This window comes from Gossypium hirsutum, chromosome A10 (assembly GCF_007990345.1).
Source record: "Gossypium hirsutum isolate 1008001.06 chromosome A10, Gossypium_hirsutum_v2.1, whole genome shotgun sequence".
NCBI lineage: Eukaryota > Viridiplantae > Streptophyta > Magnoliopsida > Malvales > Malvaceae > Gossypium > Gossypium hirsutum.
This window is the reverse complement of record NC_053433.1, coordinates 87708481-87780569: the sequence shown is the minus strand read 5'-3', so window position 1 is coordinate 87780569 and position 72089 is coordinate 87708481. Positions and strand designations below refer to the sequence as shown.

At 32.8% G+C, this 72089-nt stretch overlaps 2 protein-coding genes and 1 long non-coding RNA gene across 3 annotated transcripts; 2 read left to right on the top strand and 1 right to left on the bottom strand.

Annotated features, from left to right (window-relative positions):
* The first annotated feature begins 16144 nt into the window (after positions 1-16144).
* On the top strand, positions 16145-20114 carry LOC107896824 (leucine-rich repeat receptor-like protein kinase PXC2). The gene is made up of 2 exons (XM_016822104.2): positions 16145-18072; positions 18466-20114. The coding sequence occupies exons 1-2, from the start codon at positions 16610-16612 to the stop codon at positions 19904-19906; spliced, it is 2904 nt and encodes a 967-aa protein (XP_016677593.2). The 5' UTR covers positions 16145-16609; the 3' UTR covers positions 19907-20114.
* An 11552-nt stretch (positions 20115-31666) lies between these two features.
* Positions 31667-42418, top strand: LOC107896822 (uncharacterized). Its single transcript, XR_001683897.2, has 5 exons — positions 31667-32103; positions 32197-32336; positions 33063-33127; positions 33210-33327; positions 42383-42418. It is a non-coding gene; the product is annotated as an uncharacterized lncRNA (long non-coding RNA).
* A 21315-nt stretch (positions 42419-63733) lies between these two features.
* LOC107896821 (uncharacterized) lies at positions 63734-68059 on the bottom strand. Its single transcript, XM_016822103.2, has 4 exons — positions 67471-68059; positions 66902-67349; positions 65586-65710; positions 63734-64577 (listed from the first exon to the last, which is right to left on the bottom strand). The coding sequence occupies exons 1-4, from the start codon at positions 67609-67611 to the stop codon at positions 64119-64121; spliced, it is 1173 nt and encodes a 390-aa protein (XP_016677592.1). The 5' UTR covers positions 67612-68059; the 3' UTR covers positions 63734-64118.
* Between the last annotated feature and the right edge of the window lie 4030 nt (positions 68060-72089).

The window sequence follows — 72089 nt, the reverse complement described above, 5'->3', positions numbered from 1 at the left end:
TTAAAGTAGCATTACTTATACCATTCTAATGTTGTTCTTGTGGAAATTTGGGTGCTATAATCTTATAATGGTTTAATTCCTGTGCACTTTATACATTTAAAATTGAGTTACTCTACATATTATATACAGAATTTAGTTTCTCTAATTGAAATGTAAATGATAATACTGTAAAAGTAATTCCATTGCATTAAAATAAAAAATGTGACTTCACCAATTTAAAGCCACATGAAAGTCAAATAAGTTCTGTAAGAAAAAACCCATGTCTATAGAGAAAAGGGGAAAAAAAAAGTATTGACTTACACTTTGCTTATTTAAAATAGTGTCGAACAATTTTACATTCTCAGATTTAGAATTAAAAACCTTACAGTCTAATACTAATAATTTTATTTGTTAGTTTAGTCTCCTCGTAATATCAGCTACATGAGTAATTTTGTAATTTAAAATGTTACATGTGTAGTCGAATTAATGAAATTTGTTTGAACCAAAATAATAGAGGGACTAAATTTTTAAGATTAAAAATAGAGAAAATAAATTCTAAGTGTGTGAATGGTGAGAGCATAATTTTAAAATATAATTTACAAGCAGTGGTAAAAAAAAGAAAAGAAAAGAAAAGGTATAGCTGTTTAAATGTAGATAAATAGAATAATAAAATAGAAAAGCATGGAAAATAGTAAAAAGCGTGTAAAACGCAACATGTTCGAAAACACATAAAAACCCATTGTTGTGTTTGGTCGGTTGAAAAACGGATACAGTCCGTCATATATGGATAGATTACGTAGTCCAACAAAAACCACAGTTGTAGATATGTTGACTACATCGATTCCGCGCCATTTACGCCACTCACTCCTCAAAGCAATTTAAGGAACACATGATACTTCTATTTAACAATTCAGCTTAAATTCTTCATTAGAAGTCAACTTCCTTTTTATTATACATAATTTAGTAAAAGAAAAACAGCAAATGAAGCTATGAAGTCAACCAAGTCAGAAATCTAACAGGCTGCTTTCCTTCCAAGCATTTCAAGATAAGCGCTTTCGCCTTTAAAATGATAATTTTTCTTGTTTTAAAATCTAATATTATAATTTAATAAAATGACATGATTATATTTTAATAGTGAAATTTGACCTTTAATTAAAGTTATTCTTGGTATAATTATAGGCATCTTTATCTATTTTACGGTTTGAGCTTAATCATGTTCGGGCCAAAGGTAATATTTACATAAAACCTTCTCAACAATATCGACTCTAAGAATTAAACTTGATCGGAATACCTAGGGAAAAAATCCACTTCCACTTCATCCAATCACTTGATGATAAAATCGAGATTTTTATTAAATTTTGTTGACACATTTAGAGGCAAGTTTATTTATGTGGTTGAAATTGTGACCATAATTTCAAACATTATTCCATTGCCCTACTTATCTGTTTTAAAGAGTTGGCAGGTTTTAGAACAAAAGCATTGGGTTGTTTATTTTGAATATACTTGGATGTGTAAAGTTAATAACTTGAAGACCAATTTAGTTGAAATCGAAGACTTGAAGATTGGTTTCTTACAACTCAAGGCAGATTACTTGTTGAACAAGAAAAGGCACTTTTCATATTTTGAAAGCATTGGATTAGATCGAAACTCAAATTTTGAAGTTTGGTTTCTAATAACCCAAGGTAGGTTATAATTCTTATGTAAACAAAACTTAAGTAGCATATAAACTTAAGTTTTACCTATGTTAAGAAGTACCGAGAGTAACCAAGAGTTTTGAAAGTTTGTTAGAGCACAAATTTGTACAAGTTAGGAATGTGAATGTGTGCATTATTTGTAACACCCCTTAACCCTTACCCGTTGCCTAAATAGGGTTACAGAGCATTACCAGCCTTTTTAAATCAAATACAAACATTTCCTAATCATCTAGCATTTACATCATAACTTAATTATATTGTCCCTCTTTTGAGCTCTCGAGGCCCAAAATATATGTTAGAAACAAATAGGGAATAAATCGGGTACTTCAAAAATTTTTCGTGAAATTTCAAAAATTTTCCTAAATGCAAGGCAAACATGCTCATGTGGTCAAGGGACACGTTCGTATGACCATAGACACGCCTGTACCACAGGCCGTGTCCAGCCCCGTGTAAATTTCTGACTTAGATCACATATGTTAGAAACAAACAGGGACTAAATCGGGTACTTCAGAAATTTTTTGTGAAATTTCAAAAATTTTCCTAGATGCAGGGCAAACATGCTCATGTGGTCAAGGGACACGCTCGTGTGACCATAGACACGCCTGTGCCACAGGCCGTGTCCAGCCCCGTGTAAATTTCTGACTTAGATCACACGGCCAGCCACACGCTCGTGTGTTAACCCATGTGACACACACGGCTGAGACACACGCCCGTGTCTCCGCCCATGTGAAATTACCTGGGCATTTTGTTTTGAAATTCTAAGGTTGCAGGGGACACACGGCCAAACCACATGCCCATGTATTAGCCATGTGTCTCACACGGTCCAGTCACATGCCTGTGTGCCTGGCCGTGTGAACTCAAAATGAGCCTTAAGCATTAAGTTTGCCATACCTTGCAACTTTGAACACCAAGCAACTCAAAAACCATTTATTTAACCAATCCAAAACACATTCAAATACATCTAAAACATGTCAAAACTATCAACCTAATGACCTAACCAATCTATCTTCATAAGTACTTCACATATAATATCCAAAATACTTCAAATAAACACCATTCAAGCTAATTCTAAATTCATTTCAAATTTTAACTCAAATTTGCTTATGTCATGTTCATTCATACATCAACCAAAACATACCATTTTATAGCCTCAGCATAACACATATGTTCATATATATAACCAACCAATTTCAAATTTTAACATCATTTACAACCATTTCCCAAAATGACAAACATAATACATCCTAGGCACATGCCATTACCAAAAAGAAATATACTTCACCACGTTTGAGTTCGGGATCTCGAATGGATGCTGAATAGGCAATCTGACTTTATCTATCATGCGCACGAAAAACAACCATACGTTGAGTATAAACTTAATGGTATATCTATAATCCGAATACTTTTAAGTAAAATAAATAAACATATACATTAAATCATACAAAAACTTAATCATGCGACTAATCAATTTATAGACATAACATTTATAATTCATTCAATTCTTATCAATTACTATCCCAGATAGCTTTTCATAATATCAACACATATTACTTGAACCATAATATTGATCATTCATATTCAATTCACAAATACTCGATTCATGTGTCTCTATCCATATCTCATTTCACCATTCAATATCAATCATAACATTGTTTATTTCAATAACCCTTATTAAGATGACTCGGACTCTGACGGATACACGGATCCAACCAAAACACACCAATTTGACACCCAATGCCTCATCGGATAAATCGAAGTAATAGATTGACACTCAGTGTCTCATCGGCCATGCCGAAGTAAGTTGGTACCCAGTACCTTATCGAATTTATCCGAAGTAATAAATTGACACCCAGTGTCTCATCTACTCGAAGTCGAAGTATCCTTAAACTCTTTCAATTCTATGGCATGCCAACTATATCTGACTCAGCCCGATATAGTTAATAGGGTTTCAATTCACTTTTCAAGTATAACAATATCCAATGTTCAATTTCCACAATAATCACATATTCATATCAATTTTGTCACACACCAAATCAACCCATCTCAATTGTAAACACAATAATTCTCACCTTCCATACTTACCATATACAAGAAATCAAAGTACAATAATTTTAATAATTAAATTTGAATTACAGAAATACAAACCGTAATTTTTCGAACTACTCCTCGTTGAAATTTTCTTTTCCCTTCCTTGTCGAGTTTTCTAGCACAATGTTAGCTACGGAAATTGAAACAATTAAAAATCATTAATACACACAATGTCACATTGAATATTTCAATTTTTATTCAACTTTTACCTAAATTCCAATTTAGTTTCTAAACTGAGAGTAACTTTATTTCTTCAAAACTAATTCCATATTTTCATTCAATTTCCACTTTAGACTAAATTCAACTCTCTAATTTCAGTTAAATCACTACTTTTTGAAATTTTCTCAATTTAGTTCCTATTATTCAAAACTTATAATTTATTTTACAATTCAATTCCTAATTTTTAAAATTCTATCAATTTAGTCCAAAATACTTAAATTATCCAACATGAACATCATCTAAAAAATTTAATATTTTCTAAAGTTTCAACATAGATTAAGTAGTATTTAATACTAGAATTCTAAAAACTTCAAAATTATAAGAAAATGGACTAAATTAACTTACCAACTAAGCTTTGAACTTGAAACCCTAATTTTTCTTTTTCTTTCTCCCATTTCATTCTTTGTTTCGTCCCCTTTGTTCTTTCGTTTCTATTCCTTTTCTATTTTTATTTCTTTATTATTTCTTTATTATTTAATTATTATTGTAATAACATATTATATTATATCATATACTTAAATATTAAGTATTCATATATTAATATTTCATACATATGTAGAGTTGAATGGTATGATGGAAACACATGATAATGTTGAAGAAAAGCACTTATTTGCTTTATCTACACTTTTTCTTTTAATTAACTAATTAAATTTGTTGTTTTTTTAGGGAGTGGCAACTAAGGGTGTGCAAAATTCGGGTAAAACTGAAAAAATTCGATTAACCGACCAAATTTGGTTAATCGGTCAGTTAACCGAATTAATTCGGTCGAGGGTCTGTTAATAATTTTTTGAGTTTTCGGTTAACAGTTAATTCGGTTCGAAACCGGTCGGTTAGCCGAATTTTTTGGTTTAACCAAAAAATTAATAAATAAAATTATAATATATAAATAGGCCTACTATTTACCCAAACCCAATCCAACATAAATCCAATTTAATATATATATGCCTGAGTACCCAACCAAACCCAATTACCCAACTCAATCAAAAAAATTACATATAATTTAATAAATAAAATAAAAAAAATCAAAAACTAAAACTCTTAAAAGTAAAAGAGAGTAAGAGACGACAGTCACGACACAGAAAAAAAAAACCTAACCTTTAAATCCCTAATTGCAATCCCCCTCTCTGCCAGGCTAGCCACCTTTCATCCGACATCTACTAGGTCACCATCGCCGGCGATGGCGAATTGAGATAGGCAATAATATTCCACTATAGTTGAAAGCTTTCATAACGTTGGGTTTTGTTTGAACTTTTCTGGGGTTATCATGAATTGCATTTTGCATCCATGTTTTTCAAAAGTTTTGTTGGATTTTCTTGACTATCATCTTTGTTGAAGTTAGTTTGGCTTAACAATCGATCGGTGTTGAAGTTAGTTTGGTTAGGTCAGTTAAGATCTAAGTTGATCAATTAAGTCCGATTTTTTAAGATGCTAGAGAGTCTTGTTGCGAGGTAAAGTGATGGGGCAAATGTGCTTTGCAATTTTTGAAGTAAAAAGTTCATTGAACTAGTATGAGTAGGGAATGTTAAAATAATGTTGATGCTGATATATGCTACTTGGAGTTGAAATTTTAGTATAATTTATTTAGGAGTTGGGGTTGTTTTCTTTCCCTTATATTCTTGATTGTTAGTTTCATTTGTGCATCTTTGAATTAAATGTTCTACATGCCACATCTATTCTACTGGTTAGCTACAACATTCTTCCTAGATCAATTTGCAGCTGAAGAGATGAATGGATATAAACCAACTTGTATCAATATTATGATATGTTACATTGTTTTTATTAATTTATTAATTCTACAAATTCTTGATGGAAAACCATTTTTTTTTCTTTCTACTTTGTAGAACATAGCTAACTGGGTAATTTCCTATCCAATATAAGAATTATTTTTTATTTACATTAGTTCCTCAACAAACTATTAGTATTTTCATGCACAAATAAACTAAGTTTTAGTTGTAGGTTTATCATTTATATTGATTATTTTCCCATTATTTTCATGCCTAATCTATTGAACAGAAATTCCCAGCCCACGTGATTACGTGAGAAGTGCTACTGCTATAAGTATGCGCAACTTTGTTTCTATTTATTTTATTCATAGGGAGGAAAAATAATAATACCCTAGAATACAGTGACAGGCAATCACTCTTTTCTTTCTTTAATTGTGGTCGATAAATGCTAAATTTGCTCATGAATTAGCCTAATATGACTTATATCTATTAATTAAAAATTAAACCATAACCTCAACAAATTTTGATTTCTACTTTTTCTAACCCAAACAACTTTCAGTTTTGCTTTGTTTTTTTCTAAGCATTTTCGATACAAACGATTAAGATCTATAAGCCTTTCTCTCAAAATATGTTTAATATTATAAATGTATTTTAATTTATTATATAATTTTTTTCTTGCAGAATATCCACCGAGCCAACATCTATTGAGGGTAGTGTTTTACACCTCATACTTCGATAAATTCTGAAAATTTGGGAGTTGGAGCTTCAAGCCAAACAAAGGGGACTATTAGGAAAAGAAAGGCCACTCCTCAAAGGTCAGAAGTTTGGTCTCACTTCACTAAGATTATTAATAGTGAGGGTGCAAGTAAGGCTAAATGTAATTATTTTCAAAAGGAATTTTGTTGTGATATGAAAAAAAAATAGTACAGGGTCATTGAAATATCATATTGGTTCATGTAAGAAAAATCCTAGTAATTTTGTTGACACTAGTCAAGAACAACTAGTTTTACCTAGAAAGGGAGTTGAAGAGGGAGGGGGGAACGACACCTTTCAACTTGGAGATTTGATCAAGAAGCATGTAAGAAAGGATTAGCACAAATTGTAACACCGCAAACCCAGCCTGGACGTTATGGCTGAATCTGGCGACGTCACATTGAAGTGTTTTTCATCAAACAAGTTGTTATTAAAGAAAAACCCTCTTTCCTATTAGTTCTCTTTTTTATTACCTTTTATTGATTCTAAGATGTGTCGTTCATTTTCAAAATATGAATCATCATTAAAAAGTTATTTACTTTCAGAGTGTTATTAATTTTCAAAACATCAATTATCGCGGAGGCTTTAAAAATAGTTTGCGTATTCGTGTGTAATTTGTTAAAAAGGTCTGATTTTTGCAAACTCGATTGTCCTTACTACTAACAGTTGTAAATCAAAACAATAAAAATCCCAAATAATCCATGAAAATCCAAAGAGGTCATTATTACAGCAAATACCCTCAAAATAAAATCAAAATTATAATTAATTACTAATATAGAATGAAATGAGTCGTGTGGCCACCGTTGAGTCCTCCGCCGCACTGATCTGCCTATGTTTGGGGATTACCTGTACAGTTAAAACAAAAGGGTAAGTTTATGAAAACTCATTTTGTAAGTTTACGAAAACTCATTTTGTAATCCCATATAGAACAAACAGACAGACAGAAGGCAAACACAGTCTAAGCCTAAGCCCTTTTAGAATCAGTGATAGTATCAGTTTGGGCTTTAACCCATCTCAATACAGAGGCAGTCATGCATTTGGGCCTTGGCCCATTACAATACCAATAATCAGTATAGTATCAAATTATGCAGTATCCAAGTCGTATCCAGCCAGCCTCTACACTCCATCTCCGTCCAACCCTACACTCCATGTGGGGATATAATCAACTCACCCATCCCTACACTTCAAAAAGTACCGAATACGGCACTAAATATTAGTTTGTAGCTGAGCTGCCAGTAAGTTAGGTTTAAAGCCTTTCAGTACACTTCCTCCGATCCATATAAACCCATCCTCATGTAATGCATCATAAAATCATGTCATGCTAAATCATAGTATCATATATGTATTCAGTACAATTTTGATAGCATGCTTAAAATACCGTCGTATATGTATATATATAAAGTACATGGATATAATAGTCATTTAGTCAATTAGGGATCTGGGTATCTTACCGACCCTACAGTAGGTCCACAGTCGACTCGGGCAACCTGTGCAACCTTAGCAGTCAAATAGTGAAAATGGGCCCATGAGCCCATGTATTTTGCCCATGTAGACCCACACGGCCGTGTGGCCCATAAGGCCCAAAATGGCCTTAGCTGTGTGGTTTACACGGCCTGGCCCAATAATCCCACATGCCCGTGTGGTTCACCCTTGTGGGGCTCACACGCCTGTGGGGCCCACTCGGCCTAATTCGGCCCAGCTCATGAATCGCACATGGCTTGCCTCGTCGATCACTAGCCCGTGTCTGATCACACGGCCTATTACACTGGCGATTGTACGTCCGTATAATGTCGACTTTCATGTTTTTCGACTTTTCGTCAATATCCATTCCCAGAGTCGTGTTTACACACCTGGTATTGGTTCGAAAGTAGCGCAACCACGAGTACTCTAGCACCTATTATTGATCATTAACACGTCAATTAAGTTATTTGTGTTTAACTTCAACGAAGTAGCACACGATGACTAAATGTCGAACTTACAGATACATTACCTTGAATGAACGATGGTGATTCCTCACTTTTTTAGCACCGAACGAACCTCCACAGTGAATTATCGGTTACCTAAACACGATTTACGCCTCCATTAGAAAAAGATTCATCAATCTAAAATAGTGTCCACTTTTACCAACCTTACCTAAAACGCACAAAGGTACCAATATAACAATTCGCGGCAGCAAAGAATTTGATGACGAGTCAAATACCAAAGTGGGCAACAAGTAAAAGAAAAAGTACAGCAGAGAGGGAAAAGATCAATAGAAATTTGCCCAAGGGAAACAGAGAAGAAACCAACAACGATTTCCCCTTTTTAGAGAGAAACTGAAAATTTGGAGTGCCAAAAGAACAAGAATTCAGCAACAATCATAAAAAAATGAGACCAAAAATAATGGGAAAGATTCGGCAGAGGTTTACGGGGAGAAGAAAAAGAAAGTAACTGCAGTGAATAAAATAACAAAAAGTAAAAGATGAATAGGTAGTGATAGAAAATAGAAAATCGGCAGCGAAGGGAGGAGTTTGGGGCAGCAAACAAATTCGACAATGAAACTATATGTAGAAAAAGAAAAACTATCGGGAAAGAAAACTTGGGAGAATGAGGAAGAGTGGCCGAATTGCCACTACCAATTTTGGTTCTATCACAACTCCTCATTCCATATTTCTCCCCATATCACCCTAAGATAATCCTTTCAACCACCGAATTCAAAGCCCACCCAAACTCTGCAGAATTTTGGTCAAACACAACTCTTCCACGACCAAGCAGTAAAAATAAATCCGCTTTAAACGCACAAAGATTCGAACTCCAGACCTCTAGCCACTTAACACTCCACTTAACCACTAGACCAGTAGGCTTATTCTGACATATTTTACTAGTATTTATTTATAAGCCTATTGATTGGAGATAGGGGTTTATTCAATTGAAAACAAAAAATTTTCCCAAGCTAAGGCTTAAACTTGAGACCTCTCAGATACTTCCCATGACACTTAACCACTGAAGCAGACATGTATTTGTCTCACAAACATACAAAAATAAATTATAAAGTATTTTTAGGGCGTTACACAAATGATTGTGATTGACGAATTACCTTTCAAGTTTGTTGAAAGTGAATGCTTTAAGAAATTTATTATGTTTGTGGCATGTCCTAGGTTTCATATTCCTTCATGAACTACTATGACTAGGGATGTTTAGTAATTGTATTTAGATGAAAGGATTTGAAAAGTTCTTGTTTTAAAGTTTGCTTAGCTACTAACACATGGACTTTTTTGTAAAGAGTTAATTATTTGTGTATCACTGCTCACTTTTATTGATAACGATTAAAAATTGAATAAAAAGATTTTTAACTTTTATCCAATTTCTAGTCATAAGGGTAAGTCCATTGGTATGGTGATTGAGAAATGCTTGTTGAATTAGGGGATTGATAAGTTGTTTACTATTACTGTTGATACTGCAAGTTCAAATGATGTTGCTATTGGTTGTTTGAGAAAGAAATTTAACCCTCGAGGGGGTTTAGTTCAAAATGATAAATATCTTCATATGAGATGCATAGCACACATTTTGAATTTGATTATTGTTGAAGGCTTAAAGGAAATGAATAAATTTGTTGAACGTGTTAAGGGGGTTGTTAGATATGTGATACAATCTCCAGCTAGATTACAAAAGTTTAAGGAGTGTATTGTGGCGGAAAAGATAGAGTGCAAGAAGATGTTGTGTCTTGATGTTTGTACTAGGTGGAACACAACCTACTTAATATTAGACACTGTTCAGAACTTTGAGAGAGCTTTTGAGAGATTTGAGGAGCAAGATACAAACTTTAAGGTTGAACTGAAAGGGAAGAGGGTTGGCCTAGTGTGGATGATTGGGCTAGTGTTAGAAACTTGAGAGATTTCTTGGAAAACTTTTATGAAGTCACTTTGTGTATATCTGACACTTCATATGTCACGTCCAATAATTTTTTTGATGAGCTTTCTGAAATTGATATTCTTTTACGAGATGCTCAATTAAATAGTAATGTTGATTTTAATGTTATGGCCATCAAGATAAAAGAGAAGTATGATAAGTATTGGGGTGATATTGATAAGATGAATTTGCTTATTTTTGTTGCTTTGTGTTTTAGATCCTAGACAAAAACTAAAGTATCTTGAATTTGTACTAAGTGAAATGTCTAGTTCTGAAAAAGCTTGTGAAATGATGCAAAAATTGAAGGGATCTTTGTATGAATTGTTTGATAAGTATAAGCCTCCACTTCATAGTACTTGTAGCCAATCAAGTGTGCCAACACATGTTTCTCTCGGTAAACCACAACAAAAAATGAAAAGGTGAATGCAAGCTTAGTATAAAAAGCGTGAATTGGAAAATGGTAGTGAGGATAAAACATCTGAGTTGGATAAATATCTAGCTAAGGCTAATGAGGAATTTGTTGAAGTTTTTGATATTTTATTGTGGTGGAAAGTGAACAGCCCTAGATTTCCCACTCTTTAAAAAATGGCCAAAGATGTATTAGTTATACCGGTTTCTACGGTTGCTTCGGAGTCTGCATTTAGCATCAGGGGACGTGTGCTTGATCAATATATGAGTTATTTAAATTTTAAAATTGTACAAGCTCTTGTGTGTACTCAAGATTGGATTCGAAAATCATCATCACAAGAATACATCAAAAAGATTGAAGAACAAATCCAAGAGCTTGACAAGATTGAAAATGGTATATTTATTGTTTTATTTTAATAGTTTCAATTTTTTTACCATATCACTCCTACTTATTTAATTGATTCAATGTTTAGACTTTTCTTGGAATGCATCAGAACCTACCCTAAATTCATGAGCTTTTGTGAGTTGAAGGCTATGCTTACTATCTTATTCTTATTAACTTATAATCTATTCATTTGTTTATATTATTTTATTTTTTAAAATGCGTATATTTCTATTATATGCTAATTTTTTGTTCATATTTTTTTTTGTAGGTTAAGTGCAAATGAAGAACTTTTGGAGAGAAGAAATGGATACAAATGGAGAGTATTAAAGACTTACATTTGAATTAATTTCAAGACTTATGTAAAGTTTTTAATTATGTAGTGATTCAAAGGCTTATGTAATGTTTTTAATTATGTAGTGATTCAATATTTAATCAGTAACTTCCAAACTTTCTTACCATGTGAACTGTATTAGAACTGCAATCTAAACTTAACTTTAGGGGGGGTTGATTTTATGCATAGGTATAATTTCGAGTCTTGTACAACTCCCTCTTCTATTCTACATTCTAGAGTCTCCTAGATGGCTGGTGAGTCAGATTTTAAGATTTGATTGCTTTGTATTGCGAAACATTACCTGAAATAATGTAGTTTTGCTCTAACTTTTGATTTCTCTGTAGGTAAAAGATGTTGGCCGAGAAGAGGAGTAAAGATACTATAGGTTTCTCATTCATCAAGCAAGTTGGTACTACTTACGGACTTGGTTAATTGTGATCCATACTGTGGAACAATATCATAAATGAATCCTTGATATTTGATATTTTATTATATCATCTTTATTGATTGTTTAATAGAAAATAAAGCATAGACTTGGAGTTATCTGATTGTAGTTACTAGATGTTGGGATTGTCTTGCCGACAACTTTGATTGTAGAAAGTTGATTCTGTTAATTCGGGTAATTCGGTTAATTTTATACTTATTTTAACCAAAAATAAAAAAATATAATTTTCGGTTAATTCGGTTAACCGATTGAATAAACTGAAAAAATTTCTGTTCGGTTAATTTTTTTGAAAAAATTTCGTTCGGTTAACGGTTAAAATTTTAAAGGGTCGGTTAATTCGATTAATGGTATTTCGAGTCGGTTAACCGACTGAACACCCCTAGTGACAGCCTTGAAGTTCGGAACGTGGGTCAACAACTTTTAGCAATCAAAGCCAACAATCATGCGCACTAACCCTACTCATTCTCACTCTTATACTCTCTGTCTACCCTTCCTTTTTTTCTTTTTTTTTTTAAAAAAATCAAGAGATGGTGAAATAGGTTCTCCATATTTGCCCTAAAACATTACTGTGTTTTTGTTTTCATGACTAAATTTTTTAGAAAAATTTATTCTAACTCATTATTTTTTTTATAACGCTTGTACCAATCAAAAGTTTTTCTATAGTTTAGATTTTTTTAATAAAATAACTTTGAGCGTCACGAGTTTACGAACCAAAATCAAAATTACTCTTTTTTCTGATCTCTGACATTAACTATCAAATAGACTTGGACTTAAAATATATCTTATACTCGTCAATGGGTGTTGATCTATTATATCGATCGTTGAATTGTCGCTTGAAACTCGCTAACCGAATTTAAAAAATATATATTTTACCATATCAATGACGCCTTCCATGTTTAAATTTGAAATTCGATATGAATTATTTACCGGTTTAAGGATTAGTTATAATGAGATAAATAAATTAATGCTTGTTTTTAAATTTTAATTTAATTAATTGCCATGGTGACCTAATAATAGCAAGGAGTGAAAGATACTTACTTTTAAAGCTTAGGTTTAGTGTATCATAAACTTAAGTTTAAAAATGTCCATTTATCCCCTTCAATTTAAAAAAACACCATAAATCATTTTTAGATTTATTTACTATGAAAGTTTTAAATAAAAACAATTATACTCTTATTATTTATATATGTATTTTCTATTTATTTTATTGATTTATCTATTTTTGATTAAAAATAATGATTTTTTTGCCAAATAAAATAATAAAAATTTAATTACATATGTATTACAATACTAAAATAGTATAATGATAGATTTAACTCTCAATGTTTATATTTTCTTTCAACCTTAAAAAAAAAAGGTCGGATTTGTCGTTTCTTAAAGGAAAATACTAACTAAAACGTTAAATTTTTAAAAATGACAACTCACATGGCAATCAACATGTACTTCATGCTATTTTTTTTTGAATTTTTATGAACTTTTTATAAATTTTTTAAATTTATAATTATTTATTAATGTGACATATAGAACAAATAGTGTTATGTCAATATGAAGAAAACATAGATTGCCATACATGTCGTCATGCCAACATTGTTAAAAAATAATATTTAGCATTTCCATTAAAAAAATAGCGATTTAATTTTTTTTAAAAAGTTGAGAGCTAAATTTAGCTTTAAAAAGAGATAATAATGACCAAATTGACAAAAAATATAATCATTGAAAGTTAAATTTGACATTATACCTAAAATTAATATATTTCACTTCAATTAAAATTAAAAAAAATTAAATTTATATTTCATTTCGCAATATATTAACCTTGAGATGAATTCATTGAATTAGTTTTATGTAAAATTAATTAATTATCATTATTTAAAAAATTATAATGGAAAAATATTAAAATATAAAATTAAAATAAAATAAAAACAAATAATCTCAAATAAACCTGTTCATGGGCCGGGTCACCTTGCCTGACCCGAAAAGTGGGAGGGTTTGGGCAAAAATATAGGCCCAAAAAATAGGTTTGGATAAAAAAATAAGACCCATTTAAAAAACGGGTCGAGAATTCACTCAATTACAAAAAAATGTTATTTTTTTATGTTATTTTAATGATATTTTCTTATTATTTTCTCCATATTTTGCTACCATTTCACTATTACATTATTACTATTTTATTGTTATTGTTTGGATATTGTATAACACTTGTTTTATTATTAATTTTGTTATTATTTTAGAGACATTGGCTTGTTAAGTTGCATCTATTTTAGTGTTATTTAAGTATACATATTTTTTAAAATTTATTTTCAATATGTTCAGAAATATTTATTTTTAATGTTTTTAGTATTTTTGATGTATTATATATATTTAAAAATTATGTAAAGAAATAATATAAAATTTTTTAAAATGGGCGGGTCGGGTCAGGCTCGAGTTTTAGTATTTTTATCCGGGCTGGGCTTGGACAAATTTTTAGGCCCATTTTTTGGGCTGAGCAGGGCCTGAACCTAACAAACGGGCATAAAATTTTACTTGAGCTCGGCCCGGCCCATGAACACCTCTAATCTCAAAATTAATATTATAATTAAATTTAAATATTTAATATGTATTTACATATAATATTATTAAAAAGGAAAAAAAATAAAGAGAAGACAAGAATAAAATATAATTATTATTAAAAAATAAATTTATAAGCAATGAGACTTTAGCTTAATGATAGCTCTCCAAACTTTAAAATTTTAGGATTGAGTGTTATACAATTTAAATCATTTTCGGGTTCTCAATATAGATTTATCTACAATAATTAAATTAAATTTGGTTATAATTGTTTAGACTATCTATGTAAAATTTTTATAATTTAATTTAATTATAATTAAAATATCTTTACACCTAATTAGATTTTTATGAGTGTTTTACAAATCATAAATAATATTTTTTTTGTCACTTAAAAAGAAAAAAAAAGAAGAAGCACTGGGGCCTTGGACTTGGACATCATCATAAGGGGGTGACAACATGAAAATCTTATTTATTTATGGAATTATTTGCATCAAACTTCAAAATCATGCTTTGTCTTGCCATGAGAATCCCAGGTTTTGTTTTTTCTTTTCGGATTTTGTTAATGGTTCACTAATCTTTTCTTTCATTGCATACATTGGTATCTATTATGGTACAAATTTTTTTAGTGCAATATATCTATAAAATTTTGAAGTAATTGGATCTTTGAAAAAAATTCAGAATGCTAACTTAACATTTATTTATAATTATGGTATCCCATCATTTCAAGTTTGAAGTTATATTATTTTTTTCTGAATGACTTAAATAAAAGCTTCACACATGAGTCGCACTAAAAAAATTCCTACTCCTATGGTGGACACTCATGGAAATTCCGGTGAAAGTGAAAGTAAAACCGTCAAGTGTTTGGTTGTGAAACAACAAAGCGGAAAGGGGTAGGCAGGTGTTGTCGTCTTGCTGTCTTCATTTCTCACTTTCACCTGATGTTCCAATTATTAAGTTTTCCTCCTCCCGCTTCCCTAAACTCCATCTGATTTTTATTTTTTAAATTTAAAATTTGTCGGGGACAGATTTTGGAGTTCTAGAAACAGATCATTCCAGTTAAAACTTCATATTGTCTTAAATATTAATAAAATAATTCGACTTATTTTACACTTAGAATGGATTGGAAAAAAAAAGAGAGTAAAATTTTGTAATTTCCAACTAAAAAGTGGTGAAATGGAGAAGACTTGAAAATCACGTAATTTTGAATTTGTTTGCATTGCAACACACAAAGAATGATTGCAGATTTATATATATTATACTATTACTTTTTGGGTTGCTTTTGCTTTTTTAAGCATTAAAAAGAATAAATATAAAAGAGAGCATCGAGAAATTCGTGGCTACTGTCGAGTGAGTGAGGGAGAAATATGATTGCACCATGTCAAATGGTAAAGCAAATAAAACCTGCCACGTGTACATTACTTTAGGATCCTTGTTTGACCAAATATGTATAAAAAAAGACAGAATACATAAACCCAAAGACAAAAAATACTAAACAAAAATGTTTATGTTTCATGCAATCACATTGTCTAATATGATCTGTTTTACTCTTCATTTAATTAAAATTTATTCTAATTATTGAAAAACCTAAGAATCATAAAAATAAAAATCCTAGCTTTAGATGCTGCCCCCTTCTTTACTCTATCTCCTCTCTCTCACTTTGCTATTTAGTTAGAACCAAAACAACAGTTACAGTAGCGACACCAACCACATCTACACTTATTTCCATCATTAATTACTATTCATTTACTTTCTTTTTCCTCTTTATTTCTTCTCCATCGCCACCTTTTCAGCTTTGCTCCATTCAACCCATTACCTCTTTCATTGTTTCTCTCATTTTCCCAAAGCTTGAGTTAATCACTAGTTTTTTCATTTTTTTTTGTTACTTTGGGGGTTTGAAGACTTCGTTTTCTTTAGCTTCAAACTCAAACCAAAATAGGAAGGAAAGCCGTTTTGGTGTGGACACTATCGCTTTGTTTTTTGTTTTTGTTTTATATTCGTCCAAAATCAGCTTCTTCATTATCTATCTTCTTTGTCCTTTTTCTACCTTCACCATTTTTAAACTCTTCCTTCTCCTTCTCTGTCTTTTCCCCCCTGTTATAATACCTTTACCATGGAAGTTTAGCATTTCTTTGAGTTGAAGGGGCAAAGAAAATGGTGTTAAAGGTCTTGGTTTTTCTGGTTTTGGTTTTGGTTTCAGCTGTTGTTGTGGAGTCGCAACAGCCAACTTTCAACGACGACGTTCTGGGGTTAATCTTCTTCAAAGCAGGGCTCAAGGACCCAACTGCAAAGCTCCAGTCTTGGAGTGCAGATGACAATGATCCCTGCAACTGGATGGGCGTTAAATGTGATCCGACTACTTACCGGGTCACGGAGCTCCATCTCGATGGCTTATCTCTTTCTGGTCATGTTGGTCGTGGCTTATTACGGCTGCCGTTCCTTCAAGTTCTGTCACTTTCCAAAAACAACCTTACGGGGACCATAAACTCCGAGCTTTCTCGCATTGGGAGCTTGCAGGTTATTGATTTAAGTGGAAACAGCTTGTCGGGATCGATCCCCGATGATTTTTTCACACAATGTGGGTCTCTAAGGTCGATCTCTTTTGCGAGGAACAATCTTACAGGGGAACTTCCTGTTTCTTTGAGCTCATGTTCGACGCTTGTGGCGGTTAACTTCTCGTCTAATCAAATTTCAGGGCAGTTGCCATCTGGGATTTGGTATTTGAGGAGCCTTCAATCGCTTGATATGTCTGGTAATTTGTTGGAAGGAGAAATTCCTGAAGGGATCGGGAATTTGTATGATTTGAGACGGATAAATTTAGGAAACAACAGATTCTCTGGGAGGCTACCGGGGGATATTGGGAGCTGTTCACATTTGAAATCGGTTGATTTCAGTAATAATTATTTGTATGGCAGCCTTCCTGATTCAATGAGGAAACTTGGTTCATGTAGTTCAATCAGTTTAGGAGGAAACTCTTTGAGGGGACAAGTTCCAGATTGGATTGGAGAATTGACAAGCCTTGAAAGTTTGGATCTTTCTGCAAATAATTTCTCTGGTAAAGTTCCATCTTCTCTGGGAAATCTGCAGTTACTGAGAGAATTGAATCTGTCAATGAACCAGTTTACTGGTGCATTGCCTGAATCGATGGCTACTTGTTATAACCTATTGGCTATAGATGTCAGCCAGAATCTGTTAACCGGCAATATTCCATCATGGATGTTTAAGATGGGAGTGCAGGGTGCACTGAATTCTGGGAATAAACTTATGGGAAACGTAGAAAATCCTTCATTGGCTTCAACGGTGCCATCCTATCAAGGCATTCGGATGTTGGATCTTTCTTCAAATGCTTTATCTGGTGAAATCCCATCAAACCTTGGGGTTCTTAGCAGCTTGCTCTTCTTTAATATGTCCAGGAACCGTCTCTTTGGTTCCATTCCAGCCAGTGTAGGTGAATTGAAGGCAACACAAGTTATTGATTTAAGCCACAATCTGCTGAATGGAAGCATTCCTTCTGAGATTGGGGGAGCAGTCTCACTCAAGGAACTCAGGTTGCAGAGGAACTTTCTTTTTGGGAAAATTCCAACTCAGATAGTCAAGTGTTCATCATTAACAGTTTTGTAAGTATTTGTTCCTGTTAAGTGCTTATTGAGTTATATATATCTTGATCATGGTAGCCATTACACCTATCCTTGAAGCATTTATTATTCCTTAAACTTAGTTAAGTGAGACCTTTAGTTGAAATTTTCGTTGCTATTTGGCTTGGGACTGGTCATAGTTCCTTAAACTTATCAAAAGTAAGTTGCAAAATTGTTGTATAAGCCAATGATATCTAAATGACCCTCGTAATTCTCTAGGGAGATCAAAGGCTCCTTGCTATCATCTTAGGCTAATGGTTTGTGCAGTGTTTAGTGGAAACCCCGAACCAAAGCCGTTGCTTGCAATGTAGCATAACTCGTTCTACATTTGAATTCTATTAACAGTTTTGTGCTGGTTTCATTACAATGGTACAGAATTCTGTCCCGGAACAACTTATCTGGCTCGATCCCTACTGCCATTTCAAACTTGAGCAACCTCCAGTATGTGGATTTATCATTGAATGACTTTACCGGAAGCTTACCGAAAGAGCTAGCAAATCTTTCTCAACTCATGTTCTTTAATATCTCTCACAACCACCTTCATGGTGAACTACCACTTGGGGGCTTCTTCAACACTATTCCTACTTCATCCGTCTTGGGAAATCCATCGTTGTGTGGTTCGGTTGTTAACCGCTCTTGCCCTGCTGTCCATCCCAAGCCCATTGTCCTCAACCCTAACTCGTCAGACTCCATCGGTGGCTCCTCTCCTAATCACCATCGCAAGAAAATTGTGCTTAGCATCTCTGCCATCATTGCCATTGGTGCAGCGGCATTCATTGTCATTGGTGTAGTAGCTATCACTGTCCTCAATATCCATGTCCGTTCTTCTATGTCTCGTGCTCCTGCAGCTCTCACCTTATCTGTAGGGGAAGATTTTAGTTGTTCTCCCAACAATGATCCAAACTATGGCAAGCTTGTAATGTTTTCAGGGGATGCCGACTTTGTTGCTGGTGCCCATGCGTTGCTTAACAAGGATTGTGAGATTGGTCGAGGAGGGTTTGGAGTTGTTTATCGAACAATCCTTCGTGATGGGCGTTCAGTGGCCATTAAGAAGCTGACTGTTTCAAGTTTGATCAAGTCTCAAGACGAATTTGAAAGGGAAGTTAAAAGACTTGGAAAGATTAGGCACCATAATCTTGTAGCTCTTGAAGGATATTACTGGACTCCTCCTCTGCAGCTCCTCATTTATGAATTTGTTTCGAATGACAGCTTGTATAAGCACCTCCATGAGCCTGACAGAAGTTGCCCCTCTTGGCGACAACGATTCAACATAATTCTCGGTATGGCCAAGGGTCTAGCCTATTTGCACCGTATGAATGTCATTCACTACAATCTTAAATCAACCAATGTTCTTATAGATTGCTCCGGGGAGCCCAAGGTCGGAGATTTTGGCCTTGCAAGGCTACTGCCGACATTAGACCGTTGCGTTTTAAGCAGCAAAATCCAAAGTGCACTTGGTTACATGGCTCCTGAATTCGCTTGTAAGACGGTAAAAATAACTGAGAAATCCGACGTGTATGGCTTTGGGGTTTTGGTCTTAGAAGTGATTACAGGGAAGAAGCCAGTGGAATACATGGAGGATGATGTGGTGGTGCTGTGTGAAATGGTAAGGGAAGCACTCGAGGATGGTAAGGTGGAAGAATGTGTCGACGGGAGGCTTCGTAGTAACTTCCCGACAGAAGAGGTAATTCCAGTTATAAAGCTTGGTCTAATATGTGCATCTCAAGTGCCGTCAAATAGACCAGACATGGAAGAAGTAGTGAACATATTAGAGCTAATCCAATGCCCTTCGGAAGGCCAGGAAGAGGTGGAGTAAGTTATTCGGGTCCGAGAAAAGAACGAAACAGAGCGGTGTTTCACGGTGAAGATGAATCCAGTTTGTTCAACAGAAGAAGAAAAGAAAAGAGTTCAATCTACCAACCCAGTTTCCCTCAATTCTTTGTTCTTTTAATGTTGTATTTTTGTTTGTGCCTTATTTTCCCTTTTCCTTTATTCAGTATTTTGTTACAAAAGAGTTTCGCTTACTGGATTCTTTATCACCGGCTGCATATCGAACACATATTTTCAACTTTATTAGTGCCATGCCATGCATCAAATTTCAATATTTGTATATTTAAAAAGATAATAAAAAAATAAAGGAAAGAAAAGCAGACAAGGTGGGAAATCAAAACATTAAAGTGAAAGTAGAAGAGTTGAATGGTATGATGGAAACACATGATAATGTTGAAGAAAAGCACTTATTTGCTTTATCTACACTTTTTTCTTTTAATTAACTAATTAAATTTGTTTTTTGGGAGGGGTGGCAGCCTTTAGGTTAGGAACATGGGTCAACAAATTTTAGCAATCAAAGGCAACAGTCATGCGCACTAATCCTACTCATTCTCACTCTTATACTCTATGTCTACCCTTCCTTTTTTTTTTTTGTATTACTTAAAAAGGAAAAAAGCATTGGGGAGCTTTAGGGGTGTTTATTCGGTTAATCGACCGGTTAACCGACCCGAAATTACTATAACCGAATTAATCGACTTTTCAAAAATTTTAACCGTTAATCGAACCGATTTTTTTTAAAAAAATTTAACCGAACCGAAATTTTTTCGGTTAATAAAGTCGGTTAACCGAATTAACCGAAAATTATATATTTTTTATTTTTGGTTAAAAATTACCCGAATTACCCGAATTACCCGAATTAACCGAATTACCGAAAAATACCCGAATTTTTTTTATTTTTTATTTTTAAAATTTAAAAAATTTATAAATTATTAAAGTAAATTGGGTTTTAGACTTTAGTAAATTGGGTTGTCTTTTAGTTTTAGTTTTATTGGATTGGGTAATTGGGTAAACTTTAGTTTTAGTTTTATTGGGTTGGGTAATTGAGTTTGGGTTGGGTTGGATAATTTTATTTATTAATTTTTTCGGTTAACCGAAAATTTTCGGTTAACCGACCGGTTTCGAACCGAATTAACCGTTAACCGAAAAATCATAAAAAAATTAACCGACCCCCGACCGAAAAAATTCGGTTAACCGACCGATTAATCGAATTCGGTCGGTTAACCGAATTTTTTCGGTTTTACCCGAATTATGCACACCCCTAGGGAGCTTGGACATCATCATAAGGGGCTGACAACATGAAAATCATACCATGTCTTGCATGAAAATGGTGGCAAACATGGAATTATCTGCATCAAACTTCAAAATCATGCTATGTCTTGCCATGAGAATCCCAGGTTTTGTTTTTTCTTTTCGGATTTTGTTAATTGTGGAAAGCATGGCATTCTATATTCACTAATCTTTTCTTTCATTAAAAATTTTGAATAAAATAATGCATTTATTATTTCTTTTGAAATAAGATAATTCAAATTCACGTTATTTAAAAAAAAAATGAACACTCCATCAGGAAGCATCAATTTGAGTTTCTATTTATATATTATTATGTTATTTTACTAAGATTGGATTAATTAAGGTTTATAAATATGATTAAAAATATTTAATTACTAAATTAATATACTTTTATATTTAATATGTTTTATTTAATTTTAAGAAATTAATTACATTTTTAATTATAAAAATTAATAATATTTAATCCAAATATTTAATATTGTTCACTACTCTAATAAAATTTTAGATGAGATTTAAAAAAAAAATACTATTCTAACAAAAAATAAATTTTATGTTAGCGTGATGAGTTGAAATAAGTCCTTTGAAAAAATCAATTATCAAAAATTATTAATAGTGCTAATTATTTAGAATAATTAATAACATGATTTTTTTTTATTTTTTAGTCATTATAAGATAATGGTAAAATTGTAGTTTCGGTTTATGTATGCTCACATTTAATACTACATCTTACAATAACATTAGTTAGTTTAAATAATTTGTATACTTATACGTGATAATTATCTTATTATTTTACTATCATATCCTTTCTATCTTGACAAGTGTACAAGAATTTTTTTTAAAAAGGTTATTTGTAATTGAAATGTGAAAATTGATTTTTTTCCAACTATTTATAAACGACTTGGTAAAAAAAAAACAGAAGAAGAAAGAGAGAGACTATGAACGTGGCTAAGTGATATTTTTTTTATGGTCCCTATACTATACTCAAAGTTAAGACTTAATTTTTATACTTCAATTTCTTAACATAATTCGGTACCTTAACTTTTACAATATCATTGATTAGTCCAAATACTTTATTTTGATTAAAATGATGATGTAATTTTTAAGAGTTGTTAACACAATTAAAATTATCTATTAAATTCACGTATTTTGCAATGTCTTTTTGTTACATGGTTATTACATGACTGTCATGTAAGTTTTTTTTTTTAAAATTCAATATATCACTCTAACGAATTTAACAATTAGAGTTTAATTTTTAAATTCAAAAAATAAAAAAAGTAAAATTATAAAAACTGAATACACGAAGAAAAGGGAGACCTGAAGTATATTTTAATTTACAAAAATTTATTCAATAATTTAATTAGAAAAAGAAAATTTATATATGTAATAAAATATTGTGCCTATAATTGTATAAGCAATAAATACATGTAAGAAGAGTAAAGGGCACGTAGAGAAATAAATGATTACTATCATTATAAAACAAAAACTTAAGAGATAAGGCATTATTCATTTATGAATATCATAATATTGTGTTCCTTCTTTTAAAACAACAACATTATTTGCTTTAACCATATTTTAAATTTTTTTGCCTCTCATCTTAACTTTAAATTTCTTTATATTTAATTAAATTTAAATTTATTATGTTGAGCTGGTAATTATATTTTATATTTATAATGATTAATTTTGATTGAAATTGTTATTATCGATAAATTTCAAAAAAATAATATTATTCAACTTATAATGTTGACAATTCCAATCAAAATTAAATTTTGTTAAGGAGAGGGTGAATAATCAAGATAATCGATGTCATACAGTTATCGATCATACTAATCGATACATATTTTTCTAGTTCTAAACCGACATAAAAAATAAAAACAATACTTCCATAACCTTGCAAATAATATATATATATATAAAGTGAAAATAAAAATGTTATAAAATACTTATAAATATTTTTATTTAATTTCAAGTATAACTAAATATTAAAAAAATAACAGCTAGATTTGGCTTCGGATGAATACAAACTTTTGATTTCCAGGTTTGGCTTGAGGGACGACTAAAATGCTTAGAGTATAAAAATATTAAATTTGAATAATATGTTATTTATACCCTTCCGTCACTCGATTCTGTGTCAGCAGTAGACATATCGATACTTTTTGTGTTGACATTTTTTCAAATAGTATCTCGACAGACCACCTTAACCTCAGTATCTCTAAGTATGATTATCCATTTCATCTCGAGGGAGTCATTCACCCGAGTTTAAGTGTGAATATTGTCCTAGTGTAAACATACTTTCAGGAAAATAAAGAGTTTATTTAAGCATAGCTTCTTTATATTGATAGAGTCTCATGATATACGAGCATGATTATTCTTTATGCATTTTGTGGGGCTAAATGTATATCCCGTCATGTCATATCAATGAACAAAACGACCTCTCATATAAATACCATGCAAAAGGATGGAGAAATGATCGATCTTTTGGCACCCTAAAGTTATCCCATACTTCTATTTAAGGTTTAATGGTAAAAATGTCTTTAGCAAAAACTCAATAAAGTCCTCCTCAAGAATTTGTATGTAATTAAGTTAAAGTTGAAAATTTAATCAATCAAACTCCGATTAAGTTTGACTATTAAGTTTTGCTAACATGATAATAGACAAATCGGATGACGACATGTGTTAGTCACGTGTACATCATGCTAACATGGCATTTTATCACATCAACAAGTATTTTTTTTAAAAATAATAATAATCTAAATAAATAAATTTTATTAATAATTATTTAAAAAACCAAATCTAGGATGAACTTGGACAGATAATTGTCCAAATTCATTTGAACGTAGACAACTACCTTGTCTAAGTTCATCATTGCCATGACTTTTTAGATAATTATAAAAAATTATAGAAAGTTTATAAAAATAATTATTTAAGAATTATTAGAAATTATAATTTTTTTTATCAAAGTTATTAAAAATTATTAAAAACGACATGCAGAATGATCTTGGATGAATGATTGTTCATGTACATTTTAATCTAGACAACCAATTGTCGAGGTGCATATGAACCTAGTTTTTTAATAATTATTAAAAAATTATAAAATAAATTATAAAAAAATTAAAATTATTAATAATTATAAGAAATTATTGAAAATTTAGACAATAAATTTGAATATTTTAAGGATTATTTATTATGAATAAAATAATTCATTGCTAGCAAACTTCTGTTGTGGATCAAAATATTTAAGAAAATAAAAATAGAGAAAGAAGAAGAGAAAGGAGGGAAGGGAAAGATTCAATAAAGAAGAGAAAACACAGAGAGGATACAAGATTCATAATATTTTTTTAGATGCTACAACTAATACCCTTGTGTCTCTTTTATACTAGCATGGACTGGTGTACATTATTATCCCAATATTACCATCAATGTAACGTACATTTACAATCTAACCCAACAAATGACAAAAGCTAAATTAAGCTCGTATCATTACTCCCATCCTAAAAAGAATCCTTGTCCTCAAAGATTAAGCATTTTCAGATCTGTGTTTAATGTTGAAGACTACTTTCATTATCGACAAACATGGTCCTAGGTGCAATGAACTATTCCAATATAGACACCAAAATGTTGCAACATTTATCCATAAGATGTAACCATATTGTTGAGGTCGTCAAACAACTACATCATTTACAAGCCTCGCACTAAAATTTGTTTCTATAATCTCTATGTTGACATCTTGAATTCTAAAATATTATAAAGCACCTTGTTTATCTCCAATAGTGCATTGAGATTGCCATACGATTCGGTAAGGTGGTGAATGCTTGCATTTGTACGAACAAAAATCACAAACTTCCCTAAAATTTCCATCTTAAAGTTTGCAACCTTTTTCATCAAAAAAAGACTTCATGCCTTTCAATGGTATCACACACCATTGCTGCAAACCCGTAACAATCCATAATATTTGTATAATGTGCAAACAATCTTTTATGAGTGAAGTCCAAAGAAAAACTATGTTACTAATTAGAACAATTTGCCTTAGACAACCACACATTTCCATTAACAAAAGCCAAAATCGATAAGGGTCACAAACTCTAACAAGTTCATTCACATATATGGTTGTTCGTAAATAAGCATTTCCATCATCAACAAGTATCAATAAATAAAGCCCTATAGAGATTTCCTCATATGTGACCTAAGAAACGTATTCAATAACACAAGATTACACATGTAATGTTGAAGAATTCATACCCATTTGCGTAACTAATTTCTCATTGTCATTTGATGATATGAAATAAAAAAATGAGTTTAGTTGAAGAAGGTAACCTCATCTCATAGTTTTATAATGACGATTTTGAATCCATATGAGGTTGGGTATTCGAGTTGAATGCCTTACTAACCTGCAAATCATAGGCTAACTCATCCATTCTCACAAGCATTTGATTAAGCACCAAAGTTGCTTTTGTGTGAAAGTTTTCAAGATCATTTTGTGTTCCACTTTGCAACCACTCGAAAGAACTATCGATTTTGGACTCTAATTGAGCAAGTAGTTGAGCAACCACCTCTTTTGATAGCATCATTCTGAAATCAATTGTAACTAAGATCAATTGCTCTGATACCTTTGTTATAGATTAAAATATTCGAGAAAGAAATTACAAATATAGAAAAAAAGGAGGATAGGAAGAGAAGGGAAAGAGTCAAGATAAAAGAGAAAAGATAGAGAGGATACAAATTCATAATATATTTTTTAGATACTACAACAAATAGCCTTATGTCTCTGTTATACTAGTATTAACTATTTTTCATTATTATCTCAATATTACCCTTAATGAAACATACATTTACAAACTTAACCCAACAAATGATAAAAATTAGAATTAAGCCTGTATCAATACTCTCATCTTGCAAAGAATCCTTATCCTCAAGGATTAAGCCTTTTTGGATCTCTGTTAAAGACTATCTCCATTATCGGAAAACATGATCTTAAGTGTACTACTCGGTTCCAATATGGACACCAAAATGTTGCAACAATGGGATATGATTATGAGGTCTTGTACCGAAATGGGTCTATAATTGGAGTAGCTGAAGCTCTTTTTAAGAAACAAGATGTTTTGAGTCAATTGCTAATGTTAACCATTGTGTCCATAGAGTTATTTGATAAAATTCGAATTTCTTGGGTTTTTGACCCAAAGTTACAACAACTCATTCAGAAACTTGAAGTCAATCCATCTACTTTTCCTTAGTATAGTTGGGATGGCAGATAGCTTAAACGCAAAACAAAGTTATTAGATGGAAATGATTTGGCTTTGCAAGAATAGTTGCTGTATTACTTTTATAACAGTGTTATGGGAGACATTTCGAAGCTTATGTCATTGACAATAGAATTGCCAAAATATTGTTTTAGAAGGGCCTTCAAAAGGATGTTCGTATGGTAAGAGAATGTTCAGTGTGTCAAAGATGTAAATTTGACAACTCTGCCAAACTGGGATTGTTTCAGCCTTTATTGATACCTGACCGTGCTTGGGTTGATGTTAGTATGGATTTTTGGAAGGATTGTCAAAGTCCAGGGGTAATGATATCATTTTGATGGTGGTTGATAGGCTCACAAAGTATGGTCACTTTATTGCCTTAGCACATCCTTTTACTACCGTGAAGGTGGCTCATGATTTTTAAAATCAAGTTTGCAAATTGTATGGGGTTCCGAGTAGTATTGTTTTTGATTGTGACAACATATTTATTAATACTTTTTGGCAAGAATTGTTCAAATGGTTGGGAACAACCTTGAAGCCATCTACAATTCATCATCCGGAGTTTGATGGTCAAATGGAGTTTGTTAATAGATGTTTAGCCTCCTATTTGTGTTGTATGACGGGGAAACAACATCGTGATTGGCTTAATTGGATGCCCCTAGTTGAGTGGTGGTATAACACATCTTACCACCCTGTCATTCACAGAATATCGTATAAAGCTCTTTATGGCCAAGACCCTCCTATTCATCTTCCTTATCTAGCAGGAGAATCCTTGGTTACTGCAGTTGATCAGAGTCTCTAAGAGAGAGAAGTAACCTTGTCCATGTTAAAATTTTATTTGGCAAGAGCTTAAAACCAAATGAAGACATTGGCTGATAGGAAAAAAAAGTGAGAGGACCTTTGAGCCAGGTGACTAGGTTTACTTGAAACTCTAAACATATTGCCAGCAATTTGATCAACAACGCCATTGTCAGAAGCTTGCTTCGAAATTTTTTGGCCTTTTCTCTGTGCTTGAAAAAGTGGAACAGGTAGCTACAAATTATTGTTGCTTTCATGTTCTAAAATTCATCCCATGTTTCATGTTTTTAAACTTAAGAAACATATTAGTAAGGTGCCTTCACAATCTTCTTTACATATAGTCAAGTTAGATGGCACTTTATTATTTCAAATTTTAGACAGACGCGTGGTAAAGAAGGGCAATCGCGTAGCTATTGAGGTTCTTGTTTGATGGTCTATACATTCCTTGAGAACTCCACTAGGGAGGTTCTTTATGATGTTCAGAAACGTTCCCTGATTTCAATACTTGAGGACAATGATTGCTTACATAGGAGGGGTATTTGATATGGGATCAACTCAGACGTTATAGAATTCTATTTCAAATTTGTTTTTTTGTTGTAACACCCCTCACCCGTATTCAACACCAGAATAGGGTTACAGAGCATTATCAGACTTACAACAAATTTAAACATTTAATTATCATATAAATTTACATTTCATGCAATCATTAATCAAACTCAAGCATAATGTCCCTATAACGAGTCTATGAGGCCTTAAACATACTTTGGGAGTGGTTCAGGACTAAATCGATTACTTAAGAAACGTTCACAAAACTTTGAAAATTTTTCTCAAAACAGGAGACACACGCCCGTGTGGTCTGGCCGTGTGTCTCACACGGCCACCAAACACGCCCGTGTCATAGGTCGTGTGGACATTTGAAATGGAAGCACATGGCCGTGTTCCAGCCCGTGTCCAACCCCGTGTAACTCTCTGACTTGGGTCACATGGCTAACACACACGCCCGTGTGCCCTAAAAATGGCCACACATGTCGGTGTGCTAGGTCGTGTGCTAGGCCGTGCTAAACCTATAGGGTATACTGACTTATGCTACACGGCCAAGTCACACGTCCGTGTGTGAGGCTGTGTAGAGCATACTGACTTAATTTCAAAATCAACACCAGGGGACACACGGCCGTGTACTTGACCGTGTGTCACACACGGCTAAAACACACGCTCGTGTGGACAAAAATAGACTATTTACTAAGCCATTTTGCCACTCAAATTGTCACACACTTATATCACAATTCAAAGCACCAACACAAGGCATAATAGGCATTAAATCCACCTCAACCAAGTGTCATTCAAACCATTTTAATGCCAACAATATACAAGACACATAATATTTCAATTTTCCATTCAATTCATACCAAAAATCAACTACTTCAAACATCAAAATGACCAAACTCAAATATACATTATTTGGCCTAATTTCACAAACATACCAACATTCACAAATCATCAATTTAACATTCATAATACCTATTATTAACAATCATCACACAACCATCAACCAACTCAATTCACAAGACATAAACATATATAGATATACATGATTCAACATGCCAAAATAGACCAAAATATGCCATCACTCATGGCTATTCATACAAACCAAAATATATACATTTACAAGCCAATTCATTTGGCCAAAATCATTATCAAGTCATAACTAAAATGACCAAAGTCCCTATACATGCCATATACTTAAAATACCAAATTCATAGGTACCAAAAGATAGGTGGATAGTGTGAAGCGATCTCTAACGATCCTCGTATCTGAGCTAGCTTTGATAACACTATAAAACACAGAGAAATACACAAAGTAAGCTTTATAGTTTAGTAAGCTCATATGAAATAAACTTAATGTAATCCCATAAATATAACTCAATAATTTGAATACAACAATATGTAGCTTACAATAGTTAACAAACAATATGTAGCTTACAATAGTTAACAAACCTTTCAAATTCTCAATTTTGAGATTATACAATACCTTCACAAGTTTCCTCGATTTGAAACTTATAATTCATGTACATACATGTATCATTTAACATCAATCTCATACTTATCCACCACTTTCGTATACCCATTAAACTATTCGAAATAGAATTAGGATACTAAAGGTCTCACATGTTAAGTACCTATACCATGGCCCGTAGCCAAATCAAGGTAACTTATCTCCGAAGTATTGATATCATGGCCTGAAGCCAAATCAGCCAATATGCATGGCCTGAAGCCAAATCAATATATCCCCTAATGACATTTCACTAGCATCTTAAACTATTCCTAAGGTTCAACTGAGATTTCGAATGTCGAATCATCGTCGAATCACTATCGTTCATATCCACAATCTCTTATTCACAATTTGTGAAATATCAAAGCATATGAAATACATTTGTATTGAAATTTATCATATACGAACTTACCTCGAATGTGGAAACGATGAAATAAGTCGTTAGTCGATAACTTCCGTTTTTCCCCGATCCAGATCTGAATTTCTCTTTTCTTGATCTAAATATATTCAAAATTAACTTATTTAATCATTTCTCTATTCAATTTAACCAAAACACACATTAGGGCTATTTTACACATTTTCCCCTAAACTTTTACATTTTTACAATTTAGTCCTTATTACAAAAATTCATGCAAATTTCAAAATACCCATGCTTAGAAGAATTACTATTATGCCCCCTAGAAACCCATATTTTTCATTTATTTCATATTTTATCCAAAAAATTTTAACATTTATCAATTTAATCCCTATTTTGCAATTTCACTAAAAATAACTTAACAAAACTTGTATATCTACCAACGAGCATTCATAATCTATCAAGAAACTTCAAAATACACATGTATTCATCAATAGAATCATTCAAAATCTTTAACAGTTTTGCAAAATAGTCCCTGGGCTTGCTAGTTCTAGATGCAACGATCATAAAAACATAGAAATCATTAAAAACCGAGTCGAAAATCACTTACATACTCAATATACTATGGTCGAACCTTTCAAAGAATAAAAATGGTGTTTTTCCTTACTTTCGACTAGAATAAGATGAAAGCACCAAAATTTGTTTTATTTTATTTTATTTTATTTTATTTTATTAACTTCATTACACATTTTACTAAATTATCCTTTAATTAAAACATTAAAAATTCACTTATATATGTCCATCTTTGTCCACTGACTTTTATAATGGTCTAATTACAACATAAGGACCTCAACTTTAAGGTTCTATAGCTATTTAACACCTTTAACTAATAGAACAATACTTTTGCATTTTACGCAATTTAGTCTTTTTTATCAAATTGAGCAACCAAATGCTAAAATTTCTTAATGAAAATTTCACACCATCATATATTCATGCTGTAAAAATTAAAGTAATAATAAAATAAATATTTTGACCTCAGATTTTTGGTTTCAAAGTCACTGTTCCAATTTAACTAAAAACGAGTTGTTACAAATGAATGTGTTTTTTTGTTAAACTATTAGTTTAGGGATTAGCTGTAATTGGAATTTGTTGTTATTGTAATATTTGATTATTGAAACATTGCCGTATAAATAAGGACTATTAACACATGTGAAGATCATCCAAAATTTGACTAATATTCTTTTCTCGTTTCTCATCTCCATTCTTGTCAATTTATTTGATCTCAATCAAATTGGTTGCACCTAGGATCATATTTGTCAATAATGAAAGTGGTTTTCAATAGAGATCCCAAAAAGCTTAATCCTTGAAGACAGGGATTCTTTGTAGGATACGAGTGTTGGTACAAGCCTAACTCTAGCTTTTTTTCATTTGTTGGGTTAGATTGTAAATGCATGTTTCATTGAAGGTAATATTGGGAACTAATTAATACTAGTACAAAAGAGACACGAAGCTATTGGTTGTATCGTCTAAAAAAATATTATGAATTCGTATCCTTTAATTAATACTAGTACAAAAGAGACACAAAGCTATTGGTTGTATCATCCAAAAAAATATTATGAATTCGTATCCTTTGTGTCTTTTCTCTTCTTTCTCCTTCTTTATCTATCTATAATTTCTTTCTCGAATATTTTCAACAGCTTATTTATTTCTTCTTCTTTTTTTTTTTAAAAAAAAGAATGTTTCTCAATATGAAAGAATGAAAATAACTTGTAATTAAAACATATTCCATAAACTACATTAGGAGTAAAGAAACATGTTTCGTAATATAAAACCCATACAAATACATGCTTGTATATGTCCGAACAATCTCTCTTTTTTTATATTTTTAATAATATCTTATAATTTTTAATAATTTAAAATAATATTCATAATTTATTTTATAACTTTTTTTTAATAAAAGCTGATACTGTTATTAATGAGAGAATAAAAACAGTCAATTACAAGCCTTGAAAAGAGGAAAAAAAATAGCTGCCTATCACTAAATAGTCACCAAAACGGTGCCTTGAAACACTCCAAAAAAAACAAATAAAAAACTGTTCAAAATATGAAATTGTAAAATGAAACGACAAAATAAGAAAAGAAAGGAAAAAACCCAGCTTGGAACCATTCTTCTTTGAAAAAACTAATAACACCATGTATCAGCCATTAATGAGACCATTTTCCTTCCAAGATCAAACCTTTCAGATCCTTCGTCTCTGTCAAAATCTCGAGTTCTTTGGGAAAACAAAATCGCTAAGCCTGGACTCTTCTTCTCCATCTAACTTTCGACAATGTCGTTTCTTCTATCTTGATTCACTAAACCTTGCACCGCAGGCGGTGCCTTCTCAATCCAGTATCGGAGGAACTCATAACAACATCCTTTCTTTGCCATCTCATGAGCTACTTTTTTGGCTTCCCTTGGTACATACTGGAAACTCAATCTTCTGAAAATGGGTATTCTCCCCTTGATTTCTTGAATCAGACTACTAACACTCGATCTATCTTCCTCTGTAGAGTTCAACTTGCGTACCATGGTTAGCATGTCTCATTCAATGCAAATGTCCTGAAAACTCATTTCTTCAACCATAGTGATGGCTTACAGACATGCCCTCGCCTCAGCCATAACTGGATCTGATACATTCTCCCATGGAAAGGTACAAGCAGCCATTACCAAACCTTCCTTATTACGCGCAATAATCCCTGAAACAGATCTTTTTGTATTTTGGTTAAAAGAAGCATCAAAATTAATTTTTATGATATCATTGTCTGGTGGTTTCTACACTAAAGAATGAGCTTCATGCGTATTCTTAAAAATCTCCCCCATAAAATCTATTTCTGCTCAAGAAGCCTTGACAAAACCTACTACTTTGTCTACTTGTTCTCGCACTCCTTCATGATAGATCTTGTTGCGATTGTACCAAATAGCCCAGTAGGCAATAGATATAATTTTGCGTACTTCTGTATTCTGGCTAAAAAATTATGTTTATAACCATTTCTTCCAAATTGGATCTCTATTTCATGTTGAAATTGACACCCCCAATCCCCACAACACCTGTTGTGCGAAAAAGCAATCCCTGAAGAGATGTTCCACTGATTCCTCCTTAGATCGACACACCAGGCACAACGTGTTAACAACTAGATGATGTAATTTTAAATTATACATAGTGGGTATGAAGCCATTGGCAATTTTCCACATAAATATTTGAATTTTACGTGGCAATTTAAGCTTCCAGAGTTTTGTAAAAAAATTAGATGCAATTTCATTATGTATTCTATTACCCCATCTGTAATAAGCCATCGATAGCCACTTTTTGTTGTGTATACTCTTGTATTGTTGCCTCTCCATACTAAGACATCTTGTGTTCTACTGCTTGCCAAAGGTATTGAAAGAATGCATTTTAGCTGTTCCTCTCTAAATTACGCTCAAATAATATCCTACTTCCAGGTATTTGTTTCTTTCTCGATTAAATCAGACACTTTTGTATACCTGATATCAATATTCTAACATTGAATTCTGCCACTGCCAGGTATTGGGAGTCAACGATCATTCCAAATGCTGACTGAATTACCATCTCCAATTCGCCACCCAAGCCCCTCCTCGAGAAGATGTCTGGCTCCTAAAATGCTACGCCAGGTATACGAAGGGTAAGAACCTATGCTAGCACTCATAAACTCTCCTTTTGGAAAATACTTAGCTTTCATGACACACGGAAATAAATAATCATGCTGCATAATAATTTTCCACTCCTGCTGCGCTAACAGGGCCAAATTAAACATTGATAAATCTTTAAAACCTAAGCCTCACTCCATTGACACCAATGAATACCTCTATTTGTTTTAGAATTATGCCACCAAAATTTACTCATAATACTCTCAAGTTCTTGACAAAACGAAATCGATAGCTTGAAACATTGCATAGCATAGATCGGTATTGCTTGCAAAATAGACTTTAGAAAGACCTCTTTGCCTCCAACCAATAATAAGCGCGAACTCCAGTTATTCACCAATTTAACACATCATTCTTTAATAGCCACAAAAGCATGTTTTTTCCTACGTCCTACCATAGTAGGCAGCCATAAGTATCTCTTCGAATTATTCGATATCCTTACCCCAAAAATTCCTCCCACTTGTGCCTGTGTCTCTGCATCAACATTACCACTGAAGTAGATTAATGACTTGTCAAAATTAACCAATTGGCCCGATATCTTTTCATATTCTCAAATCAAACTTCTTATATTGCTGGCTCCTTCACTAGAAGCCTTACCAAAAAGTACACTGTCGTCCGCAAAGAAAAGATGTGACATCGAGACCTTACTTCTTCCCACCCTTATCCCCGAAAGCCTCCCCTCCCTTTTGGCTACTTCAATTAATCTTGAAAATCTTTTAGCACAAATGAGAAATAAATACGGACTTAATGGATCACCTTGTCGTAGTCCTCTCTAAGACCAAAATTCTTCTCTATGCCTAATATTAATCACTACTGAATTTACTACACTAGTGATACAAATCATGATAAGTAAAATCCAATCCTCACAAAAATCCATACTGCGCATCATTTTTTCTAAGAAACACCATTCAATCCTATCATACGCTTTACTCATATCAAGCTTTAAAGTAAAGTCTTTCTTCGATCTCCTTTTTCTTTTTTTGAAAGAATGCAAAATTTCGTAAGCCACGAAAATATTGTCTGTGATTTGCCTACCCGGTACAAATGCCCCTTGTGTGTCTTCAATACAACAATTAAGAACCTGGTGAAAGCGATTAACAAGTACCTTTAAAATAATTTTGTAAATCACATTCCAAAGGCTAATGGGCCGAAACTAACTCATGGACTTTGGTAAATTCACCTTTGGAATAGTAACAATAATTGTTTTGTTTATCTCCTTCACACTTCTCCTACCGATTAAAACTCCCAAACAGTATATTGTTACATCTTTTCCAACAATATGCCATTATTTTTGAAAAAAATTATAGGAAAACTGTCCTTTCCTGGAGCCTTAAGGGGTGCTATGGATTTAATTGTGTCCACAATTTCCTCTTCTTTAAAGACTACCATTAAAGCGTTGTTGTGTTCATCCGTGACGCATGGTGAAAATGATTCCAGCATTTTGTCACAGTTACGAACCTGTTGAGATGAGAACAAATCTCTGAAATACTCGGTAGCCATGTTAGAAATTTCATCGATATCAATAATTAAATCTCTAGCTTCATTTTCCAGTCCCTTAACCGTATTTTTCTTCTTACGGTATGTAGCATACTTATGGAAGAATGTTGTATTTCTATCTCCCATTCTAAGCCAGTTAGCTCTTGCTTTCCACTCCAAGAAGAGCTATTTCTTATCTGCTTTGAAATTCAACTCTAACTTGATAGCAGTGATTTCCTCTAAAATTGCATCATTGATCTCGCTAGCACCTAATTTAAATAATCTATCATTTAACGCTGCTGTTCGACATTCTTTTAGCCTTTTCTCTCATTTTGCCCAAGTATTCAAATTCATTCCCAATTTTTGAAGTTTCACCACCACATCCTGGTTATCTGAATTCCATTCACCTTACATACGATCCTCAAGACCTGAATTTAGTATTCATACGGCATTGAAACAAAATGCCACTATTGTTCCCTTCCTCTCAACCCCCTTATCCCCAATAATATCTACAAATATTGGACAATAATCTGAAAAACTGTGTTGTAAGTGCTCACTTTATAATCCGGAAAGAGATCCCACCACCCTGAATTTGTTACACATCTATCCAGCCTCTCCCTAATATTGTTATCAACCAGCCGATCCCTTTCCCAAGTATACCACTAACCAGTAAACCCTAAATCGTACATTTCACAAGCGCTTCCCTGAATGCTGCCATCTGTCTTTCCTCTGAAATTCTTCCTCCTGACTTTTCAAAAGAAAAGAGTATTTCATTAAAATCTCCAGTAATCAGCCATGGCTTATTATTCCCACGCTTCAAGAATCGAAGCAGTTCCCAAGATACTCTTCTATCCTGCTTCACTGGTGCTCTATAAAACCCCAATAATCTTCAAGTTGCCATTTCAACTTTATCAAACACCTCCACATCGATATGAAATTTTGAAAAACTTTTTAAAGATAAATTCAAGCCCTCTCTCTATCCTAATGACAACCCTCCTTTCGTACCTTCTGCCTCTACATCAATGCCATTCATAAATCTACACTGCCTTCTTATTGCTTCCATTCGTTTGCTTGAAACTTTTGATTCCATAAGAAACAAAATTTGGGGCTGAATATGTCTCAATTTATTTTTTGAGACGATGAACTGTTTGTGATTGCCCCAAACCACTAACATTCCAACTGAGGATTTTCATTGCTCCCGGTCAGCTACCTTGTTAGTGGCCACCGATATAATTTCTTCCACATCCCCCTCTAAAAGACCTTCACGAACATTCCAACTGAGTCTCTGCCTTTTTTTCCCGTCCACAAATTCCATTGGTATATCTTTCGTCTCCTCACTAGTCCCCTTCTCCTCCAATTGCTTTAAATTAGCATTCTCCCCTGTAAACAAGTTTTTCCGTATCTGACGTGTAAAATGACTCAACAAATTTTCTCCCCTATAAGACTCACTATTATTTGTAACATCCACTCCAAATTTCTTTCCCTATCTTTCCCCATCTATTTCCATTCCAGTTTGTCTATCAGAATCTGGTTCCTCCCTTAGCCATTTGCTCACCAGCTGAGCTCCCCTTCTCGGCGTAGCTCTCAATGACAAGTCCCACCCGAATTCCACTTGTTGATTCCTTAGTGTTAGTCAGACCTCACAATAACTTTCACCATGTTCGAGCTGGCCACACAGAAAGCAAAAAAGTTGTAATCTTTCATACTGAAACAAAGCATATATGAATCTATTCTGCCCAACATTGATTCATTTTTTCCTTTTAAGAGGGAAACAAACATCAAATAAAACCCTAATACGCATGAATTTATTGACCCCTCTTGTCACCACCGATGTATCATATTCCATAAATTTACCAATAAAATCCTCGAGCTGTCGTGCCATTCCCTTTGATATGAAGCTGATTGGTAAATTGTGAATCTGAACCCAAAAAATCGTCTCCCAAAGAGGAACCATATTAGGATATTCACTCCCTAATATTCCGTGAAAAACAATAAGATGTCGATTAAAAAACCATGGCATACCCTCCTCCATAACTCGATTCAAATCGATCTCACTATAAAATCTAAATAAGATATGTTTCTCCTTCATCTCTGTGATGGTCACCCCTCTTAACAAATGCCAAAGATCAGCCCAAGTATTTTTTAAATATGGGAAATTCACAACGCTATCCGTAAGAACTCTTCCTACCAAACATAAATCAAATAATTACTCAACGGTAGACTCGCCCTCCAAAACCATCATGGGATCGTCCTCCTCATCTGTGATGTTGAGATTGGCCAAATTCAAATTCACCGAACCAATGTTCTCCATACCGTACCTTCAAAACTCCCTTAAGAAAAAAACAAAATCCTACAAAACCCTAAAGAGAAGAGAACCGTGCTACAAGGTAGACAAAAACCCTAGAGTGTGCTACGAGGCAGGCTATATGTTTTTAATTTGTTGGATAGAATTATTTTATAACTTTTTTAATATTATTAAAAATTACATTCGAAATGAACCTAGATAAATGATTACGCAAGTTACGTGTTTTTTAATAAATTTTAATTTTAATAATTTTTTATAATTCTTAATTATTTTTAAATTATTTTTATATGTTTTTTTATAATTTTTATAATTATCTAAAAAACCACGATTAGGTCTAGCCCGAGATTCATTTTTGTCCAGGTTCAAATGAATATAGATAACAATTTATCCAAATTCATCCTAGATGTAGTTTTTAAAATAATTATTAATACAATTTATTTATTTTCTAGGATTTTATTTGTTTAAATATTTGCCAACGTAATTTTTTTTTCACGACAACATGATGTACACATGGTTGCCATGTGTGACACTTACGGATTGGTTGGTCTATCAACCATGTCAACAAAACTTAATAGTCAAACATGGTCAACGTTAACGCAAGAACTTGATTGATTAATTTTTCAAGGGCTCAATAGGTGTAACTACTTATTTGATTTTTTTTATTGTTTTGTTGAAGATTTTTTTTATCATTAAACCTAATTTTAATATTTGATTGTATATATATATGAAATATTATAAAAGATAAAATAATAGTTTTAAAAGTTGGAGGAAATGGAGTAAATAATGTATTTAACATAGCTGCTATACTTCATTACGCGCAGTCACTTTATTATTATTATTTTTCTTCATTTGAAGTAGATTGATGCAAAATTCGTGAATGATTTGGAATTTACTCAAGTTTGTTTTTCACATTTTTGAGTTCTTAGGTAAAATAATAAAACTCGATTTTAGATGTTTTAAAAGTTACTGGTAAAATTTTTAACCCCTTAAAAGTTAAAAAAAAATTAGAATTCCTTAAAATGTGAAAATTAATACTTCCTTAAAATGTGAAAACTAATACTTTAGACTTTTTTCAGCCTTGGACTCTGGGCGGTCGTACCTCCAGAGTCCAGACGACCCCAAGGTTAGGCTTGATTTTACTATCCTACTAATATGTTAGTTATAAAGCTTTTGCCATAGTTAATGTCATAAATAGGTGATTATAACTTATAAAGAAATTTTAGAAAAAGGATAATATTATAAAATAAAGGTTATATATAAGTAATTTATTTTTTTAATAAAATTAAAAAACCAACTACCTATCAATTCTTATGTAATTTTTTTTTTGGGTAAACTACATTTAAGTTTACTAAACTATTAGTAAGTTTACGTTTTGATCATCCAAATTCAAAAAGTTACAAAATAATCACTAAACTATTCAAAAAAGAAAGTTATTTAGATTTTGATTCGTAGATTTGTGACATTCAAAGTTGTTACATAAAAAAAAACTAAACAATAGAAGAGAAGGAGATTGTAGAGCTTTTAATTGGAGTAAGCAGTGCAAATATAAAAGGTCATACAACAACGATTTTAATAGCCCAATTACTTAAATGAATTTTTGTGAATAGTTCTGAGAAATTGATCTTTACACTTTAATTTTGCACAATTAGTCCTTCTATTATTATTATCAATGTTAGGTTTTTCTTGTTACGAACAATAGAAAAAGGTAAGTATAAAGAATTTGTTAATAAAAAGGTTAAAATTCTTAACTTATTTTGTACTTTGTAGATTAACCATCAGACTAATAAAGGTTGTCAACAAAAAATCGAAAGACCAAGTAAGTCTTTATGAAAAATGTGCACGCAATTGAGCCCATAAAGCTGAAAAATTAATCGATCAAGTCTCTCTGTTAACGTTGACTAGGTTTGGTTGTTAAGTTTTACTGGTCTGACTAACAGACCAACAGAACGACGATACATGGTGACCATGTGTACATCATGCTAACTAGCAATTTTCCACAACAACAAATATTAATAAATAAATAAATAATCTTAAAAGTTTTTAAATAATTATTTTGAAAACCACATCTAGGATGAACTAGGGTAAATGGTTGTCCAGCCTAGATTTGTCCAGGCCATGGTTGTTTAGATAATTATAAAGAATTATAGAAAAATTACAAAAATATATATAAAATTATTTAAAATTGATTAATAATTATAAAAATATTAAGTTTATTAAAAAATGATAAAATTATTTAATAATTATTAAAATTCACGTCCAAAATAAACTTGGACCTATAGTTGTCTAGATGGATTTGAACTTGGACAACCATTTATCTAAGTTCATGTTGACATAGTTTTAATAATTATTAGAATTTATAAAGTAAATTATAAAAATATTTAAATTATTAATAATTATAATAAATTATTAAAATTTATAAAAACATAGTAAAATATTAAAATTTATGGGACAAAGGAATGGAACATGCTTTAGCTGCAAGTTAATTTCATTATTTCATATTTTGACTACTGAGAAATGTTTTTTTTTTAAAAGATAAGTTTGCTAGCAAGGCATTATTTTATTTATGATAAAGAATCTTTAAAATATTTAATTTTTTTATCAATTTTAAATATTAGATGTCGACTTTCTTTAATCATATATTAGATATTTTATTATATGTTTTACTTTTTTATTATTTTTAATACTTTTTATAAATTTTTTTATAATTTTTTATAATTATTAATAATATTAAATATCTTTTATAATTGTTTAATAATTATTAAAAACCACATCCAGAATGAATGCATCTAATCCTGAACATCAAGTTATACATGTTCATTTTGGGACTTTTTTTTAATAATTTTTAATAAATTTAATATTTTTTAATTATTTTTATAATCTTAATAATTTTTAAATATTTTTACATATTTTATATTATTTTTATATAATTATTTTATAATTATTTAAAAAGTCATGATTAAAATGAAACTACACAAATGGTTGTGGATGTGGCTTTTAAAAATTATTTCTTTTTAGGATTGACGTGGAAAAATACCACGTTAGCTTGATGTACACATAGCTACCATGTATTGCTATTCAATTGGTTTGTCAACCGTACCAACAAAACTCAGTGGTAAAACTTGGCCAACATTAACAAAGGGACTTGGTTTATTAATTTTTCAGTTTTACGAATTCAATTGGATGCAAATATTTCATGAGGACTTAATTGATTTTTTGTTGAGTGTTTTTCTTACGTTAAGGTTTTAATAGCTATTTTGATAATCATGATTTAATTTTTGAATACCTTTTTAATGATATTAGTGACTTAAACTCAAAAATAACATTAATAATAAAACGAGCCTAAAATACATAACTAAATTTCTAGTAAAAATATCGTTGAGATCCCTATACTAGATTTTAGATTATATTTTGTCACTCTCTTATCAAAAAATGGGTAAATTAGTCCTTGTACATTAGATGAAAAAGTAAATCTATCCTTTTTGTTAAAATTTTCATTCATTTTTATTGTTAAAAGCTAGCATGGTTGACAAAATATCCAAATAGTGACATGTGGCATGTCACATGTACCTTATGATGATGTACAAGGATTAACTTTTAACAGTAGAAATGAATAGAATTTTTAATAAAATGAGAATTTACTCTTTGAGTAATGTATAGAACTAGTTTGCTTATTTTTTGAATAAAAGAAGCAAAATAAATCTATCTTATAGTATAAAGGCCTGCAAAGAACTTTTACCTTAAATCTAATCCTTACAATTTAACAAACCAACTACATTAACCCAACCCAAAATATTTTCTACTTTCATAAAATTTGATTTCTATTATATGTTTATTTTATAGTGGTTATACATGTTTAAATTTTATTTTACTCATAATTTTATTTTTTAATATCTTACATATTTCATATATTATTATTAATTAGTTTTAAAACATATCTTTTATTATTTAAATATAATTTTATATTAAAATAAAATAATTGATATCAATTTTAATTAAGCCTACCTCGAGTTAAGGTTAGAAGTTTGCCGCTTGGCATGAGGTTGCCTACCAATTGGCACGGTTTGGTTTGCTATTTAGCAAGGTTTAGTCGACTGGTGGGGATTCAATGGAGGAGGAGCTGGATAATCTAAGCATCATAGATGAGGAGGAGGATCTATTTCAGGCTCAAGAAGAAGGATCGGCATTGGAGGAGGGTTATAAACTGGGAGTTATTTGATAGCAAGTGTAGTGTACTTTCCTTTAATCAGGAATATAATGTCTAATTTATAACATACTGTAGGGGTATCTCAATCATAGATATTGGTGATAAAAGATGCTTGTTTCGATTCTTCTATGAGGTGGATATGAATAGGGTTTTAGAAGGGTCACCATGGTTCTTTAATAACCATTTTCTCCTTTTGCATAATATTTAGTTGGGTGAAGATCTGCCTTTGGTCCCATTAATTTATGTGGAATTTTGGGTTCAGATTCATGATTTACCTTCAAATCTTTTGTCAGAGTTAATGGTGAGGCAGATTAAGACTTTTTTAATGGGCTTTCTTGATTATGACACAAAAATGGTCCTTTTAGGTATGAAAAGGTTTATGAGAATTTGAGTTAATTTAGATGTTAGATTTCCATTAAAATAAAGGAAGAATATCACTTTGGGGGGCAAGCGGGTTGTGCATGCCTGCTTTCAATATGAGAAGCTTAGTCTGTTTTGTTTCATTTCTACAAGGCTTGGACACGGGGAGAGTTTTTGTGCACTATGGGTGATGATGGAGCCATCCAATATCATATTTGGTTAGGATATATCATTAAGAGCCCCGTCGAGAAGAGGGGCGCCAGTGATGAGTCGGTGGTCGAGGGAGGTGGACATGAACATGGATTAGAGATTGGATAAGGGTAAGGAAGGGATAAGTAAAGATCGAGGTGAGAACTTTGCCAGTCCTTATCATTTTTTGAAGGCAAGGGGTATGAGTCCATTCATTTTTTAGTCAATCTTACCTAGTAATAATGTTATGGGGCCTAGCGATACAAGAGCTATAGAATTGGGTTCTAATGCTGAAGGTCATGGAAGATCGACTAGCTCTATGATGTAGGGCAGCCAGGCACAATGAAAATACTAAGCTGGAACATCTGTGGTTTAAGAAAGTGATAAGTCGTAATTTATACATATTTTTACCCAATGCTTAGCATATTTTTGGATGAATTATTATCTGATTTGTGGAAATCGATGCTCCTAATCCTTTAATTTCATGTTTTATACTTAGGTGAGCATAGGAGAGTAAAAAGGGCGAGAAACGGGCCAAAAACGGAGAAAATAGTCCAACGTGGGAAATCAACATGGCCTGGACTTCCCTACACGGGTATACCACACGGTCGTGTCTATTCAACAGACTCTAACACGGGTTGAAGCGCTTGCACACAGGCGTGTCCCTATCGAGCCCAAGTCTAGTCCTATTCGGAAAAGACCACTCTTGAGGGTAATGAAGCATTCAAAAGCCTATATAAACACCCCAAGAGGTATTTAGAAGAGACACACCCCAAGACTGAAGATCTCCCTTCAATTTCCTTCAGGAGTTTTTTGGGTTTTTTTTATGTTTTGTTATCATTATTCTTCTGAGATGTTTTCCTTCACATTTATGAACTAAACCCCCCAAATACCTAAGGGGAATGAAACCTAAGACGGATCTTGTTATTATTTTCTAAATTATATGATAAATATTTGATTTGGTCTTAATTATGTGTTCTTAATTCTTGTTTTAATATTCCAGGATATTGATTCAAGTATTGATGTGCTTATTCAGAGGAGCAAAAGTTCCTTCTAAGAGTAAATCTAGCATAATTGAGTGGAGTTGATTGCACGCCTAGACATAAGGTGACATAATTTTGCCTGATTAGGGTGAAATCTAATAAAGGAATCTATAGATCGAGTTGATGCAACACTAGGGGTTTTAATTAGAAAGAGATTTCAATTAATCAACCTAGGGTTAGACATTGTTAGTCTCGAGAGAGATAATAATATAAATTAGGGATTTCTACGGATCAAGTCAAATGAATAAATCGTCTAATTTAGAGTTAATAACAAGTGAAGTCTAGGTGGATTTTTCCCTTGGGTATTGTCCAAATCATTTAGTTTTCCCAAAAAGTTATTTCCCCAATTTACTTTCTGTGCATTCTTAGTTTAGTAATTAGTTTAGATAAAACAAACCCCTTTATTTTTAGGCTAATAATAAAAAGAAAGTTAATACTAGTACTTTTAGTTCCTTTGGGTTCGACATCCCGGTCTTACCAGAAGCTATACTACTATTCGATAAGGTGCGCTTGCCTTTGTCGTGATAATAGTTAGTTTTCAAGAGCGAACATTCATAAATTATAAAACTTATCGCGATTTGTTCACATCAGGAAGACACAGATGAAGAATCATCTCAAGAATAAGCTGAGAGAAATTTGTCCCCAAATTCTGTTTCTTATGGAAACAAAAGTAAGTGTAAGAATAATGGAAGGTGTGTAACAGCCCGTTCTTAGTCAAATCGGAACAGTGGTTTCAGGACCACAAATCTGAAGACAATTATTATTTTATTATTATGTTAGTGTCTACATTATAAAAAAATGTTTGTGCAAAAATTTCGTTTAAAAATTTTATTGTTCAATAGGTCAATTTGATAAAAAAAGACTAAATCGCATAAAGTGCTAAAGTGTTGTTTTATTAGCTAAATGTGTCAAATAGCTATAGAACCTTAAAGTAAGGGTATTTAAATAGTAATTAGACCATTTTTGTGGTAAGTGGACAACATTAGACATTAAATGGATGATATTAATGGTTTATAATTAAGGTTAATATGGTAAATGATAATTAAAATCACAATTAAATAAAACAAAATAAGTATTTTGTATTCATCTTCTCCATAAAAGAAAACCAAACCGATTTCTTGAGAAAAAGAGGGCTAGGGATTCGAAATTTTCATTTCTATAAATTAGATATGCATTTTTGATTCGTTTTTGATGATTTCTATGTTTTTGAGATCGTTACACCTAGTTCTATCTAGCGCAGGGACTATTTTGCAAAATTGTTAAAGATTTTGAATGTTTCTGTTGATGAATACATGAGTATTTTGGTGTTTGATGATAGATTTTGAATGTTTGATTATAGTTATACAAGTTTTGTTAAGTGATTTTTAGTGAAAATGCAAACTAGGAATTTATTTGTGAAAATGTGTGGTTAAATGTGTGAAAAGTTGATAAATGTGGGCTACTAGGGGCATTATAGTAATTTGTTTAGCATGGGTTTATTTTTAATTTCATTAATTAGAGATTTTATGAAATAAGGACTAAATTATAAAAGTAGTGAAACATTAGGGGCAAATGTGTAAATATGCTTAAATGTGTGTTTAGCATTAAATTGAATAGAGAGATTATTAAATAAGTTAATTTTGAATATATTTAGATCAAGAAAAGCGAAATTCAGATCTAGATCGAGGGAAAACTAAAATTATCGATTAATCGACTTATTTCGTCATTTTCACATCTGAGGTAAGTTCGTATGTGATGAATTTCATTATAAGTGTATTTTAAATGCTTTAATATTATATAAGTTGCGTATCGACAATAACTCGATAGTAAATCGGCATTCGAAATCTCGGTTGAACCTTTGGAATAGTTTAGGATACTAGTGACATGTCATTAGGGGATACATTGAATTGGCTTCAGGCCATGAAAATCGGTTGGTTTGGCTTCGGGCCATGAATATCGGTATTTCAGATATAAGTTACCTTGATTTGGCTTCAGGCTATGGTATAGGTACTTAGTGTACGAGACTCTTAAGTATCCGACTTCTACTTCGAATGGTTCAGCGAGTTAATGAATGATGTGGTTGAGAATGAGATTGGTAAAAGATGGTATAGGTATGTGCATAAACCATATTAGTTTAGAATCGAAGAATTGGTGAAGAAAGTATATAGTTTTGTGAAAGAGTAATTGAAAGGTTTGTTAGTTGATGTGAATTCATGTACTTATAATCAATTATTGAACTACGTGTTTATGGTTATATCGAGTTTATTTCATACAAGCTTACTAAGCTATAAAGCTTGCTTTGTTTATTCCTTTCTATGTTTTATAGTGAATTCAAAGCTAGCTCAGATTCGGGGATCGTCAGAGTTCGCTTCACACTATCCACCTATCTCTTGGTACCTATGACCTTTGGTATTTTAAGTATATGGCATGTATAGTGTCTTTATGTCATGTTGCTTATGTTTTGGTAATGATTTTGGCCAATTGAATTGGTTTATATATATATAGCCTTGAGTAATGGCTTATTTAGGGTTATTTTGGTATGGTTGAAACATGTATATATATATTTATGACTTGTGTAATGAGTTGGTTGATGGTTGTGGATGAATTTTTGGACATTGTTTTGTTTGTGAAACTAGGCTAAAAAATGCGTATTTGGAAATTGTATAAGTGAATTAGGAATAAAATTAGATGGCATATTGTGTTAGATTGTGATTTGTATTGATGGGTAATGAAATGGTATGAAATATGCTTGATATGAGATTGATTTAATACTTATTATGCCTTGTGTTGGTGCTTTTGAATTGTGGTATAGGTACATGTTTTTAGGGTGGCAAATTGACTTGGTAAATAGCCTATTTTTGTCCACACGGGTAAAGATACGGGTGTGTGTCTTAGTCGTGTATGACACACAATTATGTTACACGGTCGTGTGTCCCATGGTGTTGAAATTAAAATCAAGTCAGTATACTCCACAGGGCCTTAGACACGGGCGTGTGACTTGGCTGTGTGGCATAAGTCAGTATGCCTACAGGTTTGGCACGGCCTAGCACACAGCTTGGTATATGTGCGTGTATGGCCATTTTTAAAGCACACGGGCATGTGTGTTGGCCGTGTAACCCAAGTCAGAGAGTTACACGGGGTCAGAGACGGGCTGGAACACAGCCATGTGTTCCCATTTCGAATGTTTACATGGCCTATGACACAGGTGTGTCTGTTGGCCATGTGTCTCATACGGCCTGGCTACACGGGCGTGTGTTCCCTATTTTTGAGAAAATTTCTTAAGTGTTCAAAAAGTTTCAAAGTTATTGGTTTAGTCCTAAACCTCTCCCAATGTATGTTTAGGGCCTCGTAGGCTTGTATTAGGAACAAAATGATTGAGATTGAATGATGAATGCTTGAATTGTGAAAATGTATGTTAAGTGGATGTTTAATTATTTTATAAGTCTGTTAACGCTCCGTAACCCTATTCTGGCGTTGAATACGGGTGATGGGTGTTACATTTATAGGTATCAGAGCTACGGTTTAGTTGATTCTAGGACTAACGTAGCGTATGCGAGAGTCTAGGTATACATGCCATATATAAACTGTGATAGTGTGATGACTTTTGACATTTTAAAATGTGTTTTCATATAGTAAATGAATCCTAATCGAGCTATAGTTGATGAGGTTGAAAGTAATGCACTAGCTCTCACTCAAGGGACAGCGCCATCTGGTTCTAGACTGGTGTCGAGTAGTCATGGAAGAGAGGCTAAAGAATCATTTTTCCAAATGATGAATGAGTGGCTCACACAATATGTCCAAACGAACCTGGTTGCTCAACAACCTCCACCCCTTTCTATTCCCAACCAATTCCCATAGCTCTTCAAGGTTTGGAACTTCTACGATTTAATAAGCCACCTGTTAATAGAATTAGAAAGTACGGGGTTGAAGAGTTCAGAGCTACTATTGACGAGAGAGTCGAGTTTTTGCTTGAAAATACGATTCGAGTGTTTGATGAGCTTTCTTGCACACCGGATGAGTGCTTAAAATATGCTGTATCACTGTTGAGGGACACTGCATACCAGTGGTGGAATACTCTAGTATCTGTGGTACCTAGAGAACGAGTTAACTAGGAGTTCTTTTAGACCGAGTTCCAGAAGAAATACATAAGTCAACGATTTTTAGATCAAAAGCATAAAGAGTTTTTAGAACTAAAATAGGGTCATATGACTGTAACCAAGCACGAAAGAGAATTTTTACGATTGAGCAAGTATGCTCGGGAGTATGTTTCTACTGAAGTAATCATATGTAAGCGGTTTGTTGATGGGTTGAACGAGGATATTAAACTTCTAGTTGGAATTTTAGATTTGAAAGAATTTGTTGTGTTTGTTGATCAGGCTTGTAAAGCTGAAGACTTTAGTCGAGAAAAGAGAATCAGAGGCTAGAGATTCGAGAAAAAAACTGATGAATAAACCTTATCATTCTTCATCAAAGAAATCTCGAGATTTGTATAGTCGATCGAATACATAAGTGGGATACTAGAATAGAGATCGTGGAAATCAACATGTGAGTCCTAAAGCTCAAGCAACTTCCGTCTCGAGCATTGATAGTGTGAGAAACAATAAACCTGAGTGTCAATAGTGTGGGAGACAACATTTTGTAGAGTGCTGGAATAAGAGTAATAAAGATTGTTTCAAATGTGGTTCGCCAGATCACTTTATTCGAAGCTTAGAGTTGTCCGAGAAAGATATATTTCAGAATGCAAGATCTAGCAACACGACTACGAGAGGTAGACCATCGAGGAATGTAGGAAATATGTCTAGTGGAAAACGAGAGACAAATGACTCAGCTGTCAGATCCGAGGCTAGAGCTCCTGCTAGAGCCTACGCTACTCATGCTCACGAAAAGGCGTCGTCCCTTGATGTTTTTAATGGTACATTTTTTCTTTACAACACTAATGTGATTGCACTAATTGATCCTAGATTGACTCATTCGTATATCTATGAGAATTTAGTGTCTAGTAAAAATTTGTTCGTTGAGTCTACGGAATTTGTAATTAAAGTATCGAACCCCTTAGGCTAGTATGTTCTAGTTGATAAAGTTTCCAAGGATTGCCCTTTGATGATTCGGGGTTATTGTTTTTCGGCTGACTTGATGCTTTTACCATTTGATGAGTTCGATGTGATTCTAGGTATGGATTGGTTAACTCTACATGATGCAGTTGTAAATTGTAGACGAAAGATTATTGAACTGAAATGTCAGAATGGTGAAATCCTTCAAATTGAATCAGATGAGTCGAGTGGATTACTTGTTGTGATTTCGTCTATGTTAGCTCAGAGATAAGTGAGAAAAGGTTGTAAAACTTTTCTTGCTTATATACTGGATATAAAAGTATTTGAATCAAAGATTGAATCAGTGTCGATAGTTTGTGAGTTTCCGGATATGTTTCCAGAAGAATTGCCAGGACTACCACCAATCGGATAGGTTGAGTTTGCTATTAAGTTAGTACCAGGATACAGAATGGCTCCAATCGAATTGAAAGAGTTGAAATCTTAGTTGCAAGAGTTAACAGATAGAGGTTTTGCCCAACCTAGTATTTTTCCTTAGGGTGCGCTAGTATTGTTCGTAAAAAAGAAAGACAGGTCAATGAGAATGTGTATTAGCTATCGATAGCTCAATAAGGTTACAATAAAGAACAAGTATTTGTTACCGAGAATAGATGATTTGTTTGATCAGTTGAAAGGGGCAACAATGTTTTCAAAGATTGACTTAAGATCTGGCTATTTTAAGTTGCGAGTGAAAGATGCAGATGTGCTGAAAACTGCTTTTAGAACGAGGTACGAACATTACGAATTTCTTGTTATGCTTTTTGGATTGACTAATGCTCCTGCTGTCTTTATGGATTTGATGAACCAGATCTTTAGATCGTATTTAGACAGATTTGTTGTTATGTTCATTGACGACATTTTGATCTATTATCGAGATGAGTCTGAGCATACTGAACATTTAAGGATTGTGTTGCAAACCTTTAGAGATAAGCAACTGTATGCTAAATTCCGTAAATATGAGTTTTGGCTCAGAGGAATTGGATTTTTGGGGCACATTGTTTCAGCGGAAGGTATAAGAGTTGATCCGAGTAAGATTTCGACAGTTGTTGATTGGAACCACCGTGAAATGTATCTAACGTCAGAAGTTTTTTGGGATTAGCTGGCTTCTATCAACATTTTGTAAAAAGGTTCTCGATGATTGTTACACTGATGACTAGATTGTTACAGAAAGATGTGAAGTTTGAATGGTTCGAGAAATGCCAACAGAGTTTCGAGCAGTTGAAAACATTGCTAACCGAAGTGTCAGTTTTGGTTCAACTTTAGTCAGGTAAGGAATTCGTTGTTTATAACAATGCGTCATTGAATTGTTTGGATAGCATTTTTGTGCAAGAAGGAAAAGTTATAGCTTATGCCTTGAGACAGTTGAAGTCACATGAAAAGAACTATCCGATACACAATTTAGAGATGGCCGCTATTGTTTTTGCATTGAAAATTTGACGACATCATTTGTATGGTGAAAGTGTCACATCTTTACTGATCATAAAATTTTAAAGTACTTAATGACTCAGAAAGATTTGGATTTGCGACAACAGAAATGGTTCAAGCTACTAAAAGACTATGAGTTAGTAATTGATTATCATCCGGGGAAAGCGAATGTAGTCGCATATACTTTGAGTAGAAAATCATTATTTGCCTTGAGAGCAATGAATACACAGTTGAAATTATCTGATGATGGTTCGATTTTAACTGAGTTGAAGGCTAAACCAGTATTTCTTCAGCAAATTTGTGAAGCTCAGAAATGTGATAGTGCATTGCAAGCTAAAAGAGTACAATGCAAGTCGACCAGTGATTCAGAATATCAAATTGGATCCGATTTTGTTTGATGTTTCGACATAGAATTTGCGTACCGAAAAATCCAGAGTTGTTTCAGAAAATTTTACACGAGGCGCATAATGGTTGTTTATCCGTTCATCTTGAAAGTACTAAGATGTACAATGATTTGAAACAATCGTATTAGTAGTTGGGTATGAAAAGAGATATTTCAGAATTTGTATCGAGGTGTTTGATTTGCCAGCAAGTGAAACAGAGCATCAAGTACCTTCGGGTCTACTATAGCCAATATTGATACTTGAGTGGAAATGGGATAGAGTTACAATGGATTTCGTATCGGGATTACCCCTGACTCCAAAAAAGAAAGATACTATTTGGGTTGTCGTTGATCGATTAACAAAATTGGCGCATTTCATTCCGGTACGTATTGATTAATCGCTTGATAGATTGGCTGAATTGTACATTTTTGAAATTGTTAGATTGTACGGGGTGCCAGTTTTGATTATTTCGAATAGAGATCTGAGGTTTACATCGCGATTTTGGAATAAATTGCAAGAAGCTCTGGGTATGAGATTAAATTTTAGTACAACTTTTCATTCGCAAACTGACGAACAGTCTGAGACAGTAATTCAGGTTCTTGAAGTTATGCTTTGATGTTGTGTTTTAGAGTTCGAAGACAATTAGGAGAGATAGTTGTCATTGGTTGAATTTGCGTATAACAATAGCTTTCAATTGAGCATAAAGATGGCACCGTATGAAGCTTTTTATGGTCACAAATGTCAAAATCCGTTGTACTGGACAAAGTTAAGTGAGAAAAAGATTCACAGGGTTGATTTGATCAGAGAAACTGAAGAAAAAGTGAAAGTAATTCGCGACTATTTGAAAGTAGCTTCAGATCGACAGAAATCGTACGCGGATTTGAAACGAAAAGATATTGAATTTCAAATTGATGATAAAGTGTTTCTAAAAGTGCCTCCGTGGAAGAAAATACTTAAATTTGATCACAAAGGTAAATTGAGTACGCGATTCATCGGGCCGTATAAGATCATTGAAAGAATAAGGCTAGTGGCATATCGGCTAGCATTACCATCAGAATTAAAAAAGATTAACGATGATTTTTATGTGTTGATGTTACGTTGATATCGCTCTGATCCATCGCATATAATTCCTCCGGCAGAGATTGAAATTCAACCTGATATAATGCACAACGAAGAACCGATCAAGATTCTAGCACGTGAGATTAAACAGTTGAGAAATAAAAACATAGCTCTCGTGAAAGTTCTTTGGTAATGACACGGTGTCAAAGAGGCTGCGTGGAAACCCGAGGAAGCTATGAGAAAACAGTACCCTAACCTTTTTGTTGGTAAGATTTTTGGGGATGAAAATCCCTAAGGGGGAGAGTTATAACTGCTCGTTTTTAGTCAAATCGGAACAGTGATTTTGGGACCACAAATTCGAAGAAAAAATTATTATTTTATTATTATTTTAATTTCTACAGTATAAAAATATGTTTGTAAGAAAATTTCATTTAAATATTTTATCGTTCGATAGGTCAATTTGATAAAAATGACTAAGTTGTGTAAAGTGCTAAAGTGTTGTTCTATTAGCTAAAGGTGTCAAATAGCTATAGAACCTTAAAGTAAGGGTCCTTAAACAATAATTAGACCATTTTGATGGTAAGTGGACAATACTGGGCATTAAATGGATGATATTAATGGTTTATAATTAAGGTTAATATGGTAAATGATCATTAAATAAAACAAAATAAGTATTTTGTATTCATCTTTTCCAAAAAAAAAACCAAACCAATTTCTTGAGAAAAAGAAGGCTAGGGATTCGGCATTTTTATTTCTATTAATTAGATATGTATTTTTTATTCGTTTTTGATGATTTCTAAGTTTTTGAGATCGTTGCAACTAGGTCTATCTAGCCCAGAGACTATTTTGTAGAACTGTTAAAGATTTTAAATGTTGCTATTGATGAATACATGAGTATTTTGGTGTTTGATGATAGATTTTGAATGTTTGGTGATAGTTATACAAGTTTTGTTAAGTGATTTTTAGTGAAAATGCAAAATAGGGATTTGTTTGTGAAAATTTGAAAATGTGTGGTTAAATGTGTGAAAAGTTCATAAATGTGGACTGTTAGGGGCATTATAGTAATTTTGCTAGCGTGGGTTTATTTTGAATTTTATTAATTTGTGATTTTATGAAATAAGGACTAAATTGTAAAAGTGGTGAAACATTAGGGGCAAATGTGTAAATATGCTTAAATGGGTGTTTAGGATTAAATTGATTAGAGATTATTAAATAAGTTAATTTTGGATATATTTAAATCAAGAAAAGTGGAATTCAGTCTAGATCAAGGGAAAATTAAAGTTATCGACTATTCGACTTTTTTCGTTATTTTCACATTCGAGGTAAGTTCGTATGTGATGAATTTCATTATAAGTGTATTTTAAATGCTTTAATATTGTATAAGTTGTGTATACGAGACTTCGAATAAGTTCGACAATGACTCAATGGTAAATCGGCATTCGAAATCTCCGTTGAACCTTAAGAATAGTTTAAGATACTAGTGACATGTCATTAAGGGATACATTGAGTTGGCTTCGGGCCACGATATTAGCACTTCGGGTGCGAGTTATACCGATTTGGCTTCAGGCCATGAATATAGGCTGATTTGGCTTCGGGCCATGATATCAGTACTTCGAATATAAGTTACCTTGATTTGGCTTCGGGCCATGGTATGGGTACTTAGTGTACGAGACTCATGAGTATCTGACTTCTATTCTGAATGGTTCAACAGGTTAATGAATGATGTGATTGAGAATGGGTTGGTACGATATGGTATAGGTATGTGCATAAACCATATTAGTTTAGAATCGAAGAATTGGTGAAGAAAGTATATAGTTTTGTGAAAGAGCAATTGAAAGGTTTGTTAGTTGATGTGAATTCATGTACTTATAATCAATTGTTGAACTATGTGTTTATGGTTATATCGAGTTTATTCCATACAAGCTTACTAAGCTATAAAGCTTACTTTGTTTATTCTTTTTTATGTTTTATAGTGAATTCAAAGCTAGCTCGGATTCGAGGATCGTCGGAGTTCGCTTCACACTATCCACCTATCTCTTGGTACCTATGAACTTTGGTATTTTAAGTATATGGCATGTATAGGGTCTTTATGTCATGTTGCTTATGTTTTGGTAATGATTTTGGCCAATTGAATTGGTTTGTATATATATATAACCTTGAGTAATGGCTTATTTAGGGTTATTTTGGTATGGTTGAAACATGTATATATATGTTTATGACTTGTGTAATGAGTTGGTTGATGGTTGTGGATGAATTTTTGGACATTGCTTTGTTTGTGAAACTAGGCTAAAAGATGCATATTTGGAAATGTATAGTTAACTGAATTGTATATGTGAATTAGGTAAAAATTAGATGGCATATTGTGGTAGATTGTGATTTGTATTGATGGGTATTGAAATGGTATGGAATATGCTTAGTATGAGATTGATTTAATGCCTATTATGCCTTGTGTAGTTGCCTTTGAATTGTGGTGTAGGTACATGTTTTTAGGGTGGCAAATTGGCTTGGTAAATAGCCTATTTTTGTCCATACAGCAGAGACACAGGTGTGTGCCCCTTGGTGTTGAAATTAAAATCAAGTCAGTATGCTTCACACGGCCTCACACACGGGTATGTGACTTGGCTGCGTGGTATAAGTCAATATACCCTACAGGTTTGGCATGGCCTAGCACACGGCTTGACATACAGTCGAGTATGGCCATTTTTAGGGCACACGGGCGTCTGTGTTGGCTATGTGACCCAAGTCAGAGAATTATACGGGGTCGGACACAGGCTAAAACACGATCATGTGTTCTTATTTCGAATGTTCACACGACCTGTGACACGAGCGTGTTTGTTGGCCGTGTGAAACACACGGCTTGGCCACACGGGCATGTGTCCCCTGTTTTTGAGAAATTTTATTAAGTGTTCAAAAAGTTTCAAAGTTATCAGTTTAGTCCTAAATCTCTCCCAATGGTTGTTTAGGGCCTCGTAGGCTCTTATTAGGGAGAAAATGATTGAGATTGAATAATGAATGCTTGAATTGTGAAGATGTATGCTAAATGGATATTTAAATATTTTATAAGTCCGTTAACACTCTATAACCCTATTCTAACGTTAATACGGGTGAGGGGTGTTATAGGGTGTTCAATGTAACACTCTCAACCTGATTTGATTTGTCAGGTCCGGATCTCGGGTGCTACCACTCTATTATAAAGTCATACTTAAATAAAATATACAAACTTTCAGAAAATATACATGTCATATTTAGTAATGTTGACCGGCTATCTTATGTCTAGGTGTACATTAGATATTTACAACCACTGAACAAAACTTCTCTCTTAGCGAGGTCTTACAAGTATATAGATATCACATTCATTTACATTACTCTACTTAATCTGCCCCTAATCATTATTACTGGCTATGTATTAATGCTATCATATTTTGTTCACTCTACAAGGCTTAAAAAAAATTCATAGCTTATTCACTATATTCTCTCAACCTCGAACACGCCACTTTACTCATTATATATGAATAATAACCCATCTTATCACTCCTTTAGCGTAGCCCTGGCGTCATCCCTCTAGGCGTAGTCTCGTCTCAGTTTACCTGTGACATAAAAACCCAGAGATAAGTTCATGAGAACTTAGTGAGTAAATCTTGATTTACCTGAATATTGTTCAGGAACCCCATTTTCTTCTAGCTCATTGTTTTCATTCATCAATTTGACTCTAGCGAATACATCTCTAAGATTCCATTCATTATACTGTAGGTGTCACACTTCGCATCGAGATCATAACTCGCCTTTCATATCTTCGATAACTCATTCATGCTCTTCGCCTTATTTTTTCATAAGTCCTTAACCATTCCTACTTCAGAGGGCCTTTCAAACGGAATACTCTTGATTTGCCGCATACTTTGGCGTGTTCCATCTATACTGTTCTGACTGTATTACTATACAGGATTTTCCATAACATTTCATACTAGTGCTCTACTTACAATGTCCCATCTATGTTATTCTTCAAAGATCGCCATGCTTACCCTTCTTTCAAAGTATCGTATACGTTGTTCCATTTGAGTTCACCAAGGGATTCCTTGTATTTCGTACGGGGTTCACCACAGAGGCATTCCCTTCAAATGGTTTCCACAATAGTCATTCTTTAGATTACACCATGAAGGCGTTCCTTTACAAAGATTGCCACAAAGGCGTCCTTTATATTCAATACTCACCACAAAGTCTTTCCTTTTAGAGATTTACGCAAGATTTGCCCCTCATCGTTTAGGTTGCACAAAAACCCCATATGGTAGTAACCTTCCTTTAGTTCTTCCCATATGATGCCATAGCCTAGCTATAATCTTACACGATATGGTGTTTTCATTTGAAATGTCATGGCCATGGACTTTTCCTTTCAGAGATTCATGTTTAAAGTCCTGACGGACCCCTTTAGACGACTCCGGAGATAGATACAGACTCAATATTCATATTAACTCATTCATAACAGATGCATTCTATAGTATGTTTCCAGACACGTACATTTCAATCTTCATAGACAAGTATTATTTAACCTCAGATTCCTATTACACATTTAGACCATCAAATTTCATATAATCCATACACACAAGTCCATAAATCATACATATCTTATTAGAACCATCACCTCATACTTTTCTAGCCTAAATCTCATGGTTTTATCTCTCTTCACTAAAGTTTCTAGAATGTATAACACACATGGTTTTATCTCATGGTTTTTACCCCTTTTTTCAGCTTTAAACTTCAAATCCAAACTTCCATCGAATGATTAATAGTAATTACTAATACAAAACATGAAAACTCATCAAGACCCTCTCATATATCCATTTTTTCGGTATTTCAAACGCTAAAATCCCCTCAAAATCAGGCCATATATCATCAACCTTACCCAGTTGGACTGACCTACTCTTTCACAATGTCGTATGAAAGATTGCAAATCTTAACTTAGCCTAAAACATTCATCATTGGGGATCCAGACCTATAACTTAGCTTCCATGAATAAAGGAATTAATCTAGGTTTCTTTAGATCTAGACAATGAAATACTTCTTGAAAAAAGAATTGGAAAAACTCCAATTTTTCAATCTTTATTATCTAAATATATGAACTTTGTCCCTATAGAAACTTGACACACGCCACAATCTTATTCTATGCCATATAGGTGGCTTACAGCTGTAAGGAAACATGTACAACAATACATAATTATACGTATAAATAAATATTTCTGGGTTAAGTCCATCATTCATTCCTAACCATCTCATTAAAATATAATCAGCACCTTAACTAGCCAAAATTGGCATGCAATGCCTTTCGGCGATATCCCAATTACTTGAAATTCCTTAACACTTTACTAAGTTCCACTTATAGAAATGTCTCACTTTCTGAGAAATTTTGACTTTCTATCCTATTACTAATGATTAGCCCAATCTATCTGCCAAAGTATTATTTAGGCGGATAAAACCACGCTATTACGTTTCTCCTACTTGTTCGCCTAACGAATACTTCAACCTCTTAGTTAAATCCAACACCTTACTTACTCAAAACCTATTCCAAATTTCTTACTCCAACAAAACTCGAGCACTAGGGCCTTTCTGGGCGAGATATTATATTTGGTGTAAAAGTGGATTTATGAATGGAATTGGTGTTAGTGTTGTTAGTTCTAAAGAAGGGTTATCTTTAGGTTGGAAGTAGGAATGTGTGGTGAGCTTAAGGAGTTTTCGCAATTTCATATTGATGCATAGGTCCATAATAGTGTTAATGAGATATTCTGGCGGTTCACAAGGTTTTATGGTCATCTTGAAGAGAGGTTGCATGGCGAATCTTAGAATCTGCTAAAACATCTAGGACAGAATTAGTCTCTACAATGGTTTGTTGTACGTGATTTTAATGAAATTTTCTATTCATTTGAAAAAAAGGGTGCCAACTTAGACTTTACATGAGTGTGACTTGAGTGATTTAGCGTTTTTTGGTCATTGGTACACTTGGGAAAAAGGTCAGTTGTCGGTTAAAAACATTAGAGAAAGGCTTGATATAGGTGTAGCTAACACGGCTTGATGGAACAATTTTTCATATTATTTTGTAATGCACTAGTCGTATTCTTTTTCCGATCATTGCCCAGTGGTAATGGATACTATAGGATGAAAGGGGTCAATAAATAAGAGGGGCCGAGTTCAATTCAAGTTTGATGCTAATCGGTGCATAATAAAATCTTGTGTGGATATTAGCCAATTTTGGTCTTCTTTGTTGGATATAGTGCCAAGTAAAATTGGAGAAGTTGAGAGAGAAGTAGCGAAGTTGGTATAAGACAATTAGGAGGGAAAGGGTTGGGCGTAAGGGTAAATTGGAGGTGAGACTTATGGAAATATATGGGAGAGAACCAGATGACGATGTTATTGTTGAAATGTTGGAAGTTCAGTTGGATCTCAACTTGGAAGTAGACAAGGAAAAGTTATATTAGAAGTAGAGGGCGCAAGTGAATTGGCTAACAAATGGAGATAGAAATACTATTTTCTTTCATAATTATGTGTCGAGTCGAAAGAAGAAAAATATAATTTTGGCTGTTAAGAATAATAAGGGCGTTGGGTGTCAACTAAGAAGGAAATAATAAATGTGGTATCTAATTATTTTATAGACTTATTTATAGCCTCAAGTTGGGAGGATGCATCGCATATTTATGCTAATGCCCACTAGTGTCTCGCCAATTATGAATGACGAGTTGTTGTTACCTTTTAGGGAGGAGGAAGTCTACATTGCATTTAAAGATACGGAGTCTTTAAAAGCTTCAGATATTGATGGTTACTTGGCTTTGTTCTTTCAAAAGATTTGTCCTATTGTAGGAAAGGATGTTACTGCTTTCTTCTTTTTAGTGTTAAATGGTGAGATAAAAATTGAAGGTGTCAATAAGATGTATATCGTTCTAATACTGAAAGTCGGTAAGACGAGGAATATGACTTAGTTTTGGCCGATTAGCTTGTGCAATGTAGTGTATAAGATCATTGCGAAAATCTTTGTTTGCAAAATGAAGGGAGTGTTAGAGAGTTGTATTTGTAAAGGCACAAGGGGCCTTCATCCCTAGTAGGCAGATTTTTGATAATGTACTTATTGCATATGAAGTACTACATTCTCTTAAGTTGAAACGCAAAGAAGCAGTAGGTACGTTTCCACTTAAACTTGATATGAGTAAGGCTTATGATAGGGTTGAGTGAGAGTTCTTAGCTAGAATGATGGCAAGCCTGGGATTTCAAGATAAGTGGATTTCTTTGATCATGAGATGTGTAACCTCAATCTCATATACAATGGGCGTCAATAAAGAAAAATAGTGACTTGTTTGTTCCTTCTAAGGGATTGAGGCAAGGGGGTCCACCTAGTCCTTATTTGTTCTTAATTTATGCTGAGGGATTTTATACTATTTTAAATAAAGCTAATAGAACTAGGTTGATACAAGGGGCTCAAATTGGAAGAGAGAGATTGACAGTGAGTCATTTATTTTTTGCAGATGACTATATTCTATTTGGAGATGCTTCAATGAGAGGTGTAGAGATCGTACAAAAAGTGGTCACAGATTATGAAAATGCTTCGAGTCAAAAGGTTAATTATGATAGGTCTCTATTTTATTTTAGTGCAAATGTTGAGACCTCGATTTGTGATCAAATAGGGGATGTGTTGGGAGTTAGGGTGGCGACTAACCCGAAGAAATATTTGGGTTACCAATGATGGTCAGAAGAAGGAAGAAGGAAGCTTTTCATCATTATGTGGATCGATTTGGTAAAAAACTCCCAGGTTGGGGTAGGCGTTTTCTTTCTATGGGTAGGAAAGAGGTATTTATTAAAGAAGTGCTACAATCATTTTCGGTGTATGCCATGCTATACTTTCTTTTGCCTAAGTCACTTTGTAACATGTTGGAAAGTGTACTTCATAGATTTTGGTGGAGAAATAACACCTTGGGTAGAGGTTGTCATTGGAGCACGTGGCAAATCTTTTTTTACCAAAATCTTGTGGCAGTTTGGGGTTTCATGATTTATCAATGGTTAATGTTGCTTTGTTAGAAAAACAATGTTGGCATATTTTAACTAAACCATTCAGTTTATTGGCTCAGGTTATGAAAGCAAGGTATTTCCCGAACTCTGATATTATGAATGCTTAGTTAGCTGCTTACTCATCACTTACTTAGAAGAGTATTTGGAGTGTCCGGAGCTTAATTGAAAAAGGAGAAGGTTGGAGAATTGGCGCGAGTGAAAATGTTAATATTTGGAATGATGTTTGGATCCCTGGACAAGGCAATGGACGAGTACAGGGTCAGGATATTGATGTTAGGTACATAATAGTAGCAAATTTAATTGATCATAGCATTAATAACTAAGTTAACGGGGCAGTTAGAGCATTGTTTGATGAGGAGTTTGCAGAGAGAGTTCTTTGCATGCCGATTCGCCGTTCACAATTGTAATTACTCGATAGTCACGGGTGTCGAGAAATGTATTTTCAAGACTCCGTTTCGTAAATCAGACTCGTAAATATTTATTAGAAATATTTACGAAGTTAGTTATGTGGTTAATTAGGTTTTGGTTGAGAAAATTTGCTTGAATTAAGAGTAATTAGGTAAAAGGACTAAATTGCATATAGGGTGAAAGTTGAATTATAGATTAAAGAAAAATTAAAGGGATTAAAGAGGCAATTATGCCATTTTTCTTAAATGAGGTGGCATAAGTGAAAATCTATGTAAAATTTAATATATATATATTATAATAAAATATATTTACTTAACATTTAAATATATATTATAATAATATATTATATAATAATAAAACAATTAAATAAAAGAAAAAGAAATAGTAAAAGAAACAAGATAGAAGTAAAACAGAAAGGAAAAATAAAGAAAAAGGAAAGAAAATGAGAAAGGCCAAAGCTAGGGATTTCAAAGTTTTAAGCTCAATTGGTTAGTCAATTAGTCTTTTTTTCTTGTAATTTTTATGTTTTTGGAATATCAGTATTAAATATTACCCGACCCATGTCAAAATTTTAGAAATTATTGAGTTTTTAAGTGTTGTCTATGTTGAATAATTTTAGTATTAGGGATTAAATTGATAGATTTTTAAGTTAGAAATGAAAAAGAATTGGATTGTAGAATAAATTGTAAATTTTGAGTAATAAGGACTAAATTGTAAAAAAATTCAAATTTTAGGGAGTTAAGTGAAATTAGGGAGTTAAGTTTAGTTTAAAGTAGAATTTGTATGAAAATATAAGATCAATTGTGAAGAAATAAAATTAGTCTCAGTTAAGGGACTAAAATGAAATTTAGGCAATATTTGAGTAAAAATTTAAATATTCAATATGAAATTGCATTGCGTTGCATTGACGATTTTTAATTGTTTTAATTCCGTAGCTATCGTCGTACCAGAACCCTCGACTAAAAAGGGAAAAGATAAAGTCGACGAGGAATAGCTTGAAATTTCCGGTTTGTATTTCTATAATCCGAATTTAGTTGTTAATGGTTATAATTCAATTTAATGTATATGGTAAGTGTTGAGGTGAGAATTATTGTGTTTTACAATTGAAATGAATTGATTTAGTATGTGATGAATTTATTGAATTTATATTGATTGAATTGATATATATATTGAATATATATTGATTATTTAAATTAAATTGAATATTAGTTATATCTGAAATGTGAAATTAAAACCTATTAACTGTATCGGGTTGAGTCGGATATACATGACATGCCATAGGATTGGAAAAGTTTAGGGATTTCTTCGACTTCAAGTCGATGAAACACTGGGTGTCAAATAATTACTTCGGATATATTCAATGAGGCACTGGGTGTCAATTTACTTCGGTTTAGCCGATGAGACACTGGGTGTCAACTTTATTTTTTTGAATTATCCAATGAGGCACTGGGTACCAAACTGGTGTGTTTTGGTTGGATCCGTTTATCCGTCCGAGTCCGAGTCGTGTTAATAGGGGTTAATGAATAATAAAGTTTTATGATTGATATTGAATTGGCAAGGTATGAAAAATAGAAGTGAAATAGTATATTGAAAATAGAATGTGAAATATGTTGCAAATATATGGAATATATGAGTTATATACTCATGAAATGAACATGGAATGGATAGTGCAATTGTATAATGAAATGTGAAATAAATTGTGAAAAGTTATTTATATAGCAAGTATGAGAATTGAGATATTTGTGAAATAAATGAAATATGATATGGTTGTTATAATATTTAAATATTAATAAGTGTTTATATTTCAATTGTACATTTATAATTTCTTATTTTTAAATATTCGAATTATAGAAATACCACTGAGTTTTACTCAGCATACGGTGTTGTTTTCCGTGCGCAGATTAGGTACAGTGATTTTGAAGAGTTGTAATTGAGGTTGTGAGCATCCATCTCATCATATCTCCAAGTGCCAAGAGGGTATGTTTCAAAATTTTGAATAGAATGACATGTACTTAGGAAGATCAAGTATGTTCCAAGTAGTAGGGACTAAAATATAAGTTATAAAAATTTATTTTTTTAATGTTCAAATATATTAGTGATTAGCCAAAATCACTTTGACTCCAAATGTAATATTCCTATATCAGGTTTCTTGGTTGAACCGAGTATAGGGGTGTTACACAAGTAGCTGATGAGATGATTTGGAGGTATGAGAGTTCCGAGGAATTTACTTCTAAGAGTGGTTGTAAGCTACTACTAGAAGAACATCTACAAAAAAAAAGGGTGTTAGGCCACCACACGTAACCTATTTACAGAGTTCTATTTTAGGTTGTGGGCTTTACCAATCCGAGCAAAATAAAGATTACACTATGAAGGTTTGCAAATAATTATTTACCTACTTTTGATAATTTACAAAGGAAAAATCTCCAAGTAAGTAATATCTTCCCTTTATGCAACTCAAAGGAAGAGTCTGCTAATCATGTGTTACGTTTCTGTTCTATCTCAAAACAGATTATGAACTCTTTGAATATTGCAACAGTTTCTGTCTCATAGAGCTCAGACCATAATACATGGTTAGCAGAGGTAGTCATGAATTATGTTGAAAAAACACTGAAACTAATAGCAATATAGTTTGGGCAATCTGGTATGCTAAAAATAAGATTGTGCACGAGGGTGTTAGGCAAACTGTGCAAGAATTGATTATGTTCATAAAGGCTTCCCTATCAGAGCTGGAGGCCGTGAATGAGTTCAAAACATCAGCCTGCTTGCAGAGACAAGAGGAATGGGTGCCACTAGGTTCAAATTGTATGAAAGTCAACTTCGATGCTTCTTTTAGCCTGTTACAAAGAGTTCCATTTCAGGGGTTCTAATCAAGAATTCTTTGGGCTTAATAATTGCTGCATGTACCTAACCGCACTATGGGATCGCCAATGCTTTTGTTGCCAAAGCACAAGCAAGTGAACAGGTCATTAATTTTGTAGTAGAGCTAGGGTTCAAATTGGTACAGGTGGAGGGGGACTCTCTGACAATAATCAAGAAAGTAAACTCAGCTATACAAGATAAGTATATATAAAGTCCGATCATCAAAGACATTAAAGGAAAACTGGGGAGGGACGAGTCAATGCTGCTGCGTATGCCTTGGCTGCTGAAGGGCATCAGTTGCACACGCCGCGGTACTAGGTGGAGGAAGCCTCACAGGTAGTGGAATGGCCAGCTAAAAGAGATCGACAGTGCTTGGTTTCTTGAAGATGAACGACGTCGGTCAGCTTTGGAGTTTAGAGATGTTCATTATTTCTACCTCTATGTGGTCTCCAATGTTTTCGGGTTTTTTACCTGTATAATATTTAAAAAAAATACTGAAATTGCATGTTACAAAAATTATGTACCAAAATAGTACATTCAGAGGGGTAGAGGGTGGTGCACAGGCGGCACCACCCTAGTATTCTGACAGCATTCTGTTAAAAAATAATAATATTTTAGTAGTGGTGCCAAAGTGATAGGCGGCACAACTTAGGGGTATAGAGGTATGGTGCCTATCTAATAGGAGGCACTAGTGGTATTTACCCTCTCCCCCATCTGGCTCAATTAATAAAAATAAATAATTTAAATATGATAATTATTTAATACATTAATGGTGATTTTTTTAATTCTACCATTTATTTTTAAATTATATTTAAAAAATTAAAAAATAATAAAACATGTGAAAAAATATCATTAAAAATTTTCACATAATTACTCATTTGGATATATAATTCTCTGCTTACAAACTAAAAAAAAAAGTTGTGCCGCTTATTACTTTGGCATCTATCACTTTGACAGAATGCTATCACTACTAAAATATTTTTTTTTAACAGAATGCTATCAGAATATTAGGGTGGTGCCACTTATGCACTACCCTCCACTCATTTGAATGTACCATTTTAGTACATAATTTTTGGAATATGCCATTTTTGTATTTTTTATTTATTTATTTTATATTATATAAGTAATATTTTTATTTATTTATTTTATATTATATAAGTAAAAAACCCAAAGTTTTCTCTGGGACGGTGTCGGGGAGAGATTTTTAATGGGTTTTCAACAGAATTGAAAGAGGAAAGGAATGTGCTGTTATTTCTTGTTGTTTTGATTAGTTTACACTTTGTTATTGTTAGTGTCTGTTCGTTTGCTGGCTTTGTGTCATACTTTAGTATTCTAATTTACACGCCAATTTTTTTTAATTATTTATAAATTTATTTGATAACTTTATTTATTTTTTAATATACATTATGATATGCATATAACAATTACCTGTTGGTGGGAAATTCAATTATACATGCTACACAATGCCTCTGCTAAGAATAATATGATTGCCTTCCATCTTTTCACTTACATAGTTGTTCTAATCGTGATTATCCCAAAATGTAACCCTTCCTGCAAATACATGAAACAACAACGGAGCTAACATCTGTATTATCTTTCAAAACAACATTCTGACTCTTCAGTTTTAGAGACACAGTTCAATCCTTTGCCAACCTCAAATGCCTAAAAATTGAATGCTCCTCTACAACCAAAACATAAAAACCACAGTTGAACTTCATTTAGTAAACTCAAACAGCATGCATCATCACCGATGTTAAAAGGAAGTAAAAACATAGGCTCTTTTGAGGACTCCCTATTCATGACTGTTAATGTTAACATGACAACTGTGTGGACCAATTTACATTTTCTATATCAAGTTGCCCGTTCTTTGTATCGCCACTTCCTCTTCCTTCTCTTCTATGACTGTCACTCCTTCACTTTCTTACCTTCCTTTTTTCTGCTAAAAAAGTCTAATCATCCCAGTCATTTTCCCAACCATCTCTGTTTGAAGACCTAGCAATGAGGCCATTTGCTGAGATATTCGGTACTTGGCGTCGTCCCATTGGTGATTTAACTGCCTTGTCCTCATCCCAATCGCTATCCCAACCCTGGTCCCAACCTTCAGCCGTTTCTACTTCAGTAGCTTGCATGGATTCTGGTAATCCCATTTCTAGCTCTTGGTAAGGTATACCACCATCATGCCGCCTCCTTTTCCTAAACATGCAACAAGCCCATGATCCTCCCAAAATTACAACGGTTGCAATCAAGAAGTATGCGCCATTTACTGGAGTCAGCAACTTGTCATAAGAAGGAAGGTTTAAGAAAAAGTTCCCTTCAGGTACAAGAGGGTTCTTGTGAAGCACACAATCTCCATTTCCAGCACTTAACTTTAGCTCACTGGTTTTGCTAATAGTCAAAGAGATATTGATCTGAAAACAGTTAAGCAAATACACATCAACTCTGGATACAAACAAGCGCATGATAAGAGAGACAGTTATTAAGCATGAACACTTGGGGGAACATTGTTCATTGTCAGAGAGTGTACATGTTCATCCCTTATGAAGTTACTTAAACAATACAGTGTACCGTCAACTCGGTATAAAGGCCTGTCAAGTGCTGTTATCTGATACTAACTTTGGATTGGATGTGCATTTGCATTCAGTTTTGGGCCTCTTGATTTGTTAGTAACGTAGGTTTTAGGAGCTTAACATGGTATCAGATTCAAAATTGTACTTATTGCCTCATATGTTGTGTTGTTTGCTGATTTGCCTCTTATGCATTGTTCATGCTAGAAGCCCACCTATTTCAGCTGTTAGTATTTGGCCTATTAATTGACTGTATAGAGATGATAATCCATATCAGTTGAGAAGGTTTTGTAGGTTAAGTTAGAGTTTTGTTCTTTTTTATTCAGGCTTGACCTCTACACTTGTTACCAATTCATCTTACGTAGGATGCTTAACAAGATCCTTCGTGTCAAGCTTTCAAATCTTGTTATACAAGCAATCAATCCTTCAAAGTACACTAGGCGCCCACAGATGTCAATCAATATAGAGCAGAGAAAAAACTCCATATTTTCGCCCTTTATTTATTTACTTAGCTAAACAATGAATTACTAAATCTCCTAAACTTTAGACTAACAAATTTTGGCACTACAATTTACATTTTAAGTAACATTTCATTAAGTACAAGGGGGAGGAAGGAAATTGTTATGCAGGTCTTCTTCCTAAAAGTAATCAGTTGACAAACTTCATTCCTAAAACAGCTGGTAGAATCAATGGAAACTAGCTGAGAACTTCTCCTTTGGTTTAAATAGCCACTAGCTAAATCCCAACTTCAAATTTTATGTTATGAATCTTATTCCTACATAACATAGATCTTATAATGCCTCAATAATATGAGAAAAAACAATGAGAAAGAAGATAAAGAAAAGATCATACCTTTATAGTTCCACGTTTCGGTACTTCAAGTATTTTGGCAAAAGATTCACCAGGAAGGCCAGCAACATTGACGTTCAAAGTTTTTTCTCCACTATTGTGGACCAGAACAACCAATTGTTTGGACCCTGGAAAGGATAAAGGAAATCAAACAAATTACTTGTCATCAGGAAATAAACCACTATGCTTCTATATTAATTCTATATTGCTGACAAGAAAAATTAAAAACAAGTTCACTAATTCCTTATTTTATACAATTAGGAAATAAAATTGACTGGGAATCAACCTTGTTAAACAGCCATCAAATATTGCCTAATATTTGCACAGTTTGAATTAACATCTATACTGAGATCCATTTCTTAACACTGGTGCAACAATATAGCATAACATAAAAACAACCCAAATAACTTACTATTCCTTCTATCACCAAATAACTGTTCAGTTAAAACTAATCCAATGACAAGGACATTGTTTCCAAGCATTTACAATGTGGTCAAATTTCCTGTCACCCAACATATCCACACACGTATAAAAAGATGAATAGACAAATAATATGGTTTAATTATAAGTTAGCTAAAAAAGCTTATGCTAATTGTACTAATTTATAGTTAAGATGTCTTCATATGAACTTGTCCGCTGTATCTTCCAAAATATATTTTCAATATAAGGGATGTTGATGAAAATTAACCCCAGAACTGCATTACCTATATTGTTAACCAAATAAATCAACATTAGATACTTAAATTTCTAACCATTAACCCTCTATAAATATTCCTACGAATTGAATCAACAGCAATACCTGCCTAACAATCAGATTGCCATTATTTATATTTCCATGTCAGATAACACCTAAAAGGAAGCTATCATCCATAAAATTGTTCATTGTGCTGAACTTCATCCAACCTTAATCTAGCAATCTAAAGAAGCACTAATTTTTCCACTTTTTTTGGGTTAAATCTTAATCTAGCAGACTTTATCGTTGGTACATAGACATCCTAGCCATGGACGCATGCATTGCTAGACGGACATGGCACAGCTCATAACCCTAATTTTCAAACAAGTTCCAAAAAAGCAACAGGCCTAGGCACATTACAGTCCAATTTACACAATAAGGACAGATATAATTGATAAGTTTCAGCGCATATAATTACTCTACTAGGCAGCTGATGCATACTAAATTCCACTTCAGTAATGAATGTGTGCATACCATTTCTCTAACAAAGGCAGTTCAGCTAAATCTATTTAAGCATTAAATCACTTTCTATTCCTTAGAATTCCACCCTACCACCCTCATAAACAATTCAAAAAGAATGAATTACCAGTTTCAGACCCTTTAATGCAGGCAGTCAAGGAGTTCCTGTCTTTGCAGCTGTCAGCTACCCTGTCGCATGTTTCGACAATCCCTGACTGGGTCTCATTTCCATCATCATCAGTCTTCTGCTGCTGCTTCTTATTCTTATCCTCCTTTGATACAACAGCTCCCTGTTCAGTTTCCGTGCTATTCGATTTCTTTCCACTATCTATGTTCTTTTTCTTCCCCTCATTATCCCCCACTGTGTTAAAGCTCGTTGAATTTGAAGTTGAACTGGAATTTTTTTCACTATCAATTTCCCTTTGAGCAGGTGGAATCACTTTCCCCGGTTCATCTGACAGTTTTTGATCCTTCTTGTCAACTGGAGATTGAGTCGCAGTATGCGTTATTTTTGGATCCAATTTCGATTGACTATTGGGTTTAGGATCCAATTTCTTGGCTGGCAACTGAGAACTCTAAAACCCCAACAATAAATAGTTTCTGTTAAATACAAAATTCCTGAAGAATACAACAAAAACGAAAAAAAAAGAAAAAAAGAAGAAGCTAGACAACTAGGTAGAACGAAAGAGAACTTACGGGCGGCGTTGCAGCGGTTGTGTCGTTCTTTGGTGGAGATTTATCGGCTAAGAATCGAAGCTTCGAAAACGAAGAAGCATTGGAAACATCGGCGACGATTAAAAACAATAAAACCGCTGTCGTAGTTGCAATTCTATCCATCGCCCTCTAAAATTATAATAATAAATTTTCGTTTTCGTTTTGTTTGTTTCGGAGATTAAGATCTGGAAATTGACAAAACTACCTTAGTCAGTGGAGATGAGATTCTTGGAATCAGTAACTCCGTTGAATAAACACATCTAACAAGCAACATTAGCAACCACCGAAATAAATTGTGAAGAATCAAAATAAAAAAAGGGAATAAATTCTACAAAATTCAGCACGCCAAAGATTATGTTTGACGCCGTTAGGTTAAAATTTTAGGAATAGAATGTGCAATTAGCGACGACAACGATAAGGACTGAGATGGAAATGGAATAATCATTTTTTTTTAATTGTTGGGTAAGTTTTGTAAGGTTTTTCAATATTCGATAAAAGTGAGAAATTTTTATTGGATTTGGGCAATTGAAGGAGAAAGACAACTTAAGCTCACTCAGTGAGTCGCTCTTTTAGTTTGTTGAAAGGGAGTCGCTCAATATTAGTATATTACTACTACTACAGCTAATCCTGTATTTTTACCCCTGTGGTAGAACTATATGTTTTCAAATTTTTACTTAAATTTGACTCAGATTATATATATTAAATTTGAGTTTGACCTAATTCGATTCGTATATTTTTTATATAAAATATTTAATAAATATAATATATAAAAAAACACTTAAAATATTAAAATAATTATTTTTTAACTATTATAAATAAATTTAAAAAAGTTTTTATATTTAAATAACATTAAGATGAGTATAATTTAACAAGCAAATGCCTCTAAAATATTTGCAACATTAACAATAAAACATAAGCTATATAATATCCAAATAATAACAATAAAAGAGTAGCAATATAATAATGAAATAACAACAAAACTGTGGAAAAACAACAACAATATGATAAGAAAACATCAGCAAAATAATGGGAAAACATTAAATTTTTTTTGTGCAAATTCGGACTGGGCCGGATTGGACCAAAAAAGCTTTACCCAAAGCTCGACGCATTTCTAAACGAGTCTTATTTTTTTATCCAAAAATTAAGCTTAATCAAAAAAATTGTCAAAAAAAAACATATTTAAAAACTATATAAAAATCATAAAAAAATAACTCAAATGAATCAAAAGAAATTTTAAAAATATTAAAATATAAAAAAAATTCAAAAGAATTTAAATTTTTCAAAAACTAATTAAAACAATTATAGAAAGAGAGTTAAAGTGAAGGCTAAAATGTCAAAAACACTTTGCTTTTGTTTTCTTCTTCATTTCGTCAGCTGTCATTTCTTTTGGGACTGATCTGGTTTGTATTCTCATTCTTTATTAAATGAATGTTGCTAATGTAAAATTAATAATAATCACAAATTTAGCATTTAACCTCTATTTTTTCAATTTAAATATTTTTTAACTAAATTTAGTCCTTAATTTTTTAAAAAATTTTAAATTTAATCATCGAATTTTCAAAAAATATATCAAATTAGTTTTTTTAATAGAAATAAATGCTGATCAAAATGTTACATTTTTAAACATGGCTCCCTACATCGCAATTCTCGTGTGCTTTATGCTATTTTTTAAATTTTTATAAATTGTTTATAATTTTTGAATATTTAAATTATTTGCTAATAAGATATATAAGATAAATAGTGGCATGTCAGCATAAAGTTTCAACATAATTAAAATTTTAATGTTTTAGTCAACATTTTCATTATAAAAAAGTGATTTGATTTTTTTTGAAAATTTAATCACTAAATTTAGCTAAAAGAATAAGAGTCAAATTGATAAAATATGAAAATATTGAGGGCTAAAACTTATATTATACCCAAAAAAACCTCATGTAAAGTTGTTCTATTTTTATATTGTTGATTGGTTTATTTATTACAAGAGACCCTCAAAATTCATTATGTTTATGATATAGTCCTTGTAATTAGCCTAAATTAATTCAATTTGATTTTTTTAAAATTTAACTTATACTTTCATATGATTTTTAACTATTTGGTATTTGGTATTTGCTATTGCATGTATTTAGTTCAAACTTGACTTATTGTATGATTTAGTTGGTTTAATCTATATTTTGCATGATTTTTTTATTGTTATACATTATTATTTTGTTTGCTTAAATTATTGATATGTATTGAATACGATTTTAGAAAGATTGTTAAACCCTTAAAATAAAATCAAAGAACTTTTTTAAAAACATTATCATGTTAGTAATAAATAATAAAGAAAGTATAACAACAAGAAATAGGAGAGCAAAAAAGAATGTACTTTTATTTATCAATATGAATGGTTACAATATTTTTTCAAAATTTACTTCTAATAAAACACTATAGTCCTAATATATTTCAAACTTATCTTAATCTTGATGGACATCTACTTAATAATAAAATATTCATAACACTCTCCTTGGATGTCTATTGGTAGATAATGTGCCTCGTTAAATCTTACTAAGATAAAAATCTTTCCCAGTGAAGGAAAAAGAGTACACATATCTATAATATGCATAATATGTTGCCTCGTTAAAAACCTTACTAGGAAAACCTAGTGGGACAAAACCTCAGTTAAGGAAAAAAGAGTACAATATGTATTTACTACCCCTCATGACAACATCACATAATATCTCATACTCTACAAATTCAATCTTGAATACTAACTTTTCAAATGGTTACTTAAACGAATTTGCTAAACATTTATACAATTGTTCTTTTAAATGTTATGAGTGAGGAAGAACTTTGGGAAAATATATTTTGATCTCATTAAGAGCTTCAACAATAATCATAACAAAACTTTGTCCATGATCATTCTATACTGATACATGTGTTCAAATCAATTCATAAAAATATTTACACAACTGTATTAAAAAAATTCTGTATGCTTTCAACATTCTAAATTTTAATACAAACTTCCACTATATAATGATTCATATAAAAGTCTATAACAACAAGCATTAGACGCATGTCAAATTCTCACGAACTGTCAAACTAATAAGATATCTGAAGTGTAACGCCTCAATTTTCGGGAATTCTGTGAATGTTGGCATAGGTTTAATTATGTTAGTGGGCCTCTAGAAGGCCCAAGCTTAATATAGAACCTGGCAATTTTAGTTAATTTTTGTTCCATAAGAAAAAGTGGGTGAAATTATGAAATAGGACCTATGTGAAAATGTTTGAAAATGCTATAGGCTAAATTGAAGTGGCCAAATAAATAGGAGTGCAAAATAGGAGGATTTGCATGACAAACCTCCCATTTTACATGAAGTGGCCAGCCATCATGTTGTTGTAGACAATATGAGCACTTGATATGCATAATTCATGGTACAAATTGATAATGGGTTAGGTAAATGTTCCATGATAATGGATTAGGTAAATATTCCATGATAATGGTTTAGGTAAATGTTCCATGATGGGCATTTCATGTCTTTTGTATTAAAGAATTAAATGGATGAAATATGAAATTTTATTAAAAGAAAAAGGGGTGAAAAGAACAAAGTTTTGTCCATCTTTGTTCATCATAGCCGAAAGTTAGAGAAGAGAAAGGAGAGGAGAAAGCTCTTGAATGTTCGGTCACTTGGGGAAGAAAATTGAAGGTAAGTTCATGGTAGTTTGTTTCTATCTTAATGTTCATGAGTTCTTCTTGATTCTACCTTAACTCTTGAAGCGTATTTTGGTTTTTAGTTGTGTTGTGAGCATTTAGTCATGAATTAAAATGAAGGAAATGGTTGTTGTTTCATGTTCTTTTGATGAAAAATGGAAGACAGGTGAAGTTGAGCCAAACAAATGAGCATGCATGTGCCTTAGATGCTAAGGGGAAAAATCGGCTAACATGTTGTGCTTTAAAATGATGAAATGGAGATTATACTTAAGTAAAATCATAGATATGTGATGATTGATTGGTGATAGACATGTTTAAATAACAAGCATGCAAGTTAGGTGTGAAAGAGTGATTTGGTAATAAGTCTGCTTGGGACAGCAGCACTAACGTGACTTTGGAAAATCACCATAAATTGTGGGAGATAAGTTAGAAGCTGCATAAATTATGTAATTAAAGCTTAATTAGTCTAGTTTCAAATGGAATAAACGAGAACATATTTTGAATTCTGTACAATGAGAAATTTGATTCGTAATGAAGAGTGGTCAGATTAGTCAAACAGTGAAACATGGAAAACTTTCAGAAAAATCTGGTATTTATTGGCCATACCAAAAATTCTGAAAATTTTATGGATAGAAGATATATGAGTCTATTTTCAGGGAAAATTAACGGAACTTGATTTAGAGTTTCGTAGCTCCAGTTATAAATAATTTAGTGACTGTTGCTCAGGAAGACAGCTTGCAGTGAAATTATGATTATGTGGTAAACATTGACAAAAATTTGTTAATGAGTTGCTTATTGTTTTCTTATAAGCTTACTATGATCTGTAGGTGTGGTTGGCCGAATATTGTAAGGGGTTAATACGTAGTTTGTATTTGAATAGTTAGATTAACGTGTTAGTAATCCAATTGTAGGCGGT

Bases quoted from the DNA above. Each gene is read 5' to 3' on its own strand.
- LOC107896824 (XM_016822104.2), top strand. From the start codon at position 16,610: ATGGTGTTAAAGGTCTTGGTTTTTCTGGTTTTGGTTTTGGTTTCAGCT. The intron at 18,073-18,465 runs GTAAGTATTTGT...ACAATGGTACAG, and splicing joins TGTTCATCATTAACAGTTTT to AATTCTGTCCCGGAACAACT.
- LOC107896821 (XM_016822103.2), bottom strand. From the start codon at position 67,611: ATGGATAGAATTGCAACTACGACAGCGGTTTTATTGTTTTTAATCGTC. The intron at 67,350-67,470 runs GTAAGTTCTCTT...TTGGGGTTTTAG, and splicing joins CAACCGCTGCAACGCCGCCC to AGTTCTCAGTTGCCAGCCAA. The intron at 64,578-65,585 runs GTATGATCTTTT...AACTGTTTTCAG, and splicing joins CGAAACGTGGAACTATAAAG to ATCAATATCTCTTTGACTAT.